This window comes from Rana temporaria, chromosome 2, assembly GCF_905171775.1.
Source record: "Rana temporaria chromosome 2, aRanTem1.1, whole genome shotgun sequence".
NCBI classification, from domain to species: domain Eukaryota; kingdom Metazoa; phylum Chordata; class Amphibia; order Anura; family Ranidae; genus Rana; species Rana temporaria.
Genome location: NC_053490.1, coordinates 474,548,845 through 474,620,933, shown reverse-complemented (window position 1 = coordinate 474,620,933; position 72,089 = coordinate 474,548,845). Strand labels below are relative to the sequence as shown.

The 72,089-nt window shown below is 44.0% G+C and overlaps 1 protein-coding gene across 2 annotated transcripts; it reads left to right on the top strand.

Annotated features, from left to right (window-relative positions):
- Positions 1-20,489: 20,489 nt before the first annotated feature.
- LOC120927816 lies at positions 20,490-52,537 on the top strand. 2 transcript variants are annotated; one of them, XM_040338735.1, is made up of 6 exons: positions 20,492-20,689; positions 36,046-36,218; positions 41,715-41,867; positions 45,867-46,001; positions 49,782-49,907; positions 52,248-52,537. In XM_040338735.1, exons 1-6 carry the CDS (start codon positions 20,566-20,568, stop codon positions 52,302-52,304), a joined length of 768 nt encoding a protein of 255 aa, XP_040194669.1. In that variant the 5' UTR covers positions 20,492-20,565; the 3' UTR covers positions 52,305-52,537. The 2 variants fall into 2 exon arrangements, with proteins under 2 accessions (XP_040194670.1, XP_040194669.1); XM_040338736.1 differs by lacking the exon at positions 45,867-46,001 and having other exon boundaries at positions 20,490-20,689.
- Positions 52,538-72,089: the final 19,552 nt, after the last annotated feature.

Sequence of the window (72,089 nt, the reverse complement as noted above, 5' to 3'; positions counted from 1 at the left end):
TCTAGTATGAACCATAATTCTTTGTACATACTTGAAAACCTGTTTTTATAATGTCTCTGTAAATATTATCTGGCCCATTATTAAAAATGTTATATAGTTAATATCGGTGTCTGTATTTTCTTAATGCTATATTCAGTCTTATTTTATATATGTGTTCTTGAATCTTAACACATTTTAATATGTGAACATTTAAATTAAATTACCCTTCATATATCAGAAATCTTGTTATTATCTCAGAAATCTGTCATACTGAGGCGGTTTTCTTTAGTTGAGAATGCTCATCCAATAAATTGTATAAAAAAATTCACTTCAGTTCAGTTATCCGATCATGTAAAAAGAAAAATCCAAGTTTATCTATTTCATCTGCATATGATTGGACAATTAACTGAATATTCACACAATTTATTGTGCAAACATTTTCAAATATTTTAGTAAATTGACCTTACTGTCTCAGAAATGTTCAAGTTTTCTTTTTCATTCCATAACTTCAGTCGTCATTTTTACCTATTTTTTTTATTTTATTTTTTTTATTTTTTGTTTGATGACTATAGCAGGCCTTGGCCCATGATGACATGGACTACTACCAGGCTAGTATACAGCCCATATACTGTATACATTTGTGTTGAACATCCAAAAAGCGAGAGAAATTATACTTTATATGAGGCATGTCACTGAATGGATACCTTATTCATATTATTAATTGAAAAGTTTATTAATTACAAATGACATCATAAAAAGTGTCAATCTGTGATACAGGACACAATTTACTATGATACACTTGTTTGAGTATACAGTTATTATACAAAATAAAATACAACACGGCTAGCAATACAGTTACATATGTAAAAAATAACTACAGCGCTAAATTAAATAATCAAAAATATACCATTAATAAATCACCAAATAATAAAAAGCTGCAAAAATATTTTTGAGTGGGTCAAACAAAGTATAAATTATGTGTAATATAGAAATATTGCGCTAATTATTAACTTAAATAATGATTCCAACCGTGCAAAACAGTGATTCAAACTTTGAATACAAAGAAACAATATAGAAACAAATCCACAAAATATGTCCAATAGTGTTTGAAATGTGCACCAATGTTTCAGATAGAAACAACAACACCCAGTTCAGTGCAGTGATAGAAAAAATCCGATGTGATCACAGACACACTTCTGCTTCACAGATGGGGGATCTCCTCCACACAGACACCGCTCATGAAACAAGAAAGGAGAGGAGACAACTCATTGCACAGATGGTTAGGCACCAAGGAAACAAAAGATATTCTTCTAGAAATACACTCACGATACCGCCGTTCAAACAAAACATAGATATCCAATGCACCAATCCTCCATAGAGCCGCTCAGCTGATGTTGTATCTACTCATTCGGATCCACTGTCCGTCCCGCTCGTAGCTCCTCCCCCACGCGTTACGTCAATGGTCACTTGACTTAATCATGGGTCACTCCCCGTCCGCTCTCAGCTGCTGATATTTATAGTCAGTGAGGCTAACAGGTAGAGGCGGGAGCGGAGGAGTGATTACACATCTTCATCATTGCTGGCATATAAAGGATTAGACACGCACTTTACAAAATATCTAGTGCATGTTAGCAATTTTAATACATAAGAACTATTTAAAACCTTGTTTGTTTAAAACTATATCTAAAAAACATTTACCGGTTTAGCATTTATAAGCACATTTATAAGCACTAGGGATATAGGAAAAAAACCTTTTCCCTGAAAGAACGTAAGGGTATTTGATTTGGTGGGGGATCGGGAACATTTTTTGCCAAAAAATGTTCCCGATCCCCCACCAAATCAAATACCCTTACGTTCTTTCAGGGAAAAGGTTTTTTTCCTTGTAAAAGGTGTTTTGCCTGCAAAAAGACCAATTTTAATGGTCAAAAATGTTCCAGCTTCACGTCCAATGTTACACAAAAGGAATATCAAATAAAAGACTTAATAACATGTAGGACGGAGGGAGTTGTCTATGCTCTACAATGTTCGTGTTCTCTGCAGTACATCGGCCGTACAAAAAGACCTTTATGGAAGAGGCTTAGGGAACACGTTCAAAATATTGAAAAGGGCTTTCCGAATCATAATGTGTCGCGCCATTTTGCTTCGTGCCATAATATGAATCCCAAAGATCTCAAATTTTGGGCAATTGCTAAATACAACCCCCATTGGAGAGGTAGCCATATGGTACGGACTTTGAGCCAATCAGAATCAAGATGGATACACGAAATGAGGTCTCTGTCGCCCAATGGGTTAAATATAGAATTCGACCTCAATTGTTTCATCTCTGATAATTAATCAAGTATTTGATTAATTTTGTGTTAATGGATTTAGTTTCACATATATATATTTCTCCTCTCTGGAATTTTAAATCAATTTTAGAATACCTATTGGTTTTTTAAATTGGATTATATTTGGGATTTTTAATTGTTTTTAATTGTAATTAATTATATGTGAATATTGCGATTATGTCTGTGTTTAATTGATATTGCTTGATCATGTTTTGCAATACAAGCTGTAATATCGTCTTTAACCACTAGAGGCTGCTATGCCTTTGATGCATATCCCTAGTGCTTATAAATGCTAAACCGGTAAATGTTTTTTAGATATAGTTTTAAACAAACAAGGTTTTAAATAGTTCTTATGTATTAAAATTGCTAACATGCACTAGATATTTTGTAAAGTGCGTGTCTAATCCTTTATATGCCAGCAATGATGAAGATGTGTAATCACTCCTCCGCTCCCGCCTCTACCTGTTAGCCTCACTGACTATAAATATCAGCAGCTGAGAGCGGACGGGGAGTGACCCATGATTAAGTCAAGTGACCATTGACGTAACGCGTGGGGGAGGAGCTACGAGCGGGACGGACAGTGGATCTGAATGAGTAGATACAACATCAGCTGAGCGGCTCTATGGAGGATTGGTGCATTGGATATCTATGTTTTGTTTGAACGGCGGTATCGTGAGTGTATTTCTAGAAGAATATCTTTTGTTTCCTTGGTGCCTAACCATCTGTGCAATGAGTTGTCTCCTCTCCTTTCTTGTTTCATGAGCGGTGTCTGTGTGGAGGAGATCCCCCATCTGTGAAGCAGAAGTGTGTCTGTGATCACATCGGATTTTTTCTATCACTGCACTGAACTGGGTGTTGTTGTTTCTATCTGAAACATTGGTGCACATTTCAAACACTATTGGACATATTTTGTGGATTTGTTTCTATATTGTTTCTTTGTATTCAAAGTTTGAATCACTGTTTTGCACGGTTGGAATCATTATTTAAGTTAATAATTAGCGCAATATTTCTATATTACACATAATACAGTTACATAAAAACACTCATCCATCCATCCATAATAAACAAAAGAAATTGCTCATGATGAGCCAAACTTGTCTGCGTATCAGATCGATGTATACTCGACGCACGTTTCATGGCTGATGCCAATCATCAGGAGTAAAATATTCTGAAATTAAATCAGTGATATCTATAAATATAGGATACCCTTTAAACGGAAAACCATCTCTCCAAAAAAGGTCTATAACTTACAATGCGGCCCAGTACTGACGCCCAAGTATTTGTCTAAGGGGATTCAGCTTGAGCCACCACGGCTCAAGCTGTAACTTAAATAATTAAAACTTTTCACTTCCCAGACGACAGGTGGGACTAAACCCACCCATTACAACAATGTCATCCCACTCGAGCTGTTGATTCACACAGTATTTTTTATATATCTGGAGTAATAGGCCTCCGCCTATCAACACTAAAATTACCTATCTTATAACCCTTCAGGGCTTGCTTAACCGAGAAAAACTTAAACAAGAAGGTAAGTTCTGTAATTTAAAAAAGAAAGAGATTCCGGACATAATTTTATTCACAGGAGACCATGAATAATTTTGTAGAAATAGACGATTTAAAAATAAGAGTATCAATTCCCCAGAAAAAGCACTATGGGGCTGATTTACCAAGCCTTTACTCCATGACTCATGGAGTAAAAGCAGGAGTAGCAGCCGTTTGGTGATTTACTAAAGAAATACGCTGCTAGTGCAGTGTATTTCCCTAGTTACTAATGTGCTCCGTGCGCCCAGGAGAGGGTGCATTGTGCACCAGTACAGACCTGGCGCACGGCACATTAAACTGTAAATTGCGGGGGTTTGGGCGGGAGTTTATTAGGGGGGGAGGTGGGGGGATGCAGGGGAAGTGAAGTGACATGTGTTTTGAAGTGTTTGGCGGGCCGAATTGAAAGGGAAAGTGTTTTTTTAAAACAGATCCCCGTACGCTTGCACAGTGCGCCTGAACCTCGGGAGGTTCATTTGCATACTGGGCATGCGCAGAGAGAAAAGTCAGGGATTCCCGTGCGCCTTGTCAGTACGCCGTGAAAATCTTGGTAAATACCAAGCGGCGTACCCGTGAATGCGCTGCGTGACGCGGCGCACGGGAATCTCCGAGCTGTTTTCAGCCCTGAAGGGGAACTCCGCGCCAAATTTCAAACTTGAAATCGGCGCGGGTCCCCCTCCAGGGCTACATTAGGCTCTTAGGCTTGGTCCGGAACGTGAGGGGTTAAACCCGCGCCGATTCGGCGCGGGGGTCCCCCCAGATCCAAACCAAGCCCTCATCCCAAGCATGCAGTCTGGCCCGGACAGGAATGGGGGCGGGGACGAGCGAGCGGCCCCCCCCCCTCCTGAGCCGTACCAGACCGCATGCCCTCAACATGGGGGAGTGTGTGCTGTGGGGGAGGGGGGCACTGCCCCCCCACCCCACAGCACTCTTGCCCCCATGTCGATAGGGACAAGAGCCTCTTCCCGACAACCCTTGCCATTGGTTGTCGGGGTATGCGGGCGGGGCTAAGCGGAATCTGCGAGCTCCCTTTAATAAGGGGGCCCCCAGATGCCGGACCCCCACCCTATGTGAATGAGTATGGGGTACATCGTACCTCTACCCATTCACATGGGGGAAATGTAAAGTAAAATAAAACACCACACACAATAAAATATTTTATTAATCTGCTCCGGAGCCCCCCCTTTCTTCTTTAGCTCTCTTAGAAGGGGGGGTTTCTTCTCTCCCGATCTTCTGCCGGGACCCTGGGCTTCGGTGATTTCTGCCGGGGGAGGGCGCCATCCCTCGGTCCTCTCCGGAGCCTTCCGCCGGATGCCCCCACCCCATTTAAGCTCTTTTTCATTAGGGAGGGGCATCCGGACTTCGGGGTCTTCTGCCGGGGGATGGCACCTATCCCCCGGTCTTTCCGGTGCCTTCCGCCAGGGTTCCGGTCTTCCTGGTCTTCTGCCGGGGGTGCGCCAACTCCCCGGTCTTTTCTCTGCTCCCTCTTCTGCCTGGCTCCCCCGCGGAGCCAGGGCTTTCTTCCGTCTTCTTTCTTCTCTCTTCCTTCTTCTGCCTGTCTCCTCCGGGAGCACAGGGCTTGTCTGCGCTGTCCTCTCCCTTCTCTTCCATTGGATGTTGACACGACGAGGTTCCGCGCTGACATGCCGTGTCAGCGGCGGGCATGGACTTATATAGGGTAATGCCACCATGTGACCTCAACCCATGTGACATCACATTCCCTGGGCATGATGGGAATGTGATGTCACATGGGTTGAGGTCACATGGTGGCATTGCCCTATATAAGTCCATGCCCACTGCTCAGACGGCATTCCAGCGCCGGACCTCGTCGTGTCAACATCGAATGGAAGAGAAGGGAGAAGACAGCGGAGACAAGCCCTGTGCTCCGCGGAGGAGACAGGCAGAAGCGGAAGGCATCGCAGAAGCCCCGGAGAGTGGCGCCCTCCGGCGGAAGACACCGTACAAGCCCGGGACCCTCCCCCAAAGGCAGGAGCCTCCCTGGTGAAGGGGGGTCCCGGTGAATTACGTCGCTGAAGACGGGGGTGGGGTGCCAGTGCACCCCCCCCCCAGAAACCGTCGTGGAAGCCCGGGACCCTCCCCCAAAGGCAGGAGCCTCCCTGGTGAAGGGGGTCCCGGTGAATTACGTCGCTGAAGACGGGGGTGGGGTGCCAGTGCCCCCCCCCCCGCAGAAACCGTCGTGGAAGCCCGGGACCCTCCCCCAAAGGCAGGAGCCTCCCTGGTGAAGGGGGTCCCGGTGAATTACGTCGCTGAAGACGGGGGTGGGGTGCCAGTGCACCCCCCCCGCAGAAACCGTCGTGGAAGCCCGGGACCCTCCCCCAAAGGCAGGAGCCTCCCTGGTGAAGGGGGTCCCGGTGAATTACGTCGCTGAAGACGGGGGTGGGGTGCCAGTGCACCCCCCCCCCAGAAACCGTCGTGGAAGCCCGGGACCCTCCCCCAAAGGCAGGAGCCTCCCTGGTGAAGGGGGTCCCGGTGAATTACGTCGCTGAAGACGGGGGTGGGGTGCCAGTGCACCCCCCCCCCGCAGAAACCGTCGTGGAAGCCCGGGACCCTCCCCCAAAGGCAGGAGCCTCCCTGGTGAAGGGGGTCCCGGTGAATTACGTCGCTGAAGACGGGGGTGGGGTGCCAGTGCACCCCCCCCCCGCAGAAACCGTCGTGGAAGCCCGGGACCCTCCCCCAAAGGCAGGAGCCTCCCTGGTGAAGGGGGTCCCGGTGAATTACGTCGCTGAAGACGGGGGTGGGGTGCCAGTGCACCCCCCCCCGCAGAAACCGTCGTGGAAGCCCGGGACCCTCCCCCAAAGGCAGGAGCCTCCCTGGTGAAGGGGGTCCCGGTGAATTACGTCGCTGAAGACGGGGGTGGGGTGCCAGTGCACCCCCCCCGCAGAAACCGTCGTGGAAGCCCGGGACCCTCCCCCAAAGGCAGGAGCCTCCCTGGTGAAGGGTGTCCCGGTGAATTACGTCGCTGAAGACGGGGGTGGGGTGCCAGTGCACCCCCCCCGCAGAAACCGTCGTAGTAGCCCGGGACCCTCCCCCAAAGGCAGGAGCCTCACTGGTGAAGGGGGTTCCGGCAGAAGATGGCGAAGCCCGGGGCCTAATGGGGTGGTGGTGGGGGGCCCCGGCAGAAGACCCCCGGCTGACTAATAAATTAATTTATTCATGTGTGGTGTATTATTTTTTTCCATTTTTTTCCCCAGGTGAATGGGTAGGGGTACAATGTACCCCCATACTCATTCACATAGGGTGGGGGGCCGGAATCTGGGGACCCCTTTATTAAAGGGGTCTCTCAGATTCTGATAAGCCCTCCGCCCGCATACCCCGACAACCAACGGCCAGGGTTGTCGGGAAGAGGCTCTTGTCCCTATCGACATGGGGACAAGAGTGCTTTGGGTTGGGGGGGCAGTGCCCCCCTCCCCCACAGCACACACTCCCCCATGTTGAGGGCATGTGGTCTGGTATGGCTCAGGAGGGAGGGGGGCGCTCGCTCGTCCCCACCCCCATTCCTGTCTGACCAGACTGCGTGCCTGGGATAATGGCTTGGTTTGGATCTTGGGGGGGACCCCACGCTATTTTTTTTGCGCGGGTTTAACCCCTTATGTTCCAGACCAAGCCTAAGAGCCTGGTATGCACCTGGAGGGAACCCACCTTATTTTTTTTTCGGGGGTCTGGAGTTCCCCTTCATGAACAGCGATCTGTCATTTACACATGTCAGTCCCCCCCCCCTACAGTTAGAACACACCCAGGGAACATATTTAACCCCTCCCTCGCACCTAGTGTTAACCCCTTCCCTGCCAGTGGCATTTTTTGAGTAAGCAATGCATTTTTTACAGCACTGATCGCTAGAAAAATGCCAATGGTTCCAAAAAAGTGTTCGATGTGTCCGCCATAATGTCGCAGTACCGATAAAAATCGCTGATCGCCCCAATAACTAGTTAAAACAACAAAAAAAAAAAATTTGTAGACGCTATAACTTTTGCAAAAACCAAACACTAAACGCTATTTGCGATTTTTTGGAACCAAAAAGATGTAGAATACGTATCGGCCTAAACTGAGGGGTTTTTTAGTTTTTTCAATATATATTTTTGGGGATATTTATTATAGCAAAAAGTAAAAATAATTTTTACATATGTGGGCGGGACTTACGCAAGTCCCGCCCACATATATAAACATCGTTCAAACCACACATGTGAGGTATTGACGCGTGCGTTAGAGCGAGAGCAATACTTTTACCACTAGACCTTCTTTGTAACTATAAACTGGTAACCTGGAAAAAAAAAAAAAAGGTCGCCTATGGGGATATTCACGGAATTCATTTTGGCCCCATTGCAGGAGTGTTTCCAATAGTAAAGCGTGACATGTAAGGTATCTATTTACTCAGTGTAACATCATCTTTCACATTATCCCCAAAAATTGGGCTCACTTTTGTGTTTTGTTAATTTTTAACCACTTGAGCCCGGACCATATTTCTGGTCAATGACCGGGCAAGTTTTTGTGATTCGGCACGGCGTCGCTTTAACTGACAATTGCGCAGTCGTGCGACGTGGCTCCCAAACAAAATTGGCAACCTTTTTTTTCACACAAATAGATTATTAAATGTGCGTGTTTACTTCTGTCTTTAACACCTCCCCTTCAGGCTGGAAAGCATCAGATCAGGGGAAACAAAAAAAAAAAAGCTCTCATTCCATTGCAGCTTGGTTCCTACATGTGTGATGAACTGAGCATGCTCAAACACTTAGAAAAAAAATATCCTTTCTTTTTAAAAGGTGAAAAACACTCATTGGATGCTCATAGAGCGTGGTTTGGATTAATTGCAGGTGTGCCCAATTACAAGCTCACCCAAACTAGAGACTGCAATTTGTTCATGTGATTTCAATTGCTTCATTACTAGCACTGTTATAAAAAGCTTGGATCGATCAGTCCTCAGCTGCCCTCAGAAGGGGCAGGCTGGCAGAAATGCTGTTGCTAAACACAAATGTGGTTTGTTTGATTGTGCCAATGGTTTTGGTTTATTTTTAAATGATGTTCACTTTGATGTATTTGTCTATGTGGCCTTATTTTATGAAAAATGTGTAAAGCTATGGTTAATTAGAATTTTGAAATGTATTTTTGTTTGTGTTTGTTTGTTTGTCTTTTTTTGCTTTCCTTGTTTTGTTGACCAATAAAAATTACTTTAAAATTGTTAAGTTTGTCTTTTGTTACTTTTTCATGCTACATATGTTGACAGCTGCAGCTGAACTAGGTTTGGGCCTAACAAATTATGTGTGATTTTTGTCTAAGCTTCTTTCCTGGTGTGTAATCATGAAATGTTTGCCATGTTTATTCTCCCTGACTTTAAAGACAAAAACTGGTAAGTATTTTATTTATTCTGCAGTGGTCCTCAGCCCTCAAGTACCCCCGACAGGACATGTTTTGGGGATTTCTCTTATCAAGAATTGCTGTCCAGACTATTTTAAAGCACATGTGCAAGATGAAGGAAAACCTGCAAACATGGCCTGTGGGGGGGGGGGGGGGGGGGTTTGCTATTGGTGGACAGGCTTGACGTGCTGATTTACAGCACTGTGCTTAAATCTAGCGCAAGGCAATCCTATTCAAATTGTGGGTGTTTGAGGGAAGCCAAGTGAGTGTTAGAACCCCTGCTTTGTGTTTTTTTATTTTTGTGTTGAGCTTTGTGTCCCTTTTCTTAAAATTGGCTTCACTTCCTGTCACACAGCTGAACAGGAAGTGAGGTTAAAACCCTACCAGTGTCATTTCTTGGGGACACCGGTCAATCTAACTAGTGTCCCCATTAAGCAAATTGCACTCCAGCACTGCTGTGTACACCCCAAATCATGGGTCTTCAAACTACGGCCCTCCAGTTGTTCAGGAACTACAATTCCCATCATGCCTAGTCATGTCTGTGAATGTCAGTGCATTACAAGGCCTCATGGGATGTGTAGTTCTACAACAGCTGGAGGGCCGTAGTTTGAGGATCCCTGCCCCAAATGATTATTTAGTTTGGGGTTTAGTAAAGGCAAAGCCACTCTGCAGTACAAGCATAGTTGCTGAAAATCAGAGAGGAAGCACTGATGGTTTTAACATCCAATCCTGTAGAAGCAAAGTTGTTTTGTTTTCTTTCTTCCTTGCTTTGCACTTGTAGTGCAAAGTGGATTTGCCTTTAGTAAATGGACCCCAAAGTCCAAGATCCCTAATAATTTGGGGTGTACACAGCAAAATGCTAGAGTGCAATTTACATAATGGGAAACTATTTAGATTGATCTCTGTGTCCACAAGAAAATATATTAGTAAGGTTTTACCCTCACTTCCTGTTTGGCTATGTGACAGGAAGTGAATGAATTAGAAAGGGTGAAGACACCTCACAAATGTTGTCACTATCAGGGGTGCAGACATCCCCAAAAAAATGAGCAGATAATACTTATTTGCAAATTAATAATTTTTTAGTTAACATTGGGTGGGGTGCTCTAACACACACATTCCTACATATTAGCAACGCTCTATCCTGGCCTATTGGCATGGTTATATTTTTTGGGGCTCTCAATAAAACTCTATGAAATTTGTGCTTAAACTAGAACCAGGGGCGGACTGACAACTCATGTGGCCCCTGGGCAATAGAAGATTATGGGGCCCCTCTGGCTTACAGATGACCACCACGCCAGGAGGTAGTGCAGAGGCGGGCAGCTAAAATCTTGGGATATTCACATTAAAAGCATGTCATTTTCGGACATATCAGGGACAGATCTAAAAAAAACACAGATTTTTACATACTGTCCCTGGTTTTACTGAGCCTGGCAACCCGGATGGGGCCCCCTAGTGGCATGGGGCCCTCGGGCAGTGCCCGAGTGACTCAATGGTCAGTCCGCCCCTGACAAGAACTATAATCAACAAGTTTTATTTTCTTTCATTTTGGATAGAGTGAGGGAGGGTTATAGGCCCTGTCAGTTTATTTTGTATTATCTGTGTCCAATTGGGGAGATTTGCCTTCACTTCCTGCCCCATAGCCAAACAGGAAGTGAGAGAAAAACTATGCAAATTAACCACTTCCCGCCCAGCCTATGGCCGATTTACGTCCGGGAAGTGGTTACACAATCCTGACAGGACGTCCTGCAGGATTTCATGCCGCACGCGCCTGTGGGGGCACGCAGCGCGGAGATCGGTGATGCGGGGTGTCAGTCTGACACCCTGCATCTCCGATCTCGGTAAAGAGTCTCTCACGGAGACGGAGACTCTTTACCACGTGATCAGCCGTGTCCAATCACGGCTGATCACGATGTAAACAGGAAGAGCCATCGATGGCTCTTCCTCACTCGCGTCTTACAGACGCGAGTATAGGAGAGCCGATCGGCGGCTCTCCTGACAGGGGGCGTTCGCGCTGATTGTTTATCAGCGCAGCCCCCCCTCGGATCACCACACTGGACCACCAGGGATGCCCACCCTGGACCACCAGGGTGTGCAAAAACAAAAAAAATATAGAACAAAAAAACAAAAAGCATTAAAAAATAAGAAAAAAGATGCCAATCAGTGCCCACAAATGGGCACTGACTGGGAAAAGCAGTGCCACCCCACAGTGCCCATCCATGCACAGTGCCCACCTATCAGTGCCCACCTGTGCCACCCATAAGTATCCATCAGTGCCACCCATAAGTGCCGCCCATAAGTATCCATCAGTGCCACCCATAAGTGCCGCCCATCTGTGCCGCCCATGAGTGCCCATCAGTGCCGCCTATGAGTGCCCATCAGTGCCGCATAGCAGCGCCGCCAATCAATGCCACCTCATCTGTGCCGTCAGTACTACCTCATCGATGTCCATCAGTGCCATCTCATCGGTGCCCATCAGTGCCGCCATATCAGTGCCCGTAATTGAAAGAGAAAAACTTATTTACAAAAAAATTAACCTAAAAAAAGAAAAAGGTTTTTTTGTTTCAAAATTTGCAGTCTTTTTTTAGTTGTTGCGTAAAAAAAAAAACGCAGAGGTGATCAAATAACAACAAAAGAAAGCTCTATTTGTGGGGAAAAAAGGACGCCAATTTTGTTTGGGTACAGTGTTGTATGACCGCGCAATTGCCATTCAAAGTGCGACAGTGTTGAAAGCTGAAAATTGGCTTGGGCGGGAAGGTGCGTAAGTGCCTGGTATGGAAGTGGTTAAGGGAATCCAGTGCCCCCCCAGAACTAGTGTGTGGGTCCCCTGAAAATTACTGGGCGGGGTTATACAAAAACAGGGTGTGACCTTGACAGGAAGGGGTGGGTCATTTTTCTATTAGGAGGTGCAGATATGTAGTCAGGCCTAGGGCAGAACCAAACCTTAATATACTACTGCATATTAGGGCTTATTTAGACCGGAACCGATTTACAGCGTGTTTTTATATTGTGGGAGGAAACCCACGCAGGCACAGGGAGAACATGCAAACTCCATGCAGATGCTGTCACGGGCGGGATTCGAACCAACGACTCTTTTGCTGCTAGGTCAAAGTGCTATACACTACACCACTGTGGTGAACGAACATGATTGCAGCTGAAAGCATGAGATCTTTTTTTTTTTTTTTCAATACCATGCTTTCCAGCCTTATTGACCCCGCCTCTCTCCATAAAGAGGACCTGTCACACACTAGTCCTATTACAAGGGATGTTTACATTCCTTGTAATAGGAAGAAAACTGATCATTTTTTTTTTATTTTTTTATTTCAGTGTAAAACATTATAAAACTAAATAAAAATAAATAAGAAAACCCCAAAAAAAATTTTTAAAGCGCCCCGTCGCGACGAGCTCGCGCACAGAAGCAAACGCATACGCGAGTAGCGCCCGCATATGAAAACAATATTCAAACCACACAAGTGAGGTATCGCCGCGATCGTTAGAGTGAGAGCAATAATTCTAGCCCTAGACCTACTCTGCAACTCAAAAAATGCAACCTGTAGAATTTTTTAAACGTCGCCTATCGAGTTTTTTAAAGGGTAAAAGTTTGACGCCATGCCACGAGCGGGCGCAATTTTTAAGCGTGACATGTTGGGTATCATTTTACTCGGCGTAACATTATCTTTCACAATATAGAAAAAAATTGGGCAAAATGTATTGTTGTCTTATTTTTTAATTCAAAAAAGTGATTTTTATCCAAAAAAAGTGCGCTTGTAAGACCGCTGCGCAAATACGGTGTGACAAAAAGTATTGCAATGACTGCCATTTTATTCCCTAGGATGTCTGTTAAAAAAAAATATATAATGTTTGGGGGTTCTGATTAATTTTCTAGCCAAAAAATTGTGATTTTCACATGAAGGAGAGAAGTGCCAGAATTAACCCGGTGGGCAAGTGGTTAAAGTACTCATGGCTATAAAGAATAGAGTCATTGCTCATTAAAAAAAAAAAAAAAAAAAAGGGGGTCCCTCCAAATTAAATTACCAGGCCCTTCAGGTCTGGAATGGATATTAAGGGGAACCCCGCCGTAAAAACCCAAAAACAAAAAGACGTGCGGTTCCCGGCAAATATCCATTCCAGACCCTTCAGGTCTGGTGTGGATTTTAAGGGGAACTCCACCCCAAATTGAAAAAAAAAATGGCGTGGAGTCCCCCTAAAAATCCACACCAGACCCTTATCCGAGCACGTTGACCTGGCCGGCCGCAGAAAAGAGGGGGGGACAGAGTGCGGCCCCCCCCCTCTCCTGAACCGCACCAGGCCACATGCCCTCAACATGGGGAGGATGTCCCCATGTTGATGGGGATAAGGGTCTCATCCCCACAACCCTTGCCCGGTGGTTGTGGGGGTATGCGGGCGGGAGGTTTATCAGAATCTGGAAGACCCCTTTAACAAAGGGGACCCCCAGATCCTGACCCCCCCCCTGTGTGAAATGGTAATGGGGTACATTGTACCTCTACCATTTCACCCCAAAAAAATGTCAAAGTGTTAAAAATGACAGTAGCCGGTTTTTGACAAATCTTTTAATAAAATCTTCTTTTCTTCTTTCCTTCGAGTTTCTTCCGCTGCTTCTTTCTTCTCGTCAACATCTTGCCCGACGTGTTCTTCTATCTTCTCCGTCCGTCCTTCCGCCTTCTGGTCCCGCATCTTGCCCGTTGTCTTCTCCGTCCGCCTCCTCGTCCGCATCTTGGGTCTTCTGCGGTCTTCTTCTCGGTCCGCCGCCTTCTCGTCCCCTGCGTTTGAATTTGATTTGGCCGCCGTTTTCCCGCTCCTGGGACCCGCCCCCCTCTGACGCCACAAGTAAACTCCTTAGAAGGTCATGTGCGTCAGAGGGGGGCGGGGTCGCAGAGCGTCACACAGCGGGGGAATTCAATTTCAATCGCGCCGCCCGGAGAAGAAGTTCCCGCCGTGTCACACTCATGTGACCCCGCCCCCCTCTGACGCACATGACCTTCTAAGGAGTTTACTTGTGGCGTCAGAGGGGGGCGGGTCCCAGGAGCGGGAAAACGGCGGCCAAATCAAATTCAAACGCAGGGGACGAGAAGGCGGCGGACCGAGAAGAAGACCGCAGAAGACCCAAGATGCGGACGAGGAGGCGGACGGAGAAGACAACGGGCAAGATGCGGGACCAGAAGGCGGAAGGACGGACGGAGAAGATAGAAGAACACGTCGGGCAAGATGTTGACGAGAAGAAAGAAGCAGCGGAAGAAACTCGAAGGAAAGAAGAAAAGAAGATTTTATTAAAAGATTTGTCAAAAACCGGCTACTGTCATTTTTAACACTTTGACATTTTTTTGGGGTGAAATGGTAGAGGTACAATGTACCCCATTACCATTTCACACAGGGGGGGGGTCAGGATCTGGGGGTCCCCTTTGTTAAAGGGGTCTTCCAGATTCTGATAAACCTCCCGCCCGCATACCCCCACAACCACCGGGCAAGGGTTGTGGGGATGAGACCCTTGTCCCCATCAACATGGGGACATCCTCCCCATGTTGAGGGCATGTGGCCTGGTGCGGTTCAGGAGAGGGGGGGGGGCCGCACTCTGTCCCCCCCTCTTTTCTGCGGCCGGCCAGGTCAACGTGCTCGGATAAGGGTCTGGTGTGGATTTTTAGGGGGACTCCACGCCATTTTTTTTTTCAATTTGGGGTGGAGTTCCCCTTAAAATCCACACCAGACCTGAAGGGTCTGGAATGGATATTTGCCGGGAACCGCACGTCTTTTTTTTTTTTGGTTTTTACGGCGGGGTTCCCCTTAATATCCATTCCAGACCTGAAGGGCCTGGTAATTTAATTTGGGGGAACCCCTACACATTTTTTTGTTTGTTTTATGAATGAATCCCTTTAGAATTGTCAGAGCCGACAATTCATTATAGCCGCGTGTGAATTTTTAAATGACTTTTTTCCTTCTGAATGTCACTTTGTGCAGGGGGAGTTCTAAGTGCGGGAAAAATGCGCTATTTCACATGCTGACATTACACCCCCCCTAGGTACGAAATTTAAAGGAATATTTCACTTTTATTGTTTCACTTTAAGAATTATTAATTTCACTGCTCCCGAAAAAACGGCCGTTTTAAAAAATAAAAAAAGCATTGATACATGTTCCCTGGGGCAGGACTGAGGTCCCCAAACACTTTTTAGGACAAAACTTGCAGATTAGCCTTTAAAATGAACACTTTTGATTTCTCCCATAGACTTCTATAGGGAGTTCGGCGCGGCTTTACATATTAGTTTCAATGCGCCGGCTGCTACGCTGGTTCATGCGCCGAATTAAGCCTCCACCCGGAGTACTAATTAATGCATGAACCAGCGCAGCGCACATAGCTTAGTAAATCAGGCCCTATGTTTCTCACTTAAGGAGTCCAGAAAAGCTAACCATAGAAACCGGGCTGACCGATATCCCGCCATGGTAGCCGGTGCCACCAAATTTGTGATATTATCCGCAATTAGACTTAAATCAAATCCCAAAGATGGGATGGGACCTCCACTCCAGCTGCATGTAATAGGCAGAAAAAAATGGTCCATCTGTAATTGAGATAATGAATCCGCCAAATCATTGTTTTTCCCCGCCACATGTTTAGCATTGATCCATATGTTTAAGATTAAACACTTAAATATTAAGTAGCGAAGAAAAATAATGATAAGCGGAGACTTGGATGCCAAGCAATTAATAGCGTATACTTCCCCACTATTATCTGTACTGACCATAATTCTTATATTCCTAAACGCAGAGCCCCAGACCTCAAGGGCAACAACTATAGGAAAGAGCTCTAATAAGACTATTAGCTAGATTCAGAGAGAGTTAAGCCGGCATATCAGTAGATACGCCGACCTAACTCGGAATCTGCGCCGTCCTAAGTTTAAGTGTATTCTCAAACTGAGATACACTTAAACCTAGGTAAGATACGACAGCCTGCGCCGTCGTATCTTAGGGTGCAATATTTAGGCTGGCCGCTAGGTGGCGCTTCCGTTGAGTTCGGCGTAGAATATGTAAATGACTAGATACGCCTATTCACAAACGTACGTGCGCCCGTCGCAGTAAAGATCCGCAGTTTCAGTAAGAGATACGCCGCGTAAAGATAAAGCTGCCCCTAGGAGGCGTAGTCAATGTTAAGTATGGCCGTCGTTCCCGCGTAGAAATTAGAAAATTTTACGTTGTTTGCGTAAGTCGTCCGTGAATGGGGCTGGACGTAATTTACGTTCACGTCGAAACCAATATGTCCTTGCGGCGTACTTTGGAGCAATGCACACTGGGATATGTACACGGACGGCGCATGAGCCGTTCGTAAAAAACGTCAATCACGTCAGGTCACGAGTAATTAACATAAAACATGCCCCCCCATCCTCATTTGAATTAGGCGCGCTTACGCCGGCCGCATTTACGCTACGCCGCCGTAAGTTAGGAGGCAAGTACTTTGTGAATACAGTACTTGCCTCTCTGACTTAAGGCGGCGTAGCGTAAATACGATACGCTACACCGCCTTAAAGTTGCGGCGGCGTCTTTGAATCAAGGTATATGTTTTTCAAGTAACCTCCTACCTGCCATCGAGATTTACAACTTCCTGTGCACCAGATGGCTGCAAAATCAATGGAAAACCATCTGTAAAAAGGTTGAAATCAGAGTCGAGCACAAAATTGGGTTGCCACATTGCTTTACCATTAAGGTTTTCAAGAAATTGTACCCAAACTAAAAGATCTTCCCTCATGTCATATGTGACTCTAACATTTGAAAACAGTGATTTTAAACTTGAGATTGACATATATAATCTCCTGGAGAAAATCCTACCCACTGGCATAACCCGAGTAGCAAAAGCTAACAATCTTAAAAGGAATTGCATGTCTTTCAAACAAACCTTCTTTTTTTTAATAATTAAATATAACAATATTTTAATTCTTTCTATTTTTGACTCTGGCAACCTGAACTCCATTCTTGCTGTATCTATTGTTATACCTAAAAAATCCAGGCAAGTAGAAGGCTAAGAAGTCTTTTCCACTGCTAATGCTAATGCTAACTCCAAATTGGTTACAAATTTTAAAAAATTATTGTAACAGGAAAAGGCAATCAGAAATAAAAATAAAAAAATCATCCAAGTAATGAATCATTAAGGAAGAACCAGTTATCGAAGAAACTACCCATTCTAAAAAGGTGGAAAAACATTCAAAATAAAAACACGATAGAGAACAGCCCATTGGCAAACATTTGTCAAAATAAAACGTATCAAAAAAAAAAAAAACCCCAGAGAAGAAAAACAGTCTGGATGGATTGGGAGGAGCCGAAATGCATATTTAATATTTGCTTTTCGCTAACATAGCTCCTGAACTCAAAAGCCTAAGTTTACCAAGAGCATCTTCAAAAGACACATAATTAACTGTAGACATTGCTTCCGAAATTTGATTGTTTAAAGCACAGGTGTCAAACACAAGGCCCGCGGGCTGAATCTCCAGGCCATTTCATGTGGTCCTCGCACCTCTCCTGCAGCTTTCGGAGAGCTCCAGCCCTCCTCTGGTCCTCCTCCAGATCCCTACTTTTTGCTTTCAAGCAATGCATCCAACTTCTTCCCAGCAGCAGCATAATGAAAAGGGGGTGCACTGTGATGTAAGGGAGAGTGGGGGACTCAACTTCTGATGGTGGGGTGGCTCTTGACATCTAATGTAAGGGAGGAGATGCACTGGACATCTAATCTTACAGATACAACCGGCCCTTTTGAGGGCAATCATAATGCTGATGCGGCCCACCATGAAATTGAGTTTGACGCCCTTGGTTTACAGAATCACCTGCTTGATATGAAAGACCAATCTAAATTAATTTGTCAAAGGTTAACTCACCAGCTCCTGGATTCACAAGTAAGTTTTCAGCCTGTTGCTGTGGATGGGCACAGACCACAGGAATGCTGTGACCCCGTTGGTCCTCTTGTGCTGTGGGTGCCGCAGTAAATAGGGGCCTGGATGGACCAGAAACCGCTCTGCTGCTAATGCCGGCATCTTCAGGCATCCCTGGTTGCCTAGGAAACTCCTCTTCTGGTCTTCGGCAAGATGGCCGCCGTGACGCGGCTCTGCCTCTGGCTCCTCCTCCCGTGGCATGGCGTCTGCGACCACCCAGCTCTTCCTTCCGCTGACCTACAAGGCGGTGACGGGGAGTGTCTTCTGCACGGGATGCGCCTCCTCTTCGTCGGCCCTTCAGCTATGCCGGAGATGACGTTGTGTTGCTCCCTGCACTCCGGATCTGCTTGCCGAGGGTCTTCCTCCTCTTCCTCTTGCAGTGCCGAGCTGATCTATTCGAACTCTCTGGTCCGCGATCTTCCTACGGCGGTGGCGGCAATATCCCCCTTCCTCTGGAGCTTCTTGACCTGGAGATCTCGGTAGGTCCAGACAGAAGCGGACACAATCTTCACCGCCTTCTGGCCTCAGAAAGCGCCGTTTGCCCAATGAAGATAACTCCTAGAGCACTACGGCTGTGCCTTCTGAGGCGAATGAGCTCCCCTTCATGGAACTCCCTTTTATAGGCAGGCTCGGGGGGGGTTCTGGAATGTTCTGAAATAAAATTCTCATGGCCTAACCCTAGTCTGCCATGTGACCTTACCACAGATTAGTCAATACTAGCCCAGCTTTCTCCCTGCCTGTATAAACCCTGACATGACTCACATGGCCTAACCCCTATAGGCCATGTGACCTCACCTCAGTACACTTGACCTAACAAGGGACCTGTGTGTCTTAATCACACAGGGCGGGAGCGTTGAAACTACCTCCTGTCAAAATCCCATGAGGAAAGGGGGGTTCCTAGAAACCTCTTCCCCTTTGCTTTCATTCTGAGCGCACCAGTTTTATTAAAAAATCTCCCTGTCTGCTTCAATAGAAACACACATTTTCATAGCCCAAGATGCCAAGAAACTCCATTGTTCTTTTCTCTTACCCGCCCCTCCCTTTGCCAAGCTAACAGACTGGCTTTAGGCTGCACTGTCCACTGTAATCTCTTTCCTGTGAAGAAATTAAGTTCCGAGAAGCAGCACTAAGAGAGCAGAAATCAGCCATGTTTAACCACTTCTCTACCGAAGTATAGTCATATGACGGCTGCAAGAACCCTCTGTCCCTCCCGGCCGCCGTCATATGACGTCTTTGGCTTCCCGAGCCTCTTCCCGAGCTTGTGTGCCTGCCGCCTCAGTCGGGAGCCAATGCGCATTGCCTGTCACACCACAGATCCACGTCCTGTCAGGTGAGAGGAGACCGATGCTGTGTTCCCAGTACAGAGGAACACCGATCAGTCTCCACCTATTGTGAGTCCCATCCCCCTACAGTTAGAATCACTCCCTAGACTACACATTTAACTCCTTGATCGCCCCCCTAGTGTTAACCTCTTCCCTGCCAGTGACATTTACCAAGTAATCAGTGCATTTTTATAGCTGCATAAATGTGAATGGTCCCAAAATAGTGTCAAAAGTGTCCGATATGTCTGCCGCAATGTCACCGTCTTGATAAAAATGGCAGATCGCCGCCATTACTAGTAATAAAAAAAAAAAAAAAAAATGACATAAATCTATTCCCTATGTTGTAGGCGCTGAAACATTTGCGCAAACCAATCAATATACGCTTATTGTGATTTTTATTACCAAAAATATGTAGAAAAATACATATCCGCCTAAACTGAGGAAGAAATTGTTATTATTATTATTATTATTTTTTAAATGGGATATTTATTATAGCAAAAAGTAAAAAAATATTGTTTTTTTTTCAAACTCATTGCTCTTTTTTTGTTTATAGCCCAAAAAATAAAAACCGCAGAGGTGATCAAATACCACCAAAAGAAAGCTCTATTTGTGGGGAAAAAAATGTCATATGGGTACAGTGTTGCATGACCGCACAATTGTCATTGAAAATGTTACTTCGCTGAAAGCTGAAAATTGGCCTGGGCAGGAAGGGGGTGAAAATGCCCTGTATTGAGGTGGTCTAAGATGTAAACTGCAAGTGTCCGAGTAAGAATTTTAACAAATAGTTCACTGGGAAATACTTATTTTTATGCTCAATATGTTAGGTTAAAACATTGAGGATTTAATACTACTATAATAATGTAAGTGGGTCAATGGGTAAGTGCACACCAGCAAAATTGGCAGACCTTGATCACAGCAAGTGAATTAGTAAATAAGTAGCAGAAATATGATATACTATAAGCACATCTGGAAGGAAATAATAACCCGCCCTGATCTGGTATTTAACAGCAGTGACTAGTTTCACTTTCATTTATCATTTGCTTTGTCATTTACATGAAGTAAGTGTAGAACATCGGTCTGATTCTCTCACACGTCTCTTCGTTTATCATGGGTCTCAGTAGTGCTGAGAAGGAGGGCTGCCGGCAAATGCTTTTCCTGATGGAAGTGTCTGATTTATTGGCCCTGTACAAGACTGTTAGCAAAACCGAAACACCGGTCCGTGTCAAAGCAGGTAAGACATTCTTTTAGTCACTTGGCTCGGAACAAATCTGGGTTTCTTCGGTTAATAATATATGAAAGACCATCCTTAATATTCAGGGAAAGTATCTAGATTAGAGTCTAATGCTGCGTACACACGATCGTTTTTAGGCATGAAAAAAAACGTTGTTTTTCAGCATGTCCAAAAAACTGTTTTTCCAACTTCATCATTAAAAACGATGTTGCCCACACACCATAGTTTTTGAAAAATGATGAACGAAGCGCGGTGACGTACACCACGTACGACGGCACTCTAAAGGGGAAGTTCTATTCGCCTTTGGGCTGCTTTTAGCTGATTCCTTGTTAGTAAAAGACAATTCACGCTTTTTTGTCTGTTGCAGCGTGATGAATGTGCTTACTTCATTATGAATGGTAGTTTTACCTGAACGAGCGCTCTTGTCTCCTAACTTGCTTCTGGGCATGTGCGAGTTTAAAATGTAGTTTTTGCCCACACACGATCATTTTTAACAACACGAAAAACAACATTTTAAAAAACGACGTGAAAAAATGCAGCATGTTCGAATTTTTTTTTGTCGTTTTTCGGAAGCCGAAAAACGATGTGAAGCCCACACATGATCATTTTAAATGATGTTTTTAAAAACGTCATTTTTTTTTTATGCCGAAAAACGTGTGTACGTGGCATTAGACAAAGTTGTTGGTACCAGACCCGGACTGGCCATAGGGCATACCGGGCGTTTGCCCGGTGGGCCGCGGCCTGCCGCGGGCCACCGGGCCCCATGGTCTTGTGTGGCCAAGGCTCCTTGAGCCCCTGCCGCTCGCCCGGCCTCTCCGAGGCTTGCTGGCCGGCCGCCATTACAGTTCGGCCGTCAGACTGGAGGGCGGAGACTACAGGTCACGTTACCTGTGACCATGAAGAGGGAGGGGATCTACATGAGACGCAGCCGCCGGTGTTCAAGTGAGTGTCTGTATGCGTGCGCCTGGATAGGAAAAGCCGCTGCAGACACAGTAGAAGAATCCATGCCTTTATTTTTCTCCCACAGCCTCTGAATGCCAGCTTCTCACTCTCTCCCTTCCGTGGGCATTCAGAGGTTGTAGGAGAAAAATAAAGAGATGGATTCTTCTGTGTGTGCAGCTGCTTCTTATATCCAGCCTCTTTCTACTGCCCCCTGCTCTCAGGCTCTCCCACTGCACTCCAGCCCCCCAAGTGATCTCCAGCTCCTGTACACTCCGCCCCCCCCAGTCCCCAGAGATCTCCAGCCCCTCCCAGTGTGCTCATCAGCCCCCCTGTACTTTCCAGTGCCCAGTGCTCTCCAGCCTCCTCCCTGTGCTCTCAGGCCCCCCCAGTGCTCATCAGCCCCCCTGTACTCTCCCCCCAGTGCTCTCCAGCCCCCCCAGTGCTCATCAGCCCCCCTGTACTCTGTCCTCCAGTGCTCATCAGCCCCCCTGTATTCTCTGGCCCCCCAGTGCTCTCCAGCCCCCCCCCCCAAGTGCTTTCAGGCCCCCCCAGTGCTCTCCAGCCCTCCGTACTCTCCAGCCCCCCCAGTGCTCTCCAGCCCTCCCCTGTGCTCTCCAGCCCCCCTGTGTTCATCAACCCCTGTACTCTCCGCCCCCCAGTGCTCATCAGGCCCCCCTGTACTCTCCAGCCCCCAGTGCTCATGAGCCCCCTGTACTCTCTGCTCCCCCCAGTGCTCTCCAGCCTCCCCCCAGTGCTCTCAGGCCCCCCCAGTGCTCTTCAGCCCTCCCCCTGTGTTTTCCAGCCCTCTATGCTCTCCAGCCCCTCCCAGTGCTCTCAGCCCCCCCTGTGCTCATCAACCCCTGTACTCTCTGGCCCCCCTAATGCTCTGGAGCCTCTCCCAGTGCTCTCAGGCCCCCCAGTGCTCATCAGCACCCCTGTACTCTCTGACCCCCAGTGCTCTCCAGCCCCCCCCCCCCAGTGCTCTCCATACTCTCCAGCCCCCCCAGTGCTCTCCAGCTCTCCGTGCTCTTCAGCCCCTCCCAGTGCTCTCAGGCCCCCCTGTGCTCATCAGCTCCCTTTTACTCTCCGGCCCCCCAGTACTCTCCAGCCCCTCCCAGTGCTCTCCGGCCGCTCCTGTGCTCTCCGCCCCCCAGTGCTCTTAAGCCCCCAATGCTCTCCAGCCCCCCTGTGCTGTTCACCTTCCATGTTCTCGGCCCCTGCTTGTGCTCTCCATCCCCCCCATGGTCCCCGCCCCCTCTGTGCTCTTCGCCTCCTGTGTTCTCTGCCCCTGCTTGTACTCTCCAGCACCCTTGTGCTCTCCGGCTCCCCCTAGTGCTCTCCACCCCCCATGCTCTTCACCCCCTGTGCTCTCTGGCCCCCTTAGTGCTCTCCACACTCCCCCGTGTTCTCCATCCCCCCACATTCTTCGCCCCCCTTCCCATGCTCTCCGTGCCTCCCGGTAAATTAGCCATGGGCTGCTCAGTCTAAAATGCCCGGGCCTAATTTTTGTCCCAGTCCGGGCCTGGTTGGTACCCTTAGGCTGCATTCACACCTAGGCGACAAAACGCCTGAAGCGCGACGCTACAATACGCTGGAGGGGAGAAATAACATGATTCTCTATGGAGATGGTTCACATCTCCACGCCGAACGCCGAAACGCCTGAAGCTCAAACAAGTCCCAAACCCTTTTTTGTCGTGGCATATCGGGCGGCTTCGGCGTTCTCCATACCCGACAATGACCTATACAAAACCGCGGTTAAAAACACTGCGTTTTGTCGTGGCAAATCACGGTAAAAAACGCAGCAATTTGTCGCGCAAATCAAGGTAAAAAACGCCGCAAATCGCCTACGCCTAGGTGTGAATGCAGCCTTAGAGGTGACTGATTCAATGTTTAATTGCTACTGAAAAATGGTGAAATCAAAAGTAATTGTTGTATTTATACCTGCATGTCTTTTTGTAAAGCAAAGGGAGTGTGAAAAAGAGAGAAATGATGGCTTATCATGCAAATATATTTTAAAAATGGACAGTTGTTGACAATCCTAGAAATGATTTTAAATTGGATCATAGTAATATTACTGTTTTCTGTAATTAGTATCACACATATTCAATCTTGTAATCAGTCAGTAAGACTTTTTAATTGGAGAAAGGTAGCCACTGTGTTTGGTATTATCATGTGCATCGTACAGAGAAAGCAAAGAGTTGTCTAAGAAGATCAGAAATAAATTTATAGACCAGCATGTCAAAGATAACCCTACATTAATACCTACGGTATATGCTTTTTGGTGCGTTTTGCAATTTGCAGAACCATTCAACATGGTTTCCTGTGGTACACGTTCTCACCTATGTGTTTTTCAGCTGTTCTGAAGGGTCAGGGACTTTTTGTCAAACAGCAAATTGCGTTTTATAATAGACTTCAAAGGAGCCACACCAGAAATGCAAGAGTTGCATTTGTGATGCTTTTCGTGGGTTTTTCCCCTTTAAAAACACTGTATATAGCTGGTTGCTAAGGAGCGGGCCGGGAAGCCGTCCATCATGTCCTTAACAACCGATGAGCCATCTGACAGCTGAATGTAAAAAAAAGAATAGTCAGGGAATAAAATTGTGAAAAAACAGCTTGGGTCCCCCCCCCCAGATCCATACCAGGCCTTTCAGGTCTGGTATGGATTTGAAGGGGAACCCCACACCACAATAAAAAAAATGGCATGGGGTACCCCTTAATTCATACCAGACCTTTATACGAGCTCCTGAACCATACCAGGCTCCACACTCATCAAAAGCTAATCAGCGACTGCCCGCTCCTTCGTCTGACAGTTCTTAAATTGGTTAAGGGCGGGGCCACCCGGGTGACATCACAAGCGTGGGCAAAGCAAAGCCCCTTCTGACCCAAAGCCCCCAGCAGGGCATGTGGCCTGGTATGGTTCAGGAGGGGGGGTGCTCGCTTGTCCCCTCCTTTCTTGACCTGCTGGGCTGCATGCTCGGATAGGGGTCTGGTATGGATTTGGGGGGACCCCAAGCTCTTTTATTTTTGATTTTGCATGGGTTTCCCCTCCAAATCCATACCAGACCTGAAGGGCCTGGTATGGATCTGGGGGGGACCCCACAACGTTTTATTTTACAATTTTTTTTGTCAGCAATTTTGTTTTTGTTTTTTACATTCAGCTGTCAGTGGGAACAGCTCATGACTCATCGGTTGTTAAGGACGCAGCTTCCCGGCCTGCTCCTTAGTGACCAGCTTTATACAGTGTTTTTAACCACTTCAGCCCCAGAAGAATTTACCCCCCTGCTGACCAGAGCACTTTTTGCAATTCGGCACTGCATCATTTTAACTGACAATTGCGTGGTCGTGCGACGTTGCACCCAATCAAAATTGACGTTCTTTTTTTCCCACAAATAGAACTTTCTTTTGGTGGTATTTGATCACCTCTGCAGTTTTTATTTTTTGCACTATAAACAAAAAAACGAGTGACAATTTTGAAAAAAAAGCAATATTTTTTACTTTTTGCTATAATAAATATCCCCCCCAAAATATATATATATATATATATATATATATATATATATATATATATATATATATATATATATATATATATATATAAATTCCCTCAGTTTAGGCTGATACGTATTCTACATATTTTTAGTAAAATAAATCGCAATATGCCTTTATTGTTTGGTCTGCACAAAAGTTATAGCGTCTACAAAATAGGGGATAGTTTTATGGCATTTTTATTAATATTTTTTTTTTACTAGTAATGGTGGCGATCAGAGATTTTTATTGTGACTGCCACATTATGGCAGACACATCGGACACTTTTGATGCCATTTTGGGACCATTGTCATTTATACAACGATCAGTGCTATAAAAATTCACTGATTACTGTAAAAATGACACTGGCAGTGAAGGGGTTAACCAGTAGGGGCACTGAAGGGGTTAAGTGTGTCCTAGGGATGTGTTCTAACTGTAGGGGGGATGGGAGCGTTGATCAGTGTCCTTGTCACTAGGCAGAACGGGGAAATGCTTGTTTACATTAGCATTTCCCCGTTATTTCTCTCCGTGAGACGATCGTGGGACTCCCCACGCTCACACTCATGGAGTTCGCGGCATGCGCGCACCCACAATGTCGCATCTTAAAGGGCAACATATATATACGTTGATCTGCCCAGCCGTGACTTTTTGCCGACGTATATCGGCGTGAGCCAGTCAGCAAGTGGTTAATCCATGTCAGACCCTTATCCAAGCTCCTGAACCATACCAGGCTCTACACTTGTCAAAAGCTAATCAGCTAACTCTTCTGTTTTTTTGGCAGAAATTTTTTTTTTTACATTCAGCTGTCAGTGGGGAACTGCTGATGACTCATTGGTTGTTAAGGACGCGACAGCTGGCTTCCAGGCCTGCTCCTCAGTGACCAGCTATATACAGTGTTTTTAAAGAAAAATACACAAAATGCATGGAAAGTGCATGTTAAAACTTGTGAAAAATGTGGGTTTAAAAACGCAAAATGCATCAACTGCATGAACCTAGACTAAAAGCAATGACACCATCTCCAAGCAGCAGGATGTTCATGTGACTATAATTTCAATCTCCTTGGATGTCTTGCAAAATGAAACCAGTCCTAGATTGCACAGAAGATTAGTGTAGGTAGACAAAAAGCCAGGGAAAACCTCCAAATAACGAGCTGAACTTCAAGGTCAATTTAGATCAGTTTCCATGACACCAAACTATAAAATAAAATAAATTCAGTATGTTTAAATATAAGAAGAACATACCTATTTCTTTCTTCCTTTGTTTCATTACTCAAATGCATGCTTTTTTCTGTTTTTCTCAGACTTCTTCTTCTCAGGTGGCTACATTTGTTCTCCATGCCACCTTTTCCTGTTCACCTCTGAGATGGACTACTGCATTCAGACACATTCAAGTTTTTTAGGAATTGCAGTACGCATAGAACGTATCATGTGGGTAGAAATAATGGCACTTCTCGCGCTATACTACTTGAGGTAGGATACATCAGTGGAGGATAGAGAGCAAGGACAAAAAAGAAGCCTAAAAGAAATAATAAGACTTCAAGTGTATTCTAAATGTCTCACTGATGGAGGCTAATATCAAGGTTATAACCAGGTGGTATTTAACCCCCTCTAAACTTGCATCTATATACCCTATAGCTGATCCGACCTGTTTCAGGGGATGACAACTTTTAGGGTCAATGACTCATATCTGGTGGGAATGTCCTAGAATCAGCCCCTTTGGGGGCAAAATCTTCTCTATGATTTCCAAGGTCAATGGTTGCCAGGTTTCTAGGTCTCTTTCAATAGCTCTCCTAAATGCTCACATACTTCAAATACCAAAAATTACACACAAACTAATCCATTTTATTTTTACAGGAGCCAGGCTTACAATTGCCAAAGCGTGGAAGAAACCTAAAAACCTAAACCTTCTTTCTTGGAAGCCCCAAAAAAATATATCTTGGATAATGACTCAAGAAAAGCTAGCTAGTATTCTAACTGATACTGTTCCGAAATTCAAAAACCTTTTGGAACCTTGGGCTAGATATGTAGGAATCTTTCTTAACCAGGGTGTTCCTTCGGTTCCTACATAACTCTAAGTTAGGCATGTTTCCCATCAAACCCCCATACCCCCACCCCCTTCCTATCCCTTCTTTCCTTTTTCTCTCATACTTTTCCCCTCTTCTTTTTATTTTTTTCCTCCTATAGGGATTTCTGGTGATGTTCTGAGGGAGACCTATCCCCCCCCCTTTTTTTTTACTTTTTTGATTATACATAGAAATGATAGATAAAATATCCTCTTTCATAGATAATAAGGCCGATCTCTTTTAGCCTGGCTATTCCTGGGATCTTTAGGTAAAAGTATGGTGAGATGTTTCCTCCCCTGCTGTAGTTAGTTCCCAATAAGGGGCACCAGGAGGACAGAAATGTCTTTGTTTATCAGTTGGCCTGAAATTCTTCATAGTAATTATTTAACATTCTAAAACCACATCTATCATTTTAATGATATGTCTTTATTTATCTACAAAATAGTAGTATTTATTCTAAGAGGTCATCTACCAGATTTTATTCATAACGAGATGTACCGTAATGTACTAAATTGTAATATTTATGTAGCACTACCCCCGAAGGAGCTGCTGGTTTGTTTTGGGTCTACGCTGTGGCTACCAACCCCTGAAATTGGCTCAAACCCTCCCTTGGCACCACTGGTATAATGGGAATTGTGAACCCCAATGACTTCTTGGAGTACACAATATCTTGTCACACCACAGTAAACTAGGTAAATTAATGATTACCTTGAGTTGTATCGGTCCACAGTATGATAGATAGACTGGACACAAATTTCAGCTTAACCAATGTAACTCTTTACTTGATAAGATAAAGAAAAAGGAACACAGGTAAAACATTAAAATACTTCTTGCAGAGCCCTGCAAAAGTCAGAAACAGTGATAACAAATAAATACACGTTGAATTATAACGACTATGCAGACCTGTGTAAGCACGCAGCAAGGGGATTCCCTCAATAAGGCGTCCACACTGAAGCACCTCCTTTCCAAGCCTCACCCAGCTCTCAATATTAACAATACTACACAGTGTAATGGAACCAATTACTCAATTAAAAAGTATGAAGATAGACATTAACAGTCTGCAATAACTAAATAGGCAGTCTTTAGGTAACACACCTAATGTGGTTTGGTTGATCAGACCAAACCTTAGTTCAAATTATCCCAAAAGTCGGTGCACTGATGCGTCGGCATGCGGTGTTGCGCAAGGGGTAATTTTTAATCCAATAGGGAAACAAGTGAAATGGGTGGAAGAGACCCGAATGGTCAAATTGCAATGGCTAATGTGGGCGATCCACCTTCCAACAACACAGTCAATAGGTCTTGGGCAGGTGCCCATCTCACTCAACCAGTTCAGGCCTTGTCCTTCCGAAACACTCCCTCCACGATCTCCGGTCACAATCTTTCAGGATGAACAGGTCTCGAACAGGTCACTACTGCACTGGAACACCGTCCGATCACTCCGTCAGAGGTTCTGTCTCTTTTCCTCAATGGCGCTCTGCCCGGGCATATGTAGGCCTCAACCCCGGCCTAGACTTCTGTGGAGACACCACGCACAGGTGTCCTCCTGGGTTGAAGAAGCGGGCCGGAGAGAGCGCGCCAAGAACGCCCTCCTCTTTAAATTTCCTCCCCCATCAGGCTGCGTGGGAAGCAAAGCATTCCGGGGTTGTACAGTTGCACTCTGGGTGTTGTAGTTTATAAATAACCCAGGGCAATGGAGTCTCTTTTCTCCCTGTACTCAATTTCCCAACATTCTCTGCGGCAAGGACAAGAAGTAAACAGCAGGTTACTATATCACAACTCGGCCACCGGAGGGAGCTGAGATCCTTTTTGATCAGCAGATGGTAGTTTCTCATATCACATAAAGGGTGATATCCCGCTACATTTATTTTCTGGAAATAAAATATTTTGAAAGAAAAAAAATTATAAGAGACCTTGTAAACAGAAAAAAAAACTGAGCCATAGTATACTTGATATTTTAGAAAGATTGAGTCTAGCGTCTTTTTAAGTGAAAGTGGGCTCAAAGAAAGAAGACTCAGGAGGACTCCACTGTTGAAGAAAAAACATAAAAAAGCCAGACTGAAATTTGCTAAAGTGGATATTGACAAGCTACACTGATTCTGGGAGAATGTCCTTCGGGCTGGTATGTCAAAAGTTGAGCTTTTGGACAAGTCCTATCAGCTATGTGTTCACAGACAAAAAGGGAGGCTTTCAAAGCAAAGAACATCGTAACTACTGTGAAACATAGGCCCAGTTATGTTTTAGGGCTGCTTTGCTGCGTTTGGCAGGGGGTGGCCTAAGGCTGGGTTCACACTACTACACTACTTTCATCCTACTTTGCTCTGCTACATTGGTCCTACATTTATCCTACATTGGTCCTACATCCATCCTACTTTCATGAACAGGATACTACTTTGGTCCGACTTCAATGATATTCAATGGGCCTGAAGTAGGATCAATGTAGGACCAAAAGTAGTACAGGGAGCATTTTCAAAGTCGGACCGACTTGTGTAGGACGCTACAAGACGCTCTCATAGGGAAACATTGAACACAGAGCAAAGTAGGATAAAAGTAGTGTAGTAGTGTGAACCCAGCCTTAATCTGTGCTAGACACATCTCATCTCAAATTTCAAGACTATCAAGCAAATCTGTAATGATACCTACTGCCCAGTGTCAGAAACTCTGACCCAGTCATATATCATGGGTCTTCAAACAGGACAATGATCTAAAACGCACAGCGAAAAGCACCCAAGGACAACTAAGAACCAAACATTGGACTATTATGAAGTGGTCATCTATGAGCCCTGACCTGTATTCTATTGAACCATGGAACTTTATGGAAAGGGCTGAAACATGCCATCTAGAAAAGACATTCTTCAAACTGAGGCAGCTCGAGTAGTTTAGTCAAGAGTGGGATAACTATGTCAACTCCCTGCTAGCAGGTGCAGGGGTCTCACTGAAAGCTATAGAAATCAATTTCCTCTAATGCCACGTGCACACGAGCGAAAATTCTGACACAAAAAACGTGGATTTTTTTCTGACGGAACGCTGGCTAAATTTGTGTTGCATATACACAGTCACACAGATGTTGCCGGAAATTCCGACCGTCAAGAACGCGATGACGTACAACACGTACGACGAGCCGAGAAAAAAAGGAATACAATAGCAAGTGTGGCTCTTCTGCTTGATTCAGAGCATGCATGTTTTTTTGTCCATCAGAATTGCATACAGATGATTGGAATTTCCGACAAGAACTTTTTCCGTCTGAAAATTTGAGAACCTCAAATTTTTGTTGACAGAAATTCCAACAGAAAAAGTCTGATGGAGCCTACACACAGTCGGAATTTACGACCAAAATCTTACATCAAACTTTTCTTGTTGGAAATTCCAACCGTGTGTATGGGGCATTAGGGGTTGTGTAATGAAATATTGGGTTAAGAGAACCCTAATGCCGCGTACACACGGTCGGAAATTCCGAAAAGAAAAGCTTGATGTGAGCTTTTGGTCAGAAATTCTGACCGCGTGTAGGCTCCATCGAACTTTTTTCTGTCGGAATTTCCTCCAACAAAAATTTGAGAGCTAGTTCTCAAATTTTCAGACGGAAAAAGTTCTTGTCGGAAATTCTGATCGTCTGTATGCAATTCCGATGGACAAAAAACCACGCACGCTCTAAGTCAAGCAGAAGAGCCACACTGGCTATTAAACTTCAGTTTTTTCAGCTTGTCGTACATTACTGTGTTCTTGATGGTTGGAATTTCCAACAAGATTTGTGTGACTGTGTGTATGCAACACAAGTTTGAGCCAACTTTCCGTCGGAAAAAAATCCACGGATTTCTTGTCGGAATTTCCGCTCGTGAGTACGGGGCATTATGTTTGTCCATTATATGTGTTGTATTATTTAGAATATTCTGCTGAATATACAACTAAAATCAAAAGAAAAGTTATGCCGTGTACACACGGTCGGACTTTCCAACGGGAAAACCTCCGTTGGAATTTCCGTTGGAAAAATAGAGAACCCTTCTCTCTATTAAAGTCCGTCAGGAATCCCAACCGTGTGTACGGGGCATTACTGAATATGGAAAAAAACAATGATGGTGCCACTTGCTTTGGTAAGTTACAAGTTTTGTGTGGGTTCAAGATTTGCCCATTGAAATATTTGTTGCAGGAAATATCCTGTACCAGTAAATGTCTCATTATTTGCGTGTTAAGGTATATTTCTGAATTGAAATCTGATTTCCAGGTATAAATTAAAAATAATAATAATAGTGCAGCGCAAATAAAGTCCTTGACTGAAGAAATCAGGAATAGAGATGACACCCAGTGAGATAGCAAAATCTTCGGCAAATGTGATGATAACCTCCACCAGTATAAGAAGTGCCTCCTTACCAGATGAGTTGGACCTAATGTTTTCACAAGTGGTCAAAGACAGCTTGTTCTCACCATAGGGAAGATGGTGCAGTGGAGTGCAATGCAACAGTGAATGGTAGGTCCAATGCGGAATAAAAAATAAAAACATGTTCTAAGTGTAGACTGTATTTATTCCAGGGAAAGGTAAAAAACAGCGCTTCACCATACTACAGTCAATCTGGTTATGTCCACAGACAATCAGCCAGAAAACACCCAGCCAGTAGGCGATTAGCAATGTAAATTAAAATGAATAAAAACTCAGAGCAACAGTCCCGAGCGGCAGCAGAAAGGATGCGGGTGACGTCACAGGAAAACTCCTCCCCTGTACGCACGTTACGTCCGGATTGGACTTCGTCAGCGGTGGGTGGAGCTAGTACATCACCCAGCGTCTATAAATACCAGCCAGGTAACCAAGGAGAGCGTCATGGTAGTTCGGCCGGCCCCCAACGGAAGCACGGGCGAAACCACACACCCCATTGTCTTTCATGTGTCCTTTCTGAGAGCGTCCTGCCGCACAGATGTAGTTCCCAGGAGGGGGCGAGCACGTCACTGACCACCGCAGTAAAGCCTCCCTTCACGGTGGTGAGTAACAAGCAGGAAGTGAACAGAACAGAGAAGAAATGGAGCAACTTCACAGCAAAAACGAACAATGAGGAAGTGAAAAGAGGAATGTCTGCAGGTAAAGGATGCTCATTTTGAAAAAAAATGTTTTCCTTTACAACCCCTTTAATGAATACAAAGAGTTATCTGATTGGATGACGTGGAGGTTGTGACATCACTGTCTCTCCTCTCCACCTTATCTATTCAGAGAATGATTTTCAACACAGGACCCATAAGTTAATATAGAGCACAGTGGTAATGGTACCTACTACAGTGATTTTCAGCTTTGAGGGTGATGGGCCAGGTATGCAAAAATACCCATATCTGGAATTCAGCTTTATGTTCCCAGAGAGTTTGGCAGTGTTTATCATGTTTGCATCTTTAAATAAAGTATTACCTGAAGATTCTGCTGTTAAGGTCATTTCTCGGGCACTTCCTCTCATAGGGTGACAATGTTCTGTTACATCCAATGGAGACTACAAATAGTAGTTGTCACTTAGGCATCCTGCCAATAACACACTTCCTGTCCTAGAGTGACAATGGTTGCTTAAGCTGGCAATACTGTATATTATACAATTTTATTGTTCATTTTCCTTTAGATTTACCTTCAACTATGTAGTACAAGGGCCTGCCTGATTGCATTAAAATTTTAAGTGTTTAGGGTTGACCTCATATTATGTGGTTTTGGTAAATCTAAAGGAAGATTGTGCAAGAAAATTGTATAATGTACGGCCATACTTACTGTAATTTATTTATGGCCACAAAGTCCACAAAGGAGAACTGGGCAGGGTTGCCAACGATGTTAAAGCTGTGCTAACCACTTATCTTCTGGGCACTTTTACTCCCTTCCTGCCCAGGCCAATTTTCAGATTTCAACACTGTCACACTTTGAATGACAATTGCGCGGTCATGCAACACTGTACCCATATAACATTTTTATAATTTTTTTCACACAAATAGATTTTTTATTTGGTTGTATTTAACCACTTTTTTTTTTTTTTGCTAAACAAACAATTTAAAAATAAACAGTTTTTCTTAGTGTGTTATAAAATTTTGCAAACGAGGCTGAGGCTGCACTGATAGGCACTAATAATAATAATACTAATAGGCAGCACTGATAGGCGCCACTGATGGACACTAATAGGCAGCACTGAAGGGCACTGATAGGCGGTACTGATGAGGAGGCACTGATATGCGGCATTGATGGGCACTGATATGCGACACTGAAGGGCACTGATAGGCAGTACTGATGAGCACCGTTGGGGCTGCACTGATCATTAGGACACCGATGACCACAGGAGGACACATCATAGGACGCCCTCCCACAACTGGCCTACCACGCTGTAGTCATCATTTTGCTATAGCAAGATCTTCAAGTGGTTAAACCGAAAATCTAAATAGAGGAGGAGGATTGGGGCTGCTCTGTGCAAAACCACTGCACAGAGCATGTAAGTATCAGGGATGTGCGGTGAGGTCAGTGGCTGGTGAGGCACTGGCTAGTATCAGAGCCAGAAACACACAGGTTACACACGCTCCAAACGTTAGAGCGAAAACAATAATTCTAGCGCTTGACCTCCTCTGTAACTCTAAACATGTAACCTGTAAACATTTTAAAGTGTTGCCTATGGAGATTTTTAAGTACTAAAGTTTGGCGTCATTCCAAGTATGCACAATTTTAAAGAATGACATGTTAGGTATCTATTCACTTGGCGTAACATCATCTTTCATAGCATACAAAAAAATAGGGCTAACTTTAGTGGGTTTTTTTTTTATTCATGAATGTTTCTTTCAAAAAAAAGTGTTTGAAAAATTGCTGCGCAAATACAGTGTAACATAAAAAGTTGCAACAACCACCATTTTATTTCCTAGGGTGTCTTCTAAAATAATATATATATATAATGTTTGGGGGTTCTGAGTAATTTTCGAGCAAAAAGATTATGATTTTTACATGTAGGAGAGAATAAAGAAAACTAGGATTGGGACTTTAAATGAGGCATATGAAAAACATATGCCTCTATCCCTGTTGGTTAAAAGAGGGGAGTTTTTGGAACTTTGAATGAGATGCGTTTTCAAGCAATCAGTAAGTATAAATAAAGTTGTATATGTAATAACCAGGCTCGCACTTACCACCCAAACAGCAGGCCAAATTTAACTGTGTACATTAAAAACAGAGCATTGGTTGCAACCAATTCTCTGTTTTTAATGTACACAGTTAGACATATATATTATAATATAATATAATAATATATATATTATTTTTTAAGGTACTTTACTATATTTTCAAAAACTGTACTCAAGCAGGTGGCTTAATGGACAAATTGCTGAAATTTGAAGTTATAACTTCCAACCAGTAATTCCACAGTAAATAGATAAATTATAAATCTTATAACATATATCATAATAATATGTGATTTAGCTTGTACCTTTTTAGCAGCAGGTTCTCATTCTCCCTCTTAAAGTGTTTGTTAACCCCCCAAAAAAAAAAAATAAGAAAAAAAAATATATATATTTTTAAAGCACATCGTCCCGACAAGCTTGCACGCAGAAGCGAACGCATAAGTGAACTTGTAAATACCAAATCTCAGAAAGTGGCTTGGTCCTTAAGCGGTTAAACTGGCCACTCTGTATTAAGCTTCTTAGATTTAAACCATAGATGATAGGAGCCCAGTTGTGGGGTAGGACTTCAGCTACCTACCCCCCAAATATATTGGGTCTCTGTAACCCTAGGTCAGCGAGCTACGACCCTCGAAGTCTATTGTTTTTTGTTTTTTTTATGTTTATGGCTCTGCCTTACCTGCCTTCCCTGACTGCACATCCTGGTAAGTATGACATGTTTCTTATTTTTTTTTTAAACATAAGCCTGTAGTTTTACTTTAAATTGGAAGTCCAGTCACATTTTAGCTAAGGCTAAATTTACTCCCACCCCCATTCTTAGCTAGAAAGATGTCTCTACTTATACTTACTCTATACTCTACCTATTTTGAGGTGGCTCAGGTCCAGTCACATGATCAGATCACACACCTTCCGTTGTTGCTGCCTCTCTTCTACACTGAAGTCAGCACTGGAACCCAATCATCTGACCAGACCAGAGCGGCTTCAGAATGGGTAAGTATAAGCATCTTGTCTTTCACAGGGTAGTTAGAATAGGCTTAGAATGTGGGTGGGATCAGGTTTAGGCTTATCTTTGACTGGAATTCCACTTTAACCTCTTCCTGCCAGCTGTACGCATACAGTATTTGCTGTCTTTTGGGTGGGCTATAACGTGGATGGGCTTTGGGTGGGCTATAACGCGGGGCAGCTGCTATATGCATCCCTATGTAAACAATTTACTATGCTGAGAGCACGTTCCCAGCACAGTATCCGGCAGATACCGGAAAGCTCCCAATGCATACTTGCGATCGGGAGCTTTCCAATCATATGGCCGATGTGACTGCCAATCACAGTGGTCACATGATCGGAATACCCTCCTCCTTCTCCTGCCATTTAGAACCCCTTTAAGAGCCGTGGGGCGGGAAGGGGTTAACTAAAATAGTACTTTTTTTTTAGGCCCGACGCTTCAACATAGGTGTGTGGAAGGTGCTTTCCTCTAGTGCGCTGGAGAGCCATTTAACATTGCCACCACAATGCATGCTTTGTGTTAATTGGCCTAAATAAAAGTATAAATGTCCAGAAACTAAAACTCAAGGGAGACCTGCCTGTAAATGTCACACAATCTGGGTTTAGCTGGAAGCTCTGGCTTAGAGAATGACGTAAAGAGGTGATTCAACTAACTGCCATCTACCAAAACTGGAAATATCAGTTGTACGTGAACTGCCCTCAAGCTTTATTTTTATTTTATTTTCAGAAATAATAGAGAAGATCATACAAGAGAGTAATAATGCTGAAGAGCTCTTGCACCGGAAAAGGGTTTACCGACACATTATTGTTCAGTACCTGAATAACCAGCATATTTTTATTTATGCTAATAGCACAAAGGAAAAGGCCATAGAAACAGTGCTTCATCTCTGGAGAAAATCAGTAAGTATTACAGACTTGATAACTTCCTCACAATATTCTCCTGAAAGTTTCGTCTGAAAATGTTTTCAGTTGTTCTGGTAAGAAGTGAATAATCTGCCAATGCAAAGGTCCTATACTACACTGATTCATTTAGGGCAGTGGTTCTCAACCTCACTAGTGGCCCCTTGATTAAATTTCCCAAGTTGTGGGGACCCCTAACAGTAAAATGTTCATAGCGTGGGCTGTCAGCACCCAAGGCAAGAAAGTAATTTTCACCCCTAACCCAGGGATATTTAGCGCTCCGAGTCCCTTCCACTCGCACTTGAATAAAACCCCTTATGGTACATTATAGGATGTACCACTCTTTCTTTGTTCTCCTTTCTTTACCTTTTATTCTCTCTATATCCTATTTTCTTGCCTGTTTTTCCCCTATCCCTCTCTCTAGCCGTCTTTCTTGTTCTTTTTCTTATTCTTTTTCGTATTCTTTTTCTTATTCTTTCTCTCCTTTTTCTTTGTTCCTCCCCCTCTTTTCCTCTCCCATGTATTCCTTCTCTTACTTCTTGGTGGGGGGGGGGGGTAATGGGATGAGTGGCAGTGCTGGCGGGAAATTGGGATGAGTGGCAGTGCTGGGGGGAATTCTGCTGATCAGCCAACTTAGGTGCTCTTGATCAAGGTCATCTGCTGATCTGAGAACTGTAGTGGGGACTTTTACTCATTGTGTCTCCAGCTCTGTGGTGGCTCACAGCAGTGACACCTATATCAAAATCAGGAGATGGGGTCTCCTCCAGGCTCTCCCACTTCACATTCCTCACCAGTCAGCTGACCTCTAGTCTCTGCTCCCCAGCCATGCCGTGAACTGAATGGCTGGCTGCAAAGAGGCTGTGGGGGCTTCAGGAACAGCCCAGGATTTGGTGACAGATCGGACACTTTTGACACTTTTTTGGGACCAATTACATTTATACAACAATCAGTGCTATAAATATGCACTGATTACTGTGTAAATGTCACTGGCAGGGAAGGGGTTAACACTAGGGGGCGATCAGGGGGTTAAATGTGTGTTCTAACTGTATGGGGATGTGACTTACTAGGTGAGGAGACATATCATTGTTCCTACTTATGTCTCTTCTGCCCTGTTTACACACACAAATGCCCGTGCTGCCGCTTGTGCACGTGATCATGTGTGGCCGGCGGCTATTTTGCCCACCGGCCACATGCACGGGCCCCCCCACTGCACGCACGCCCTCTGGCAGCCACTAAGCGGAAGGACATACCCATACGGGATTTTTGCCCAGGAGAGCCATTGTGCCGCAGTATATTTGCGTGAGCCAGTCGGGAACTGGTTAATCTGATGACCGAGTCCTTAATGACCTTAGGTAGTCATTCATGAATGATTTCCAGAGGATATTCTGCGCATTTGCCACTAGCATATCATTGACTTATTAAGACTGACAGGGTGTAATAAGCAGTGTGGGAGTTTCTTGTGCGCATATAAATATTGCACAGGTGTTCATGCATGCAGTAACTATGCAGGATCTTTCTGTCAGCAAAGTATTGTGTATTATTTAGACGTATATTGGATACGTCCGTACTAATGGGCCCTTAGGGGAAAACCTCAGATGCTATTGTGAGCACTTCTGACATTGGAAGGTCTTGTTATAAAACACAGACTTTGTAACTGGACCTTCCCATTTTTTTTTAATACTCTTTATTTATTTTCTTTAAAAAAAAAATACTTTTTATGCAAACAAACATAGAAAAAATAATTACGTGTATATCATACAATACTACTAAAACAAGAATAGTTTCCTAAAGTGTCACACAAAATTAGAAAATCAAAAAGTCATATTCTCTGCTTTGTAATAACAAAATTAACAGTCTCTGTCATCCTGACTATACGGTGGTAAAAAAAACGAAACACTGCTATAACATAAATCTATATATTAAAAAAATGTAAACAAAGGGTTAAAGGGAAAAGGAGAGGGAAAAAAAAGGAGGGCAACATGAGGAAATAGGGATATAGAAAAAACCCTATTCCCCCTCCACTAGTGCATGGCCATAGTCCTTGGAACAAGTAAAGAGGGTGCAATTGGTAATATTTTTGTTAAACTTCTCCTCTTTACCTTGCATAGTTGCAATAATATTTTCCATGTATATCAGCTATCTTAGTAAGCCAAAGCGAGATCGAGGGAGGGGATTCCGGCTTCCATAGGGCCGGAATGCAGGCCTTAGCCGCATTCAGAAGGTATGCCACCATTGAACTTTTATATTTATGCTTTGAAAAATCGAAGATAAATTTGCCCTGGTCAGACACCAAAACAAATTCAGTAAGCAGTTATCCCAGGTCTTGGATAAAGTTGTGGAGATGTTTAAAGCAGGGTTAAGTTATAAGAAAATATCCCAAGCTTTGAACATCTCACAGAGCACTGTTCAATCCATAATCCAAAAAATTGAGAGTATGGATGACACAACTGCAAACCTACCAAAACATGGGTGTCCAGCTAAACTGACAGGCTGGGCAAGGAGAGCATTTATCAGAAAAGCAGCCAAGAGGCCCATGGAAACTCTGGAGGAGCTGCAGAGATCCACAGCTCAGGAGGGAGAATCTGTCCACAAGACAACTATTAGTCGTGCACTCCACAAATCTGGCCTTTTAAGGAAGCGTGGCAAGAAGAAAGCCATTGTTGAAAGAAAGCCATAAGAAGTCCCGTTTTGCGAGAAGCCATGTGGGGGACACAGCAAACATGTGGAAGAAGGTGTTCTGGTCAGACCAAAATTGAACTTTTTGGCCTAAAAGCACAACACTATTAGCCGGATTCAGGTACAGTTACAACGGCGTATCAGTAGATACGCCGTCGTAACTCCAAATCCGCGCCGTTGTAACATGAAGTGTATGCTCAAACTGAGATACGCTTAAATGTTTGCGAAGATACGACCGGCGTAAGTCTCCTATGCTGTCGTATGTTAGCTGCTTATTTACGCTGGCCGCTAGGGGCATGTATGCTGATTTACGCCTAGAATATGTAAATCAGCGAGATATGCCTATTCACGAACGTACGCACGCCCGTCGTAGTAAAGATACGCCGTTTACGTAAGACGTTTTCAGGCGTAAAGATGAACCACCAAAAAGATGGCGCAGCCAATGTTAAGTATGGACGTCGGAACCGCGTAAAATTTTTCACGTTTTACGTCGTTTGCGTAAGTCGTCCATGAATGGGGCTGGACGTAATTTACGTTCACGTCGATAGCATGGAGTATTTGCGGCGTAATTTTGAGCATGCGCACTGGGATGCGCCATGCGTCCATGCGCCGTTCGGAAAGCGCGTCATTTACGTGGGGTCACAATTAATTTACATAAAACACGCCCACCTCTTCCACATTTAAATTAGGTGGGCTTACGCCGACCAATTTACGCTACGCCGCCGCACCTTAAGGAGCAAGTGCTTTGTGAATACTGCACTTGCCTCTCTAACTTGCGGCGGCGTAACGTAAACAACATACGCTACGCCCGCATAAAGTTAAGCAGCCCTACCTGAATCCGGCTATATGTGTGGCAGAAAACTAACACTGCACACCACCCTGAAGACACCATCCTCACTGTGAAACATGGTGGTGGCAGCATCTTGTTGTGGGGATGCTTTTCTTCAGCAGGGACAGGGAAGCTGGTCAGAGTTGATGAGAACATGGATGGAGTCAAATACTGGGCAATCTTAAAAGAAAACCTGTTAGAGTCTGTAAAAGACTTCCGACTGGGGCGGAGGTTCACCTTCCAGCAGGACAACGACCCAAAACATACAGCCAGAGCTACAATGGAATGGTTTAGATCAAAGTATATTCATGTGTTAGAAGTCCAGACCTAAATCCATTTGAGAATCTGTGGCAAGACTTGAAAATTGCTGTTCACAGATGCTCTCCATCCAATCTGTCAGAGCTTGAGCTATTTTGCAAAGAAGAATGGGCAAAAATGTCACTCTCTAGATGTACAAAGCTGGTAGACATTCCCAAAAGTACTTGCAGCTGTAATTGCAGCGAAAGATGGTTCTACAAAGTATTGACTCAGGGGGGGCTGAATACAAATGCATAAAAGATATTTATTTGTAAAAAAAAATTAAACCCATTTATCATTTTCATTCCACTTCACAATTATGTGCTACTTAATGTTGCTCCATCACATCAAATTTCAATAAAGTACATTTACGTTTTTTGGTTGTAACTTGACAAATTGTGGAAAATGTCAAGGGGTATGAATACTTTTTCAAGGCACTGTATATCTGCAGTGTTTTGTTACCTCTCTTCAAAGCATTATATCCCTTAACTGTCTCTTGCCCCCGTTCTTCTGTTATCAGCCTGATAACTCCTGGCAAGTCCTTTGTCACATATTATAAAAGCAGCCTGAGTTTTGTGTTGGGGAGAATGCTATAATATAAATAGATTAGCAGAGCCCTGAACTATTCAATAATCAGCTCTGAAAGTCTCTACCTATGAGGAGAGGGGGTGTGTACCTTTCCTCCAATCAACTGTCTTGGCTGTATGCCCAGGCTTCACTGCAGTGCTAATCAGTAAGAGAAAATCTCCTAACACGATCTTAACTTTCTAAACAGTATATAAAGCTGAAGACTGCAGATATACATGTAAAACTGAATGTAGGGAAGCACAGATGCAACACCTTATTGGTATCTTCCGGACTGAAGGGGAATCCGTGCATAACCGGTTGGTTCCTCGCAATAATGCTTCACATCATAGGTAGAGGTCCCATTCCGATGGCACTGGAGGCTCTGGCCTTTGCAAGGCCACACAAAAAGTACCCAACATATAAAAAATGGGGGGTGTAGTGGCGCTTACCAATATGAATTAACGAATTAATAAATAATAAAAAATACACATATAAACGCACAGCAATGTGTAAAGCTTGACCAGTGTATCCAATTAAACGTGTTCCACGCCTATTTCCTTATATCCCACCATACATCAACAACCATGATGTGAGGGATGGATAATGTGAAGATAATGGGATCCAAAATAAATGACTAAAAAATGTATTTTAGTCAATACAAAAATCCAAATAAATTATGTGAAAAAATATTTGCAATAATACGTGATAAAATCCAGTGCAAACAATAAATAATTAATGAATTAGTGAAAAAGGTAACATCCAAAAAATAAATAATGAATAAAAAACACCTTAAAAAGTAATAGAAAAAATGTCAATATGTGCACTATATTGTGCTGAGAAAAGAATAGTGTTCAAACAATTGGCGTTTAATAAAAAATAATATATCACTCACATTTAAATTCGCTGTGATCAGCATGCAGATGATGACAGAAAAAAATATAGCAGCAGTTCTCCGCTCTTACAATTCTACAGACAGAAGTTTACCTTTACTTTAAGAGGTTAGTACATAATGACTAGCAAGAGACTGCCCCATCCTACTGAAACACTCTTCTATCACATTCCATCTTTATAACAAATAGACAAATATAAGCAAAGGCAAATAAAAATACTGTTATTTTCCTTTACAGGACACTTCCGTGAACGTGGAATGTAATACCGCAGCCTCTGGTAGTGCTGTAGCCCAGCTGTCCATTCAAATCAATGGTTTATCCATACAAAACAGTCAGGAAGATAGCAACCCAGTAGACAAAGCATGGTTGCTTGCAGCAGGGGATGCTCAGGTAGGTTTACAATATTTATGTGATTTATGGGCGACATTTTGCGATTAATTGGGCTGTCAGTTTTTCAGGTGGACCTGATCTGACCCTCCAGTCTCCCCTATGGAGCGGCGGATTTCAGTGGACACAGGCCAGCTGACACCCGCCGCCATCCGATCCTGCCCACAAAAAACAGTTGGATGGTGGTCCTATTTTTCATCTGTCTGGCGGATTGGATCAGATGGAAATGGACAGGCAGTCTGTTTCCATCTGATTTCCCCATGGAGGAAAGCGGGACTGTGCTTGTTTCCGCTCTGCACAGCGAAGTGGACACGGTCCTGTCATGCGCCTACTCAGCAGGGATCGCTCCATGGAGGCATCCTTGTGAAAGTGGCCTTAAGGATTGTATTTGGTTGTATATTGTGGCCTCACCCAGTGTAGACATTACAGTACCCGACTAGCTATGACCGATCTGGGCAATGTGCCACTTTATCAAGTACCTAATTTCATGTGCTGTTAGGGCTTGTTTTTAGCAATTGACAACTTTGTCAAATTCTTTTAATGTATTGCGTTGGAGGTAATTTTTTGTTTCCTCTTTTCTATATAGTGATATATTAACCCCTTAAGCCCCGGACCATTTTGTAGCCAAAGGACCAGGCCACTTTTTGCGATTCGGCACTGCGTTGCTTTAACTGACAATTGCGTGGTCGTGCGACGTGGCTCCCAAACAAAATTGATGTCCTTTTTTCCCCACAAATAGAGCTTTCTTTTGGTGGTATTTGATCACCTCTGCGGTTTTTATTTTTCGTGCTATAAACAAAAATATATTACTTTTTGCGATAATAAATATCCCCAAAAAAGATATAAAATATTTTTTTTTTCCTCAGTTTAGGCCGATACGTATTCTTCTACATATTTTTGGTAAAAAAAATTGCAATAAGTATTTATTGATTGGTTTGCGCAAAAGTTATAGCGTCTACAAAATAGGGTATAGTTTTATAGCATTTTTATTAATATTTTTTTTTTTACTACGTGACTGCGACATTATGGCGGACACATCGGACACTTTTGACAAATTTTTGGGACCAAAATGCACTGGTTACTGTGAAAATGACACTGGCAGTGAAGGGGTTAACCACTAGGTGGCGCTGTAGGGGTTAAGTGTTCCCTAAGGAGTGATTCTTACTGTAGGGAGGCGTGGCTCGCTGTGACACGTCACTGATCGTGTTCCTGATGAGAGGGAACACAATCAGTGACAGTGTCACTGGGCAGAATGTGAGATGTTGTGTTTACACTAACATCTCCCCATTCTATCTCTCCGTGAGACGATCACAGGTATGCCTGCAGTGATTGAGTCCGTGGGACCCGCAGGCATCGCGGTGGGTGCGCATGCCCGCAACAACCGCTTCTTAAAGGGGACGTACAGGTACGTCCTTTTACCTGACCGTGCCATGCTGCGTGCGGCGGGCGGCAAGCGGTTAATAACTGTATGAAATCCATTCCTTATTTTTGTATATTCTGTTTTCTGGGTGTGTGGCCCCCTCCTATATGTGTGGTTGAGTCTGTGGACCTATATTATTTGGGCTTCCCCTTTTTTGTCCCCTATAAGGACCATTTAATTAGACCATTGTCGCGTACATACGACTGTTTTTTTCGGGTTGTAAAAAGTTACGTTTTTTTATTATGTCATTAAAAACGATTGTGTGTGGGCTCCAGAGCATGGGCATTAAAATTTTAGAACATGCTCTAAATTTTCACGTCGTTTTTAACGTTGTCGCTTTTAACGTCGAAAAAATTGGTTGTGTGTGGGCTTTAACAACGTGAAAAAACCGCACATGCTCAGAAGCAAATTATGAGACGGGAGCACTCGTTCTGGTAAAACTAGCGTTCGTAATGGAGATAGCACATTCATCACGCTGTAACAGACTGAAAAGCGCGAATCGTCTTTTACTAACACAATATCCGCAAAAGCAGCCCCAAGGGTGGCGCCATCCGAATGGAACTTCCCCTTTATAGTGCCGTCGTACGTGTTGTACGTCACCACGCTTTGCTAGAGCATTTTTTTTTTTTCACGATCGTGTGTAGGCAAGGCCGGTTTAACAATAATCGGGTTAAAAAAAACGTTGTTTTTTCTAGACCATTAAAAATGGTCGTGTGTAAGCGGCATTAAGCTTCGTACTCACGACTGCTAGGAGAGCATTTGGCTGGGAATCCTGGCCGTGTGTATGCTCCCTAGCAGTTTTCCCAACAGGAAAACTGGCCGGGAAAATATAGAACCTGCTCTCTATTTTCCCGTCAGGATTCCTGGCAGAGTGTTTCCTGCCAAGAAAACCGGTCATCTGTATGCTTACCTGTCCGAGGTAAACCCGTGCATGCTCGATAAGACTTTGACGCATGCGCGATAGCATACAAGGTTAGTGTGGGGTGTAGCAAGATGGCGGTGACGGCTTTAAATGTGACGAGTGTCGGCTTGTCGTAGTGGATGACGTCACCACGTTCTTGCCATTCAAAAGAACGGCGGTTCTTTTGAGTGGCCGTCTGTATGCGCGGCTTTGCAAGGCAAGCTTGCCAGGAATCCCATCAGGAAAACCAACGTTTTAACCTGACAGGATTCCCGGCCATGTGTACAGTGCATAAGAGGGGATTTCTCCTGACTTTTGAGAGATTACTTTTCACTTGCTGTGATGTCTTTAGCACAGGAAGTGAATGGAAATCTCCCTAACAAGATTTTTTTGCCAGCTTTCAAGGACCTAAATAAGTGCAACTATAACTATAATATTCTTTTAACCGAAAGGACCAAAGTGTAAGGCCGGATTCACACTTGTGCGGTGCATATTTCAGCTCTCTTATCTCTGCAGAGAGATAAGAGAACTGTTCAGCAGATCCACTGCATTTTAGCTGCAGATTAGCTGCGAATTTAGAGACCTGGGAGAGGGGAGGGGGAGGGGGGAAGTGTATTGAGCTGAATGAGAGAAATCCTGAAGAGAAATGAACACATCTGCGAATCAGCTGCGTACCCATAGAAGATAATGGGCCTGAATTTGCACCTGAGCCGCACCACAATGCCTAAAATACACACACGTTTTTTCGGCAATGCGCAGTGCAAATGCATCGCACATATGTGAACCAGCCTCATTGAAAACAATTAGGTAGATTCGCGTAGAAAGGCTTATATTTAGGACGGCCTAGCCTAGCCTGTTTAGGCTACACCGCCGTAAATTAACTAGGCTAGTAGTGATTTTCAAACCACTTACCTGCGAATCTACGGCGGCCTAGCCTCAAACGAGCGGGCGTAAGGGCGCCTAATTCAAATGACTTGGAGGGGGGCGTGTTGTATGGAAATGAGGCTTGACCTCACGTTTTTTGACATTTTTTATCACTGCGCATGCCCCGGGCGACTACATTTCCCAGTGCGCATTGCGGCTAAGTAGGCCGTACGGGCCTATTGATTTAGACGCGGACGTAAACGACGTAACTCCCGATTCGCGGACGACTTACGCAAACGACGTAAAAAATTTGAACCTCGCGGCGGGAACGGCGGCCATACTTTAACATTGTTATTCCACCTCATAGGTGGAATAACTTTAGGCCGCCTAAGGCCTTACGGAAATAACGTTAATCGACTGCGGCGGGCTCGCGTACGTTCGGGAATCGGCGTAAAAGCTAATTTACATAATCTACGCCGGTCGCAATAGAAGCGCCACCTAGCGGCCATCCAAAAAATTGCAAGCTAAGATAGAACGGCGCAAGCCGGCCTATCTTAGCTTTGTTTAAGCGTATCTCTGTTTGAGCATACGCTTAAACAAACGCCGGCGTAGATTCAGAGTTAGGTCGGCTTATCTACTGATAAGCCGGCCTAACTCTTTGTGAATCTACCTAAATGTATTTATAAATGTTCTGCGTATTGGATGCGGTTTAATCCGCACTCAATTCGCATAGATGTGAACCCGGCCTTAATATTTTTCAAGGAGCAATTTGATTCAAAGTAAATCTTTATCATAATTTTTTGTTGTATCATTTAAGGTTTACCAGAATGATGCAGCTGGTATATCACTTTCAAACGTGTACAAAGCTGCTCCAAGAAGGACTCCTCAAAAAAGTAAAGCTGTCCCCCGTGCTGCAGCATATGTACCTTCTATGACAACCTTTACTACTCAGGTGAGATAAAGGATTTGTTCAACATAAAAGGCCATTAATCTTTTGTTAGGGTGCCTATATATTGTATAAAAAAATTTCACTAGTTCCACCCAAAATGGACAAATCCATATGGATAGCATGGGGCAGAATTAGATTTTCCCAGGAGGCCTACACTAATGTCTGGTTGTAAAAGGGACTTTGTGGTTGGCTAGTTTTGGTGCCCAATTACAAGGCCTTATCCCTACTCCAGCCCTGCTAGAACACAATCTCACTTGCTGAGGCAGACCCCTCCACCATCTTGTGCCCTGCTTCTTGCCATAGGCCTCCTCACCACATTTCCGGCCATATACCTTTATATCCCAAAGATATGCCCATCATGTTTAATATGTTTGAATAATTTTGTTTATCAACGCTGCCGTTTCACATTTTTTATTTTATACATTGTGGTATTCACATGTTAAGCCCTGTACACACGGGCCAGAATCTCGTCAGGAAAAAAACATAGTTTTTCCTGACAAGATTCTTGGCAAGAATCTCTTGCCGGCCGAGTGTGCACACACTCAATTCAAAAGAACCGCTGTTCTTTTGAATGGCAAGAATGCGGTGACGTCATCGACTACGACGAGCATGCACTCGTCACATTCATCGCCGCCATCTTGCTACACCCTACACTGCACTTGGAAGCTACCGCGCATACGTCAAAGTCATTTTGAGCATGCGCAGGTTTCCATGGAGGCAGGTAAGTATACACACTCTTGGGTTTCTCGGCAGGAAAACACTGCCGAGAATCCCGACGAGGAAAATAGAGAGCAGGTTCTCTATTTTTCTTGTCGAGATTCTGGGCAGTTTTCTTGACGCGAAACCTCAAAGCCTCGTACACACGCACTGCCAGCAGTTTTCTTGCTGGTTCTTGCAGAGAAAACCGTGCGTGTGTGCGAGGCTTTAAAGGCTTTTCTTCTATTTTTTTGGATTCAGTTCACATTGAGTATATAGTACTGCCTGTCTGGATTATGTTTAGTATTTTAGTATTTTAAGAAAATGGTAGCTTGGCTTAACCCCTTTATGCCAACGTAATGCAAATATGCGGCCTTCGGCTTTAAGGGGTTGTACCTGGGTGATGCCTTCAGTTACAGGCATCACCCGGTACCATTGTTTAGAGCCAACGGTCGGCTTTCTTGTAATAACAACTAATGTGGCTAATCAGTCGCTTGGCTGTTACTACAAGCAGAAGGGCGGTGGGTCCCCCACCGCCTTCCTTGGCTCACCCAGGCTCTCCTGTCCCACCAAGAGGCCCAATCGACCAGCCGGCTGGCCGGAGACAGGGACAGTGCTGGAATCAGCTTTGATCGGGTCTGATGCCGCGTACACATGACCGTTTTTCATGACGTGAAAAATGAAATTTTTTTAAATGGTCATTAAAAACGATCGTGTGTAGGCTCCAGAGCATTTTTCATGACGTGAAAAATGGGCATTAAAGATTTAGAACATGCTCTAATTTTTTGCATCGTTTTTCACGTTGTTGTTTTTCACTTTGGGGGAAAAACGGTTGTGTGTAGACTTTAACGACGTGAAAAAAACGTGCATGCTCAGAAGCAAGTTATGAGACGGGAGCGCTCGTTCTGGTAAAACTAGTGTTCGTAATGGAGATAGCACATTCATCACGCTGTAACAGACTGGAAAACACGAAGACTGAAAAGCGCAAATCGTCTCTCACCAAACTTCTACTAACACCAAATCAGCAAAAGCAGCCCCAAAGGGTGTCGCCATCCGAATGGAACTTCCGCTTTATAGTGCCGTCGTATGTGTTGTAAGTCACTGCGCTTTGCTCGAGCATTTTTTTTTCACAATCGTGTGTAGGCAAGGCAGGCTTGACAAGAATCAAGTCGTTTTTTCTAGAACATTAAAAATGGTCGTGTGTACGCGGCATCATATCCAGTAATCCGGAAGCAATGTCATGACATCACTTCCGATAGCTGGATTCTTAAAAGGTGCCAGATTTTTAAAGAAAAAAGTCAGTATTCAAAACAGCCAAACTTACGACGGCGTATCAGTAGATACGCCGTCGTAAGTCCGAATGCGCGCTGTTGTATATTTAAGCGTATTCTGGAAACCAGATACGCTTAAATTTGGCCAAGATACGACCGGCGTAAGTCTCCTACACCGTCGTATCCTGGCTGCATATTTACGCTGGCCACTAGGGGCGTGTACGTGGATTTACGCGTCGAATATGCAAATGACCTAGATACGCCGATTCACGAACGTACTTGCGTCCGATACGCTGTTTACGTAAGGCGTTTTTTCGACGTAAAGATAAACCACCAAAAATATGGCGCAGCCCATGCAAGGTATGGACAAAGGAACAGCCGTCGTATTTTACGTCGTTTGCGTAAGCGTACGTAAATGGGGCTGGGCGTAGGTTAAGTTCATGTCGAAAGCAATGAGTATTTGCGTTGTGATTCTGAGCATGCGCGCGCATGCGCCGTAACATCGGCCCTCATTTACATGGGGTCACGGTTAATTTAAATGAAGCCCGCCCACTACATGCCTACTTTGAATTAGGCGGGGTTACGCCGGGCCATTTGCGATACGCCGACGTAACTTAGGGAGCAAGTGCTTTGTGAATACAGTACTTGCCTCACTATGTTACGTCGGCGTAGTGCAAATGGGATGCGCTACGCCGGCATAAAGATACACCGCCATACGCGAATCTGGCTAATAGTGTATATATAGCCAAAGCATTAAATCAATCCTCTTTATTAAACAAATAACATTTACCCATAAAAGAATAAAACCACCTCCATCAAACCCAGACAATATCCATCATTTAGAAGATATTTCCTTTTTGTTGTAGTTGTTTCTTTAGAACAGGAAGTGAGAAAATATTTCCAATGGGACATGTGTGATAGACGTGAAACTAAAATGAAAATTTTATGTTATGATTAGAAATATTAAAGTGTATTTCGGTTAATATTTCTTTAGTATACTGCTTATTTTCCTTGATAAGTTCTATCAGAGATTGTTTTAAAGGGATTTGATGTTTTGTGAAAAGCAGAACTGTTTTCCAAATTAAGAAGCAGAGGCTCGTGTGGACGTTTCAAAGGAATCTAACCCATTCCCCCCCCCCCCCCTGCATTCCTGGACACTTCACTTTGGATAAGCAATTGTGGATTCTCTATAGGAAACTGACTTTGCCCATCCCCCACATCCTGTCTTTTACAGACCCAAGAAGGAACTTGTGTGACGTTTGAAAGAAAACCATTAATTTCTGTGACTTTAAGAAACTGCTCTGATTGAACTGTTCTAACTTTTCGATGTATTTGGATATGAACTGTCCAATGACAGCCTTACAAGGGGGCGTGTATGCATATTTGTGTGATATTCTCTCTGTGTTTTAAATAAAGAACCAGCAGGGTTTGCTCTTCCTGTTGGGATTGGAGACGAGAGAGGTGAGATGTGTTCTGTTCATAGATTACATTTTCTCACTTATAGCCATTTGAAATCAGCCGGCAGAAATGTGTACCCCTGAGTTTATCAGGATATCAATTAAGTAATGATTCTTCATCACATGTATGACAATAAATAAAGGCGGAAAGAGATTCTTGACGAGAATTTTTCCTGACGAGATTCTGGCCCGTGTGTACAGGGCTTAAGACTGGGCTGACATTAAAGTTCATGTGTGTGTAAAGGCAGACGTCCCAATTCTTTTGACAATATTAAATATATATACATGCGCACACTATATTTAAACGACATTGTCAGTGTGCCTCTCTTCTCATTTGTGTATCTCTGTTGATGTCATAGACTACCGACAGCAATGCATTTGCTCTGCTTTACGCTTCTACCTCTGGAACCAAGCCGAAAGTGAAACCCGCACCAAGAAAATCTCAGTCTACTACAGTTTCAGTCACTGTGTCAGTCACCTCACAAGTAAGTTTGTGGCCAAAACTTATGAACTTTTCACTTTTACTTACTACAACCAAGAGCTATTCAGAGCAACAAAATAAGCAATTAGCAAGCTGCTAATTCTATCATGCAACTGTGCTTAAGCCCTGGTTCACACTGCTGAGTTTTGACATGTAAAATCGCATGTGAAATCGGTGGCATTTGCCAGCAATGACAACCTCCTAATCAGTACGGCGCCGCATCTGCGTAGCTGCACCGATTTTAAAAAGTAGTTTCTGTACTACTTTTTGTGATTTCGGCCCGCGATTTACATTGACATCTGTGCAGAAGATGTCTCTGTAAAATCGGGTGAAATCGGATGAGTTCAGCTGAACTCGCACAGCTTAATTCACGCAGCCCAGTGTGAACCTGGGATAAATCAGGATTTAACTCTAATGTACCTTCATTTGAGTTAATTTTAGTGCCTTACAAAGTCTACAGAACACTTTCCAGGTTCACTGGGAATGTTGTTCCTGAAGCCTGTGCTATGAAACGACATATTGTTCTGCTTCCTGTATCACCAACTACCTCCAGGCTTCTATGAACAGCTTGTTAGCTGGGAGAAACTTCTTCAAGCAGAGTTCCACACTAAAAATTGAAAGCTCCACTTATAAGCCTCCTCCCCCTCCAGTGCCACATTTGCCACCTTATGGGAGAGGGGAATGGGTACCTGTTTTTGACAGGTACCTGCTCCCACTTCCAGGTGATCTCACTCGGATGTTCGGCCCCCCTCCTCCTTCCCCTGCCGCAGGGCCAATAAGAAAGCGCAGTGCGCTCCGCACATGCACAGTAGGCAACACCTGAGAGCCGATTGAAACATCGGCTGGGGTGTGGACATTGCTGGATTCCAGAACAGGTCAGTGTGCTGATATTAAAAGTCAGCAGCTACAGTATGTGTGACTGCTGACTTCAAATTTTTTTGCTGTGGGGGGAGGGGGGGGCGTGACTCCACTTTAAAGAGGAAGTAAACACCCCCCCCACCCCCCGAAAAATGGGGAAATACCTAATCATACTAGCTCATTATGTGCCACTTACCTGAAATCAAAGCCCCTGTAGTCCTCCTTGTTCGCCGCTGCCGCTGCATAATGAGCTAGTATGCTATGCATCCTAGCTCATTATGCCTTTGCCTTGCAGGGTATTTAAAAAAAAAAATAGGGTTTACTTCCTCTTTAAGCCATTGTTAACCCTTAGTTACCCATAATTTGTTCTTATTAACTCATCCCCCTAGTTCTTGCAGAATTCTTATTTTGCCTGGTCAATGCCTGTTCACATCTATGTGCTGCAGTTGTGTCAGTATATTTATTTGAAAGTTTCCTTTTTAAAATATGTCTGCACTGAAATCGCATTGGTGCTTTTTCACTACTGCCATAACTGTGTGCTCTCTTCACAGCACCACATTTTGTGTGTGGCTACCTGCACAGATGTGAACAAAATGAAACCTAAGGCCGGGTACACACGGACAAACATGTATGGTGAAAGCGGTCCGTCGGACCGTTTTCACCATACATGTCTGCCAGAGGGCTTCTGTACGATGGTTGTACACACCATCGTACAGAAGTCCGCGCGTAAACAATACGCGGGGCGTGTCCGCGGTGTCGCCGCGTCGATGACGCGGTGTCGCCGCGACAATGACGCGGCGACGTGCGCGGCCCGCCTTTAAAATGCTTCCACGCATGCGTCGAAGTCATTCGACGCATGCGAGGGACGGCGGGCGCCTGGACATGTACGGTAGGTCTGTACTGACGACCGTACATGTCCGAGCGGGCTGAATTCCAGCGGGCTGTTTTAAAACAAGTCCAGGAATATTTGTCTGCTGGGAAAAGGCCCGGCGGGCAAATGTTTGCTGGAATTCGGCCCGCTCGCGCCCACACACGACCAAACATGTCTGCTGAAACTGGCCTGCGGGCCAGTTTCAGCAGACATGTTTGCTCGTGAGTATGGGGCCTAAGGCCCCATTCACACGAGACGCTGGTAAACTCGAGTTCAGAGGCATTTGGGCATTTTTTTCAACTGCCCCTGAACACATTTAATGTTATCCTATGTGTCCATGTGCACACATTCACGTTTTTTTGCGTTTTAAAGCAGTTGGGTTTAGGCTCGTTTTTTCAGACGTGAAATTTTGGGTTCAGACGCAAAAGTTTTTGCTTTTCAAAGCTTTGGGAGGGTCTACAATGTCTTTGTTATGAACACTGATAGCCGCAAACGCGGTAAAATGCTGCAAAACGCCGCAATAAAAACTTGAGTTTGCATGTGTTTGCATTTGCTTCTCGTGTGCATGGGGCCTTAGAATGAAACTAATTTTATATGTTTTTTTCTATTTTCCAGCAAAACAGCAATGGACTTTCCTATGCTACAAAAGGGCCCAGGAAACAAAAACAATGAAGGAGGCCAATATGTCTGCAGTCATTGAGGTTGTGAAGAATATAATATAACTTTCCTAAACATGGGCACCTAGTCTGTAACCCTAAGAACAATGTTCATGTAATTTCTTGCCATTCTTTTTACTTATGTTTATTGGTTTACCCTTGGAAGGGCGCCTGATATCCTTTAACCACTTGCTTACTGGGCACTTAAACCCCCCTCCTGCCCAGACCAATTTTCAGCTTTCAGCGCTCTCACTCTTTGAATGACAATTACGCGGTCATACAACACTGTACCCAAATGACATTTGTATTGTTTTTTTCCCACAATAGAGCTTTCTTTTGGTGGTATTTGATCATCTCTGCGATTTTTATTTTTTGATATAAAAAAAAAATATATAAACCGTTTTATATTTTGTTATAAAATTTTGCAAACAGTAATTTTTCTCCTTCATTCATGTACGCTGATGAGGCTGCACTGATGGGCACTGATAGGCCGCCCTGATGGGCTTCACTGATGGGCTGCACTGATAAGGGGGCACTTGGGTGCACTGATAGGCGGCACTGAGAGGTGACACTGAGAGGTGGCATTGATGGGTGGCACTGAAGGGCATTGATAGGTGGCACTGGTGGGCACTGAAAATTGGCACTAATAGGTGGCATTGATAGGTGGCACTGATAGCTGGAAGTGATGGGCACTGATAGCTGGCAGTGATGGGCACTGATGGGTGGCAATGATGGGCACTGATCAGCACTGGTAGGTGAGACTGATAGGCAGCACTGCTAGGTGGCACTGATGAGGCACTGACTGGCACCGCTGGTGGGCATTGATAGGTGGCAGTGATGGGCACTGATAGGTGGCACTTTATTGCACGGGTGTTCACTGTGGCACTGGCAGGCGGTACTGGTGGTTACTAATAAAGCAGATGTGCCTCTTCCACTGGGGACCGATGTCCCTTACATAGGAGCCGGTGAACGGCTGTCAGTGCGAGGAGAAAAAAAAAAAAGATTACCGAGCTTTGTTTACATCACGTGATCAGCTGTCATTGGCTGACAGCTGATCACATGGTAAGGGGCCGGGACCGGCCTCTTACTCGGATCTGTTTTTACCCAAGTCTCGGTGATCACAGCGCTCGCTCATGTGTGCAGAGGGGAGGACGTCATTCGGCTATAGCACAGGCCCCTAGTGGTTAAAGAAATTATCCAGGTTGTTGTAAAATCTACATGTCACCTTTTTCCTTTTTTTTTTTCCATTGTAAAGAAAAGGTGAAAGTGGTACTTGCACCTGCTCTGCTATAGTCCATTGTAGCAAGCAGTGGGCAGTTTTGGCATAGGCTTGTAATTCTCCAGTAGACTGTATTGCATACAACCAGCAAAGAATTGACAGCCAACAAACACTGTTTTTTCAGCTCTTTAGCGCCACCCGTTGGGCAACTTCTGCTAATGTTGTGTTATGGTTAGCATTGCTTCTGAGCATGCGTGTTTGTACTTTGGATTTTTGTATGATGGACTTGTGTACAGACAATCATATCATTCCGACAAGACACATTTGTTGGCGGTCAATTTTAAAGCATGCTATCCCACATTTGTTGGTGGACAATCCGACAACAATTGTCCAAACGGTCGGATTATCCGTTTGTACGGGCCTTTAAAGTGTATCCAAACCCAATAATGAAAATTTAATTTATGCAGCTCACCAGTCCTTAGATGGGGTGGCTGCATTAGTTTTCTTCTTTACAGACTTAATTTCATTTATATTCACTCTTCTTAACACAAGAACAAATGGGGTTCTGGATTTTCTAAAGGTCACAAGTAACACTGGCTCCTGTTCAGCAGCACCCCACAAGACAGGGGACCCTCTCAGGGGAAAAAGGGAGAGGACCCAGAGTTGAGAATCCAGACACATATAATTTAATGGGAGTGCCAGAAAAACATCCAAGTGTACATCATAATTAGTGATAAAACTGACTCATTGCAGAATAGAAACACCACATTTCAGAGCCAAACACACCCCCCCTTTGACTTTGCTTTGCTTTCCAAGCAGTATATAACAGTGCGGTGTTAATTGGTATCTGCTCACCAGACATTCCCAGCTCTCTGCTCAGAGCAGAGGAGGAGAACTGAGTGATCGTCTGTGTTTGATCGCTCAGTTCTCAGTGCAGAGGTGGTGGGATACAAATGCAGCATTGGATTGATGCTACATCCACCTAGGTGAGTAGAAGTTATTTTTTATTTTTTATATACCCCATAATTGTCTTTTAGAGCTCGCTTGTTCTGAGGCTATGATTTAAAAGAAATTAAATAAGACACAACCAGGAACTGTCATTTTCTTCGGGAAGCCAAAAATGGCAACTCCCGTTCTCTCATGAAAAAGTTACTTAGTTAAAAGTTACCGACCAATCAGGAGCAAAAAGAACCACGGCCGCACATATGTGAACCCAGCCTCAAAGTGTATTTCCACGTTTGCATCCATATTGCGATAAGACCAATATTATATTTGTTAAATGTCCCGATTGACATTACATCATTTAAAAAAATAAAGATTACGGGGCAGATCCACAGAGAGAGTACGCCGGCGTATCTAGTGATACGCCGGCGTACTTTCAAATTTCCCGCGTCGTATCTTTGTTTTAAATCCTCAAAACAAGATACGACGGCATCTGGGTTAGATCCGACAGGCGTACGGCTTCGTACGCCTTTGGATCTCAGATGCAATACTTCGGCGTCCGCTGGGCGGCGTTCCCCTCGTTTTCCACGCCGAGTATGCAAATTAGCTATTTCCGACGATCCACGAACGTACGAGCGCCCGTCGCATTTTTTTACGTCGTCTCTAGTCGGCTTTTTTCGGCGTATAGTTAAACCTGCTATTTGGTGACGTACGCAATGTTAAGTATGGCCGTCGTTCCCGCGTATAATTTAAAAAAAATTATTTTGTTTGCGGAAGTCGTCCGTGAATCGGGATAGACGTAATTCACGTCCAAGTAAAAAAAATGACGTCCTTGCGTTGTCATTTAGCGCAATGCACGGCGGGTAATTTAGGAACGGAGCATGCGCAGTTCGATCGGCGCGGGGACGCGCTTCATTTAAATGAAACGCCCCCTACTTGCCGATTTGAATTACGCGCCGTTACGCCGCCAAACATAGACTACGCCGCCGTAACTTACAGCGCAAAATCTTTATGGATTCGAACCAAAGCCGGGAAAGTTACGGCGGCGTAGCGTATCTCACATACGCTGCGCCCATCCAATTGTTTGTGAATCTGCCCCTACTTGTTTTAGAATCTATCATTTTAGACCCTTAAACAAAAAAAATCCTACTAACTTTTCTTTGTTTTTTTTTGTTGTTTTTTTTGTGATTGCTATAATTAACCCAGTCTGTACTGTGCAGGCAGATCTTCATTCATCAATTGTAATTCGATTTGAACACTGTCTGCCCTAACAAAGGGTTAAAGATTTAGAGGTTGGGCTTCTTGCATTGTATGTTAATAAGGACAGACTTGGGACAGACTCACTTTGATATTGTTCAAAAAATTCTGCCATGACACCTTCTCCTGAGAAACATCTAGAACCTAAGATATATTAAAAAAAAAATGTACATGCTGCTGTGTGATTAGGAAGTGGGTACCAGTGGCTACCGCTGCCTGCGCTCCCAAACCCCGTCCCCCGTACGGCGAACACTGTCAAGCAGCTGAGGGAGTGAGAAGTGAAAAAATTGGCTGTGGCAGGGGAGAATAGAAGCCGTGGGCTTTCTTTTCCCCTCCCCCACGAACATGTGGTTTAACCACTTAAGGACCGCCTCTTGCACATATACGTCGGCAGACCCGATCGCCGCCGGTGTCCCACGATCGGTCACAGGAGCTGAAGAACGGGGAGCGGTGTGTGTAAACACACCTTCCCCGTTCTTCACAGTGGCAGTGTCATTGATCGTCTGTTCCCTGATATAGGGAAAGACGATCAATGACATCACACGTCCAGCCCCGCCCCCCTACAGTTAGAAACACATATGAGGTCACACCTAACCCCTACAGCGCCCCCTAGTGGTTAAATCCTAAACTGCAATTGGCATTTTCACAGTAATCAATGCATTTTTATAGCACTTTTTGCTGTGAAAATGACAATGGTCCTAAAAATGTGTCAAAATTTACAAAAAAATCGCTGACCGCCGCCATTAGTAGTAAAAAAATAATTATTAATAAAAAATGGCATAAAACTATCCCCTATTTTGTAAACTCTATAAATTTTGCGCAAACCAATCGTTAAACGCTTATTGCGATTTTTTTTACCAAAAATAGGTAGAAGAATGCGCATCGGCCTAAACTGAGGAAAAAAATGTTTTTTTATATCTGTGTTGGGAAAATGTATTATATCAAAAAGTAAAATTTTTTGCATTTTTTTCAAATTTTCGCTCTATTTTTGTTTATAGCGCAAAAAATAAAAAACGCAAAGGTGATCAAATACCACCAAAAATAAATCTCTATTTGTGGGTCGCACGACCACGCAATTGTCAGTTAAAGCGATGCAGTGCCGAATCGCAAATAGTAGATATAAAGATATGAGGCTTGTAGTTTAAATATGTAAATAGGTCAGGTTTCCAGTCCTATAATTGCATATATGGAAAAAATTGTTTGAACAAGAGAGTCAAACTGAAAAGGAGGACTATAAGGAAATACACCTGACTAAATAATTATTCAAAAGTAGAAAATGTATTATTAAATATTAATAGTACATATAGTGGAAGAACTTGGTTGGATAAGGAACAATATTATTAAAAGATTGGCTGCAGTGCGGTTCACCGACTATAGGGTATATTGAGACCAGCAAGGCAGCCTCCACATACTAAAAATAAAGAAAAAATATATACAAAACATATAAACATAAAGGCCATCCGGATATCAGATAGTATGGAGGGATATATATTACAGGGAAATCCCTGAGTGAAATTACCAATAAACCAACTTATTGAAAAAGTAAAGAAAATATATTATCCCTCCAGTCTCATCTGAAGCTCGAGCTACTGAGAAAAATAAGAAACCAGAGGTGGCAGAGATAAAGGAAAGAGGAATCAATGTAGCAATCTTATAATAATCAAAGAGGGAGCAGGAAATCCTGTGTATATCCTCATATGGTTGATGTTGAATGTACTCCGCTACATATAGGTTCAGACCAGGAATATTGTATCTCTGCTATTTGATATAAGGCAACTGTGGCTGATGGATATTCACATATCTAGAGAAAAAATAAGGGGACAGGAATTACCTGTATACGTCCTTACAAAGTGAAAGTGCAGTAATTGGAGCAATGTCTAGAAAAGATTGGATTCCTGAGGCAAGAAGACCCACATATATTTCAGAGGGGTCCCTGAAAGTCCAGCTTATGATTTCAGTATTTTCCAATAAATGCGTTCTCATAAAATATAGAAGAGAAAAGCATTAATTCACAATGGGTACTTTACCAGTCCTGGAACATTCAGGTGTTTGCTTCTGCCGTTCGTGATTGTAGTCCACAGATGGAAAGATCGCAGCGTCTGTGTATCCAGCCAAGCTGGTTGAGAAGAATTCTCCAGCCGTTTGCAATCATGTAGGGGGATCTGTTCAAGTGTAGATAACAGACAGACCAACTAGTGTCCTCATACTCTGAAGGTATTTCTTCGTGTGGGTCATTCAACATTTGCAGTGATTAGCTTTGTAGCCGGTTTTACTGTTGTCCCCAAAGACTCACATCCGTAGGTTTGAAACAGGAATCAAATCATGTTCTATATCCATCAATAGTTGCCTGAAGTTTTAGCTCTGCTCTCAGTTGTATTTGTCATACAGTCTCAGATAGCTACTTAAAGCGGATCTCCCACGCCTAATCGGTTTTTTTTTTATGGGCTATTCAAATCTGTAATAGCACTGCTGTGCTAAACTCACGTTTCCGATGTCCGACCGCCGCTCCGCTGTTAATCCGTCCATAATAAATACTTATATTCTGTTTGCCTCCCGTTGCCATCTTGGCTTTGGGCGTACGATTCCAACTAGCAGCTACTTCCTATTTGCGGTGGATGCTGTCCCAGCATCCACCGCTCGATCGCGTGCATTCGCACTGGCAAAGGTGCCCGGCGGCTTGAGCGTCTCTGTTGTCATCGCAACGGCAGACGAAGTCGCGCGATGTTAGACAACAGAGCGGAATATTATAATTAGGGAGCTCTGATACTGGCTCCCAGCAGACACAGCGCGGCACAGGAAACTGCAGAAAACCCGTCGGAAACCCGAGGGGGGGGCAGACCGGAAGCATGGCTGATAAATAAGGTACACGATTGCTAATTGAAATGAAAATAGCCGATTCATCATTAGTTTGGAGCGGTAGGAATATGGAGCTACAGTTAAATTGAGGGTGGAGATCCGCTTTAAGCCTCATCGTGTGAGAATCACACAGACATGCAAGTCTGTAAGATAGCCGGATGGTCAAAATAAAAAAGATCCTCGCCGACTAGTTTCGCATGGTCAATGCATAGCTTCGTCTGGGGCAAGGTCCTTAACCTGCATATTGGTCCGGGTCTTAAGTGGTTAATGTAGTACCCCTATTGTGACTTAAATTCTTTGAAAAGGTTTTATGTTGGATCTGTCCTAGGGTAACATATATTTGTGTATGAATATGTACTGTTTAATAAACTGCTATGACTAAATCATACAGTCTTTGTGTATTTTATGCATTTGGTCTCAAAAAACTTGTTAATTGATGGATTGTTACTTCATTGTTACAGTGGGGGAAAAAAGTATTTGATCCCCTGCTGATTTTGTACGTTTGACCACTGACAAAGAAATGATCAGTCTATAATTTTAATGGTAGGTTTATTTTAACAGTGAGAGACAGAATAGCAAAAAAAAAAATTCAGAACAACTAATTTCAAAAATTTGCATTTTAATGAGTGAAATAATTATTAGACCCCTTTGCAAAACCACTTGAGGCTGACGTTTGGTAACTGGAACCTTCAGCTCCCTACACATATTTTCTATGGGATTAAGGTCTGGAGACTGATTAGGCCACTCCAGGGCCTTAATGTGATTCTTCTTGAGCCACTCCTTTGTTGCCTTGGCTGTGTGTTTTGAGTCATTGTCATGCTAGTATTCCATCCATGACCCATTTTCAATGCCCTGGCTGAAGGAAGGAGGTTCTCACCCAAGATTTGACAGTAGACGGTCCATCTGATTTAGATCTTTTCCTGCCTCAAAACAGGATAGACTTGCAGTGATTCACTGGTATGATCTGTTAAAATAAGCAGAAACAAACGAACACACACTCACACAGCTTCTGGGGGCTGGAGCTGCAGCAAAGAGCAGACACACACACAGCAGATGCAGTAGGTAAGATGAGAGCAGAGAGAACAGACAGATGCACACACAGAGAATGTAGTAGAAGAATGAAAGAAGAGAGAGAGGCGGCCCTCTCCTCTTAGATTTATTGACTTCATGATGTCACAAAATACACACCCATCAATCCCTCTCAATAACCCTCCCATCCTGCCAACCACATGGCAAGGTCTTTGTTCAACCCTAAATGATAGGGGTCTCCTACTGAAGTCCACAAGGAATATAATGAGGTGGGCTGGGAAAGGGGCTTGTCCAGAAAAAGGTGCAAGGATATGTCAGTCCTTCGTTGGGAAATAGTTCCAGCAAATCGTCCTCTTCTGATATTCATACACAGGAAATAAGAGTATCGCCTTATGTGGGCATAAGCAAGTCCAGAGCATGAACTCCTTTTTGGTGAGCTGAAGACAGGATGTGGGGGTGGGGAAGCTTCTTAATTTGGAAAACAGTTCTGCGTTTCACAAAACATCAAATCCCTTTAAAACAATCTCTGATAGAACTTTAATATTTCTAATCATAACATAAAATTTTCATTTTAGTTTCACGTCTATCACACATCGTCCCTTTAATGCAGTGAAGTTGTCCTGTCCCCTTAGCAGAAAAACACCCCCAAAGCATAATGTTTCTATCTCCATGTTTGACGGTGGGGATGGTGTTCTTGGTGTCATAGGCAGCATTCCTCCTCCTCCTCCAAACAGCAAGTGGATGCCAAAGAGCTCAATTTTGGTCTCATCTGACCACAACACTTTCACCCAGTTCTCCTTTGAATCATTCAGATGCATTAGCAACTTCAGACGGGCCTGTACATGTGCTTTTTTGAACAGGGGGACATTACGGGTGCTGAAGGATTTTAGTCCTTCACAGACTTGTTATTAATTTTTTTTTTGGTGACTATGGCCCCAGCTGCATTGAGATCATTGACAAGAATTCTCCTGTGTAGTTCTGGGCCGATTCCTCACCGTTCTTATGATTATTGAAACTCCACAAGGTGAGATCTTCCATGGAGCCCCAGACCGAGGGAGATTGACAGTCATTTTGTGTTTCGTCCATTTGCAAATAATCACACCAACTGTTGTCACCGTCTCACCAAGCTGCTTGGAAAAGGTCGTGTAGCCCATTCCAGCCTTGTGTAGTCTTGTCCCTGACATCCTTGGACAGCTCTTGGCCATGGTGGAGAGATTGGAATCTGATTGATTGCTTCTGCGGACAGGTGTCTTTTATACAGGTAACAAGATGAGATTAGTTGCACTCCCTTTAAGAGAGTGCTCCTAATCTCAGCTTGTTACCTGCATAGAAGATACCTGAGAGGCAGAAATCTTGCCGATTGATAGGGGATCAAATACTTATTTCACCCATTAAAATGCAAATCAATTTATAACTTTTTTGAAATGCGTTTTTCTGGATATTTGTGTTGTTATTCTGTCTCTCACTGTTAAAATAAACATACCTTCACTGTGTCTCCGACTTTGTGGTGTCTCATAGCAGTGACACCTAAGCACCTCCCACTTCACACTCCTCACCAGTCAGCTGACCTCTAGTCTCTGCCCCCCAGCCATGCCGTGAACTGAATTGGCGGCTGCGACCTCCAGGAACAGCCCAGCTGGGCGGCCACAAAAAGGCTGGGAGAGTAGGCTTCAGTAACAGCCCAGGATTTGGTGACCCCTGGCAAATGATCATTTGACCCCTGAGGGGGTCCCGACTCCCAGGTTGAGAACCACTGCACTAGAGGGAACCCCCTCTTTAGAAATAGCTAACCACTGTCTGCTAGAATTTATGCAGCAAGAAACTAAAAGAGGTTGTAAAGGTTTGTTTTTTATATTAAGCACTAGCTTAAAGGAACCTATTTAGAAAAAAAATAATTAACCTTTACAACCCCTTTAAAACAGGACCCTAGGACTTTCAGTCTCTAAACTGCTAGAGAGTCACTCGCTGGATAAGGATCTAAATAAATCTACTGGGACTTTTTTTTTTTTTTTTTTTTTTTCTCAAAAAGAATGTTTATTGACACATATGACAACAATCACAGGTACAGGGTATTTGTACTAAACTAGGTCAGTCATTCCAGAAATTTTTTTTGGCATTGCATAGAACAATCCCCCCCCAAAAAAAAAAAAAGAGAAGGGGAGAACAGCATTACAGAACAAAACGTAGAGATTCCCTCCGCACTCCATACAACTCGGCATTATTACACACGTCACCCACCAGGCCCTAACTGAGCCCCATCCACCACTCCGGCACCATGCTTCCGCCACCCGCCTCAGCATCTAAACCAATAGTCTCTCCAGGACCAATTCAAGAGGTGCCAGCCCAGGGGTATCTAGCCATGGCGCCCACAGGAGATCAAACTTCCCCCGTCGGCCCCTGTGCTGATAAATATACTTTTCCAGGCGTAACGTGACGCCCATCTGTGCTATCCATTCATTAATCTTGGGAGGCTCAACCGCCTTCCAATGATGAAGAATGAGTTTACGGGCCTGGAATAGGGCCCTACCAATAGCCTGCTTAGGATTGTCCTCCACCGGTATGTCGTCCAGGATCCCCAGGATACAGACCTTCGGGTCCCGGGGGACCGTGGCCGAAAACACCGCGGACAGGGTACTAAGAACCCCACTCCAGTATAGATGTAACTTGGGACACCTCCACATTAAATGAATGAGGTCCCCACGGTCTCGTGCACATCTGGAACAGATATCATCTTCCCCCAGGCCCATTCTAAACAATCTTGCAGGCGTGTAATGTACCCTCATCAAGATATACAATTGTGATAGACGTTGTGCAGCGTTAAGTGAAACCTACTGGGACTTGAACATTAAATCTACTTCATCAATTAGATTTGGAAGGCCCCCTCACATGCAAATACATCCCAGTTAAAACCCCTACATTAATTTACCCGGAAAGCCTTTAAAATAAATTGCATCCATTATATGGGCCGTTCGGATACCACAGGAGACAACACCACACATCTACCCACTGAGCCCATACTTAGGAAACTGGAAGGACCAATTTTGGAAACAGACTTTTGCCAATAATTCCACATTTCCTATACTACATATTGCCAGGATCACCTGATTTAAGCCTTCAACAATGTCACTTCCATTCCCCTCTTTGCTCCAGCTGTAGGCTTTACTTAAAGGTGTTGTAAAGTAAAACATTTTTTTTTTTTTTAAATAACAAACATGTTATACTTACCTCCACTGTGCATCTCATTTTGCACAGTGTCCCCGAACCATGCAATGTTAAATTGATATTTCTTGGAATGGTTGATGCAACAGGTGTCTATGTACAGTGTTCAAACAGAAGTGTAGTAAAGTGTTTCTCCAGGGTAAAGCTGTCTGTACACTAGCATGGTTACTTTAAAATCCTTTCACCAAGGTTGATATATAAAAGTTTCTTGTGACTCATACTTTTACACTTCACTAGTGGAGCTATCCACCCTTCTCGGCATATTTTGAATGTCAAGCACCTCTTCTTATATCTGCAGAACTATCTTTAGAACTAATAAATTATATCAAAGCCCAATAACAAAAATGTAAAAAAATAAAATACACAAAATGTAAGCCCGGATCCACGCTGCCATGGCTTTGGCACGACCTGCATGCAACTTATTTAACAGAAGTCAATGCAAGTCGGACCAAAAAGACTTTCTAAAGTCGGAGCAACTCAAGTTGCACAGAATGAACGGTTCCATTGCACTGAATGGGGTCCAAATTCTGATGCGACAACTGCTCCAAAGTTGGAGCACTTGTCGCATCAGTGTGAACCGGGCCTTAGTGTGATGTACAAGGTGACCTTAGGAAGGAGTCTCTCTTATCTTCCAAAGACGAGGTTCACAATTGTGCATTACAGGAACGCGTGCAAAATTGTGCGTATTTCTGCAAAGCATAAAAACGTGCATTCTTTTTGGAGGTTCATAGTGGTGTCATTAAATATGAATTGCACCCCCACAAAGTAATACCTAGGAATTAAAGTTCCAACAATAGAGAGTGCCAATAGGGTCCAGACGGTGTGTACAAAAATTATTTATTAAAGTGGAGGTCTACCCTAAAAATAAACTTCACATTATTAGCTTCCTTTTAATTAAATAAAAAAAAAATTGTTAACATTTTTTTTTATTTGCCTCAAAGACCCTGTTACTAGGCAGATTTCCTAATCTGCCTACTTCCTCCTCCGCAGTGGTCCTACTTTTCACCTGGCCTCCTGGTAAATGAGTGTCAATGGGCACTGCTTGTAAGGTTAGGGGTCGTTGTTTTATTCTCTGAATAGTTCTGTTATCTTAGTTGTCATAACAACGGGGCGGGACCTTCCTACGTTGCCACCCGTTGTTATGGCAACTATACAAACTAACAGCAATACGAGCGCCGTTTAACTGCGCATGCGCGAGATCGAGAGGTGCATGCTGGTTATCCAGCAGGCACCTCTGTTAGGAAAACCAGGAAGATAAATCAACTGGGCTTCACATGCCCATAGCTAAAATGGAAACGGACAGAACATCGATTACAGCATAAACTGTACGTTTTTAAAATGATTACTGAACAGATCGGGATTTATTGATCTCTTTTACTGCATATATATATAGTAATAACTTTGCAAGTGTAAAAAAAATTATGGCCGGACCTTTGCTTTTATTTATAGTATTCAACAATCAAAATTCTGTATCAAAAAAGCACCCCGGATTTTCTTGGGCGTTCTCCAACAAACCACAACATCAAAAGGATTGACAACATCCTTTAAGGACATGTTATATTTAAAGGGGTTATAAACCCTCCCGTTTTTTCACCTTAATGCATGCTATGGATTAAGGTGAAAAAACACCTGACAATTACCGGCCCCCCAGTTTTACTTACCTGAGCCCTGGAATGTCCCACGACGAGGACGCGCTGCATCTTTGCCCGGGATTCTCGGCTCTTTATTGGATAGATTGATAGCACCACAACCATTGGCTCCTGCTGCTGTCAATCAAAATCAATGACGCGGGTGAAGGGTGGTGGGGCGGAGTCCTGCATTCTGCGTCTATGGATGCTGAATACTGGACTTGGGAGCGTGCCTGCAAGGTAACCCCTTTGGGAGAGAGCTTCCCAGGGGGGATTATGTGATGCGGGGAGGAGCCGAGAGAGCCGCCGGGGGACCCCAGATAACGGTGTTCGGGGCCACTCTGTGCAAAACTAGCTACACAGTGGAGGTATGACATGTTTGTTTTTGTTTTTTAAATCAAATCTTTAGTGTCACTTTAACCTCAGCATAGTGCCATGCATTTTGGTCCTGTGCATTTTGGTCCACATTAAATGAATGAGGTCCCCACGGTCTCGTGCACATCTGGAACAGATATCATCTTCCCCCAGGCCCATTCTAAACAATCTTGCAGGCGTGTAATGTACCCTCATCAAGATATACAATTGTGATAGACGTTGTGCAGCGTTAAGTGAAACCTACTGGGACTTGAACATTAAATCTACTTCATCAATTAGATTTGGAAGGCCCCCTCACATGCAAATACATCCCAGTTAAAACCCCTACATTAATTTACCCGGAAAGCCTTTAAAATAAATTGCATCCATTATATGGGCCGTTCGGATACCACAGGAGACAACACCACACATCTACCCACTGAGCCCATACTTAGGAAACTGGAAGGACCAATTTTGGAAACAGACTTTTGCCAATAATTCCACATTTCCTATACTACATATTGCCAGGATCACCTGATTTAAGCCTTCAACAATGTCACTTCCATTCCCCTCTTTGCTCCAGCTGTAGGCTTTACTTAAAGGTGTTGTAAAGTAAAACGTTTTTTTTTTTTTTAAATAACAAACATGTTATACTTACCTCCACTGTGCATCTCATTTTGCACAGTGTCCCCGAACCATGCAATGTTAAATTGATATTTCTTGGAATGGTTGATGCAACAGGTGTCTATGTACAGTGTTCAAACAGAAGTGTAGTAAAGTGTTTCTCCAGGGTAAAGCTGTCTGTACACTAGCATGGTTACTTTAAAATCCTTTCACCAAGGTTGATATATAAAAGTTTCTTGTGACTCATACTTTTACACTTCACTAGTGGAGCTATCCACCCTTCTCGGCATATTTTGAATGTCAAGCACCTCTTCTTATATCTGCAGAACTATCTTTAGAACTAATAAATTATATCAAAGCCCAATAACAAAAATGTAAAAAAATAAAATACACAAAATGTAAGCCCGGATCCACGCTGCCATGGCTTTGGCACGACCTGCATGCAACTTATTTAACAGAAGTCAATGCAAGTCGGACCAAAAGTAGTGCAAGAACCGTTTTCTAAAGTCGGAGCAACTCAAGTTGCACAGAATGAACGGTTCCATTGCACTGAATGGGGTCCAAATTCTGATGCGACAACTGCTCCAAAGTTGGAGCACTTGTCGCATCAGTGTGAACCGGGCCTTAGTGTGATGTACAAGGTGACCTTAGGAAGGAGTCTCTCTTATCTTCCAAAGACGAGGTTCACAATTGTGCATTACAGGAACGCGTGCAAAATTGTGCGTATTTCTGCAAAGCATAAAAACGTGCATTCTTTTTGGAGGTTCATAGTGGTGTCATTAAATATGAATTGCACCCCCACAAAGTAATACCTAGGAATTAAAGTTCCAACAATAGAGAGTGCCAATAGGGTCCAGACGGTGTGTACAAAAATTATTTATTAAAGTGGAGGTCTACCCTAAAAATAAACTTCACATTATTAGCTTCCTTTTAATTAAATAAAAAAAAAATTGTTAACATTTTTTTTTACTTGCCTCAAAGACCCTGTTACTAGGCAGATTTCCTAATCTGCCTACTTCCTCCTCCGCAGTGGTCCTACTTTTCACCTGGCCTCCTGGTAAATGAGTGTCAATGGGCACTGCTTGTAAGGTTAGGGGTCGTTGTTTTATTCTCTGAATAGTTCTGTTATCTTAGTTGTCATAACAACGGGGCGGGACCTTCCTACGTTGCCACCCGTTGTTATGGCAACTATACAAACTAACAGCAATACGAGCGCCGTTTAACTGCGCATGCGCGAGATCGAGAGGTGCATGCTGGTTATCCAGCAGGCACCTCTGTTAGGAAAACCAGGAAGATAAATCAACTGGGCTTCACATGCCCATAGCTAAAATGGAAACGGACAGAACATCGATTACAGCATAAACTGTACGTTTTTAAAATGATTACTGAACAGATCGGGATTTATTGATCTCTTTTACTGCATATATATATAGTAATAACTTTGCAAGTGTAAAAAAAATTATGGCCGGACCTTTGCTTTTATTTATAGTATTCAACAATCAAAATTCTGTATCAAAAAAGCACCCCGGATTTTCTTGGGCGTTCTCCAACAAACCACAACATCAAAAGGATTGACAACATCCTTTAAGGACATGTTATATTTAAAGGGGTTATAAACCCTCCCGTTTTTTCACCTTAATGCATGCTATGGATTAAGGTGAAAAAACACCTGACAATTACCGGCCCCCCAGTTTTACTTACCTGAGCCCTGGAATGTCCCACGACGAGGACGCGCTGCATCTTTGCCCGGGATTCTCGGCTCTTTATTGGATAGATTGATAGCACCACAACCATTGGCTCCTGCTGCTGTCAATCAAAATCAATGACGCGGGTGAAGGGTGGTGGGGCGGAGTCCTGCATTCTGCGTCTATGGATGCTGAATACTGGACTTGGGAGCGTGCCTGCAAGGTAACCCCTTTGGGAGAGAGCTTCCCAGGGGGGATTATGTGATGCGGGGAGGAGCCGAGAGAGCCGCCGGGGGACCCCAGATAACGGTGTTCGGGGCCACTCTGTGCAAAACTAGCTACACAGTGGAGGTATGACATGTTTGTTTTTGTTTTTTAAATCAAATCTTTAGTGTCACTTTAACCTCAGCATAGTGCCATGCATTTTGGTCCTGTGCATTGTTTAAAAGTTAAGGGTCAAGCAATTCTTTTATGCATTTTTTGCACGTAGGGCTGCACATTGAAACAAATGCCCTAAACATGATGTGTGAAATTGCACAAAACTGTGCAAAACATTCTTGCTTCGGTGTAGCATTGGATGCAACTGCTGCAAAGTGAGGGTAATCTCACATGACCCCTCTACCCAAAAAAGTTACTGGTATATAAGAAGAATAAAATAAAATAAAATCCATAATAGGAAAAAGATCTGAAAATGAAATCTGAAGAGGATGTTACAGAAGCAGAGTTTTTCTCAAGAACTGGATATCTGCCAGTTTCTGTTTCGTAGAAGTTATAAACTGTTGTAGTTTCATTTCTCTTTACGGTCCGCCCCTGTGCATTGTTTATCTCGGGAAAGAGGATTTAGTCTTATTAAAGCCATCACGGGTCTATGTTATTGGGTAACAGTTTGGCTACAGGCAGATGTAGGGTCTCTGTAATGGTGGAGTGAAAACTGTCAGACGCACCGTGTTTTTTTATAAACATTCTTTAGATGTAGTGCCTAGTTTTATACATTTCAGTATATTTTCTGCAAGTACAGAAAATTACCTGTTAATCCTGCCATAACAAAAGCGTGTATGTAACTTCCTATACACTGGGCTGAAATCTCAAGGTTATATTCCTTCCCAGATCTCACCTGTGAACTACAGAACACCTCACTTCTATGTTATAGAGATTAGGAGTTGTTCTGTAGTCCTGACACACTTCATAAGAAAATCATAAAAAGCATTGTAGCGCCCATGTACTTTATAGTACTGTTGCTAGTCATATAGCTAGTCATATAGTTAGTTAGACTCTGATCATGATTGTTGGGTGTAAGAATAGGGCCTCTGTCTCAGCTTGGCTGTGCTGTGGGTCATTCTGCTATATCGGGGTGTTCTTCCAACCCCGGTGCTGCAGGTGGCAGCAGTGAAGTCGAGGTTTGGGTGCTTTTTCCAGCAGCCAATCACAAGGGTTTGTCCTCGCTGTGCATGCTGGGGAGAGGTATTTATGGGACAGACGCCATTGGTTCTGGGTTCTTCTTCGTCCAGTGTGGCACCCACCTTTAGGGTGGCCACATCACGGCGCCCCGGCGCTATGGCCTACCTGACCGGGGCGTGCGTGCCACGCAGTGTTCCTGGTACTGGGACCATGTTGGCCTGGAGCATCTGAACCAGCGATGGGGACCCAGTAAGCGAAGATCCCAAGCTGTGTGCTGTTCGGTGGGGAGTCGGTCTGAGGAGAGCCATTGAGAGACTGGCGGTCCAATAGGGCTTGGACGAAACCACTGGGGATCACAGGTGGCCGGTCACCTGTCAGTTGGTACCAGGGCAACAAGTTAAAGGAGATCCAGACATAACTCAACCAAGGAGGCATATCTCTAAGAATTCTCCCCAGAGGGGACCTGTGGCAGAGGTAACTTCTGAGGCTCTTTGAGTCTGGGGTCTGTAGCAGAGACTTTCTCCCAAGTTCAAGTTCACCAAGGAGGGTCTGTGGCAGAGACTTATTCCTATAAATGTCCGAGTGATACTCCGGCTGCCAGGTCAGTGAGAGAGGCCTGTCCGGGTACACTGAACCCACTCCGGCGGGAGTGGGGCAGAGAAGTGTTACGTTTGGGAGCAGGACTGTTTCCTATCATAATGCCTGAATCTGCAGTTCTCCTTCCTCCTTTCAACTTTACTTTCCTCACCACAAGTTTTATTGTTTTTACCCGGCTGGGTAATGAAGAGCACAGCAAAGAGCACCTGTCATGGACATTCCTTTACTTCTGTTTATGCACATACGCATCACTCGCCTCTAGAGAATTCAGAGGAGCCGCGAGGTAACACGCCACCCAAAAATCCAGCAGCTCGGTAATGCTACAGGATTATTTATACAGGTAATTATATAGCGCTGTAAATTTACACATATATACTGTACATTCACATCAGTCCCTGCCCTCAAAAAGCTTACAATCTAAGGTCCCTAACTCATATTCATACATACAGTACATATACCAGGGCCAATTTTGAAAAGAGCCAGTTCACCTAACAGCATGTCTTTGGAGTGTCGGAGGAAACCAATGCAGGCACAGAGAGAAGATGCAAACTCCAAGCAGATAGTGTCGTGGTTGGGATTCAAACCAATGACCCTAGTGCTACTAGGCAGAAGTGCTAGCCCCTTCACCAGAACACCTTGGTATAATAGTCATCTAGTCCTTTATTCACATAAAGCAACAGACATCAGAGGCCAAAGATTCAGATCTCACAGGATGCCTTTTTTCAAAGCAAAGTCTTATTTTTCTATGGTGGTGCCATCCACCAATTTAGTGCTGCACCCTGCACAATCTTTGGGCGAGTCTTTAAACACTAACAGACCACCCCGCGGCAGGAATACAACAGTACTTTGAAGAGGAATACTGTTGTTATGGTAGCAGCTAGCTACCATAACCCTGGTATCCTCTTCTGCAGCGGGAGGTCCACTTTCAGATAAAAGTGGTCTCTGCAGCGGATTCACCGCAAGATCACTTTAATCGGCAGCAGGAGAGGGCCACCCTCCCGCCACTCTCCGGTGCCCTCCACCGCTTAGTGGAGCCGTCGGCAGCGGAGGCGATCGGGTCTGTTCCCTGCCTGGGCATGGAGACGAGTGAGGGGAAGATGTCCCCTACCCATCTCCATACTACTGCAGAGCGGAAGCAATGTCAAAACGTCACTTCCATCCAATGACATTTTTTTTTAAATTACATACATTTTTTTTTATTGCATTTTAGTCTAAATATGAGATCTGAGGTCTTTTTGACCCCAGATCTCATATTTAAGAGGACCTGTCATGCTCTTTTCTATTACAAGGGATGTTTACATTCCTTGTAATATGAATAAAAGTGACCCAAATTTTTTTTTTTTTTAAAAACAGTGTCAAAATAAAAAAATAAAAGTAAAGTAAATAAGAAAAAAAAACACTTTTTAAAGCGCCCAGTTCAGACGAGATTGCGCGTCGTCATATGTGAGCAGCGCCCGCATATGAATACGGTCTCCAAACCACACATGTGAGGTATCGCCGCGATCGTTAGAGTGAGAGCAAAAATTCGAGCTCTAGACCTCCTTTGTAACGCAAAATGTTTTATGTGTTCCCAAAGGTGATCTTATCCTTTAAGCTCTGGGGCAAATTTCCATGCATAGTGCAACTTCCCTTGCAACCCTGCAGTGTTTGTATCACCTAACTCCCCACTTATAATATAAAATATTTTACCTTTATTTCCATTCTACTCTTCTAGACAGGAAGAAAAGACAGCAAAAAAACAAACAAAAATCAAATCCTGACAAAAGGTTCTAAGCCTTGTTGACTATACTAGAGAATTTTTTCTCCATGCTGCATGTGTCCCCATGAGGATGTTGTCCCTGACTTCTTGTTATGCCTGACGTCCATTAAACAGACCGGCAGTGAGAATTAATCCTTCAAATTGTAACACAGAGAGAAATAAAATACAAATTTGACAGGGGTTCAGCCTCATATTTTATAAGAAAGAGGGGAGCGGAGATTTGATCCTGAATTTCAGGTGGCATTAAACGCAAACCAAATTTCACAGATTAGGATGGCAAAATCCAAATTTCAGTGGGCTTTGCAGATTCGAAAAAAAGGATTTTGCGTGTTTTGACCCCCATAGGACCAATCAGCAATGCTGAAAAATGTTCTATGCTCTTTCATATAAACAAGAGTCTCCTTCCAGGGTTCCTTTATTTTTATTGTGGCATCATTTTAAGGCCCCTTTCACACTGGGGCGTGAGGTGCGGTGGCGGTGGTATTCAGCCGCTAGCGGTGCGGTTTTACCCCCCTCTAGCAGCCGAAAAAGGGTTAATACTGTCGGCAATGCACCTCTGCTGAGGTGCATTGCCGGCAGTATAGCCGCGGTGTCCCAATGCTTTCAATGTGCAGGAGCGGTGGAGGAGTGGTAAACACACCGCTCTTTCACCGCTCCAAAGATCCGGCTACCAGGACTTTTTTTCACATCCTGCTAGCGCACCCCTCCAGTGTGAAAGCCCTCAGGCTTTTATACTGGAGGTCGGTTTGCAAGCGCTATTTTTAGTGCAATAGCGACTGCAAACCACCACAGTGTGAAAGGGGACTAAAGCCTCGTACACACGACCGGTTTTCCCGACAACTGCCAGGAGAGCTTTTGGCTGGGAAAACCGGAAGTGTGTATACTTCCTTGCAGTTTTCCCATCAGGAAAACAGCCGGGAATCCCGACGGAAAAATAGAGAACCTGCTCTCTATTTTCCCGTCGGGATTCCTGGCGTTTTTGTTTCACCCAGATCTACTACTTACCTATGGGAAACGCTGCAAGGCAGTGCCAATGGAGCATACACACAGCCGGGATTCCTGGACAAAGCTCCATGGCAGTTTTCCTTCTCGGCTTTCCCCTCCGTTTTCTCTGCAGACTTTTTACCGCAGAGAAAACTGTGCGTGTGTACAGGGCTTAAGATATACAGTGTATAAAACTTTGTGTCCTCACCCTTATATAATTAAAATATCGCACAGAGAGAAAGTTAGAGGC

Bases quoted from the DNA above. Each gene is read 5' to 3' on its own strand.
- LOC120927816 (XM_040338735.1), top strand. From the start codon at position 20,566: ATGGGTCTCAGTAGTGCTGAGAAGGAGGGCTGCCGGCAAATGCTTTTC. The intron at 20,690-36,045 runs GTAAGACATTCT...TTTTATTTTCAG, and splicing joins ACCGGTCCGTGTCAAAGCAG to AAATAATAGAGAAGATCATA. The intron at 49,908-52,247 runs GTAAGTTTGTGG...TCTATTTTCCAG, and splicing joins CTGTGTCAGTCACCTCACAA to CAAAACAGCAATGGACTTTC.